This window comes from Rhopalosiphum padi, chromosome 1 (genome assembly GCF_020882245.1).
Source record: "Rhopalosiphum padi isolate XX-2018 chromosome 1, ASM2088224v1, whole genome shotgun sequence".
In the NCBI taxonomy this organism is placed as follows: domain Eukaryota; kingdom Metazoa; phylum Arthropoda; class Insecta; order Hemiptera; family Aphididae; genus Rhopalosiphum; species Rhopalosiphum padi.
Genome location: NC_083597.1, coordinates 44,216,216 through 44,288,304, shown reverse-complemented (window position 1 = coordinate 44,288,304; position 72,089 = coordinate 44,216,216). Strand labels below are relative to the sequence as shown.

Here is a 72,089-nt window from a genome sequence, read left to right as displayed (position 1 = left end):
TAAAGTATTTTTTTTTAACATTACATCGTTTCAGTTTCCTGTTACCATTATACGGTGTTTACCATGTTTTTGTATATTATCTAAGGTGTTTACACTTTCCTTTATAGTTTATACTATAAGTGATTATATTTTGATTGTAACACTTTCCCCCTAAAATATACCTATAAACTAAATAAACTAAATAACTTGTTTGCGTTCATGAACCAATTATATAAAAAACTGAAATGTTTAATCGAATATTTTATCTCATAACAAACATAATTTTTCCAAATACAAATATATTCAATCAATCATTCTCTTGGTAGTTTTAGAATTTATATTATACAATATGGTATTATATTGAAAAAACCTCTGTGCAAACAATCCCCTTATAATAATTTTGTTCAAAATAATTTAATAAATAATATTTGTAAAACATCGTTTCATTTTTCTTTCAGATAACAAGATTCATAATCTTACTTATTATTTTTATTTGCAATTTTGAGTATTTTATAGCAATATTTGTAAATTATAAATAATTGAAGTATATGTTTGCTTTATAGTTATTTTCAATTTAAATAAATGTATTTATATTTTTAAATTGAAATAATTTGTTTTTGTTTACAGACTGTTTGTATAATGAATATTAGTTATCTATGGCAAAGATGAGGTATGCAGATATGCCCAGAGATGTTTCTATTGACAATTTCCCTTCGCTTAACGTGTCTGAGGTAACGCTTTCACAAATTTAATATAATATATTATTATTAACGCACTTAATATTATAAGTTTCGTGGTTTTTAATATTTTTTAAGTTGTATCTATTGTGTTTGTACACTGCATAATTAATATTAGGATGTAAATACACTTAAATATATATATATAAAAAAAAAAAAACAAAAAAAAAATAGGTAAATCGAGAAGAAAAATATAACAATTAAAGCGCATAATTTTTATACTTAGATTATTTTTTGAAATTGTCTTGTCAATAAGTAGAGATTTATATTCAATTGTTTAATGTAAGCATAAAACATTCAAGGTTATAAAGGATTTTACAAAATTAAAAAAAAAACCAAGTATGTACTAAGAATATTTCCATTTGTTAATTATTACTGCTGTATAGCTTTTAAAATAATGTGTAAATTATAATATAGTTATTTAGTTATTACTTATTAGTTTATTACCCAAATACACTATATTATATAAAAAAAAAATAATACCCTTAAAACTTAATGCATTTACATATTTGAAAGAAATGAGTAATAAACATAAAATCTAGTTTGAAACAAAATTTTTTTATATAATTTAAAGGTTCTCTTTCCAAATTATTTTATATATTTAGTTATTTCTAAACAACTCATATTATTATTTTATTGCTATATAATGAGCGACTGCTAATCGCATATAAGCATTTGACGAAGACAAGATTCATTTAGAGGTCTTTAGCAACATTACAGATTTGCAGTCTAGTGGAATCAAACATAATGTTATTTGTTATTTTTGACCGATACGGCATATTATATGATAAAATGTGGGAAATTGCTTGTTGCGATGTGCAATTATGCATATTTATATAATTATGTTATAGCAGTAATTTGATACATTTTGGTAGAGATAGTAATATACTTAAATAATTGGTTTTAGATATCCTTATTTAAAAGATTCTATACATATACTTTTTGAATTACAAATTAGAGAAATCCGTTTCAGTATTGTTACTACTACTAATAATAATACAATGTTTTCAAGATAATAATTATTGTAGTAAGATTATACAGTCGGTACCTAAATATTGTTTATGTCTATTATTTACAATATGTATTAGTAAATATATGAATGACAGATACTGCAAACATGGTTATAATATTGTGCAGTACTTACTAGCGAAAGTTTATTGTATCTTGTGCAATTTATCATTATTAAAGAATAACATTATGAACATTAAAATGTAAATCAACATTAGTTTACACAATTACAAATTATACTTATGTTATTATGTTTTTATTGAATTCAATGGTTGGTCATTGCCTTAAATCCATTTTAACGTTTTATAGACTGACAAACGATTAATAATAATATATTAATAATTTATTATCGGCGAGCGTTACGGAGATTTAGACTTCGGTAATCTGTGTCATAAAATAATAAAATGTATAGTTTTTATTTTATGTCTGAGTATTCAAAATTATTTTCTAAAAAAAGTCAATTGTTTAAATATTATGATGTTTTTTAAGCGTGAAGTAATGCATATTTTTTGTCGTGTCAGCAGTATTCATAATTTATAGTTTCACTCGGCTTATAAAAACCAGTTAATAAGAGAAAAATACCCTCGGTCATAATAATATTATATATTTATATTTTTCTTCCGTTGTTTTATGTATATATATTGTTATTCACTGGCTTGGTTGTCCCCCTTCTCCATTTATATGATGTATTGTACAAAAATGATTTTCAATTTAATATAATAATACATAATACCTATAATAGAGCTCGTATTCATAATTTTGAATTAATATATTATATATAAACGATTACCTAAATATTGGATTGGAAAAAGGTCAAAATTAAATTTTTTTAATTTTTAACTAAAGTTAGATATCAGATTTTGAAACACAATTTTGCTATGCAATTTAATTAGCGTAATGTGATGCATGAAGACTTATTTTTTTTTCAAATAAAAATAACATTTATTGAAAATAATTATAGGTATGTAGAAGATGATTTTTTTTGGAAACGTCGATGGACATGTTTCTATAATCTATATATATTAATCAAAATTCGAACTATTATAGTTTCTGATTTATTAATAATTGAATAAAGATATTGGATTATTGTCCATGAATCCATGATATTATAAAGTTTTTATATTTGAGAATATGGAAGCTATAATATAATGATTGAAAATATAGTAATTCAAAATTTATTTATTATATTTTTATAATTTATAAAATTTATTCAAACAAACAGTATTAGACTAAAATATCTATGTTACTCTCTAAAATAATCTCTTTCAAATTGTATTGCAATATTTTCAAAAAGCTCGCTTGATTAACAGTAAAAAAAATAAATAATTCAAGTAAAAAAAATGGTTTTTATTTAAAAAATAAAATAATAAGTTAAGTTTGTCTTGTTACTGTATAAATAAAATATAGTAGGTACTTATTGATTAATATGTTTTCGCCACTCGGAGATTGTTCATTGTAGTATTGTACTATGATATTTTTTATATACCATTACATAGCTTTCAATGTTTCAATTAATGGTAATTACTAATTAGTAATAATAATAAATTGTTAATAACTAATATTTCATAATAACATTTACAAAAATAAGACAGTTTTGTAAAGATCCTTAAATGTCACACATTTTACACATTTTATAATAATAGTTTATTTGTTTCAACGATAATATTTTTATTATAAAAATGTATAGCTAATATAAAATATTGGTGAATATTATTTTTTAAAATTAATGTTTAATAATATTTTAAAATAAGCTAATAATGTTTTTAAGATAAATATATGCACTTTGCTTCTCTAAATAACACGTATTATACGTACGACACACCTATTGTAGCTACAATAAACGACAAGCCAACAACATGATAAAAATAAATAAAATAAAATTTCAAATATTATAAGTATTTACCCTTATTTCATAAATATATCATATACTGGACTAATCTACGTGTATAATTTATATAATTATATAATATACAGAAAAATTTCGATCATGAATATCGAAATTAACATTAACGTAGTAAGGTCTTCTGATAATGCCGGTAATTAACACGGATTGACGACGGGCGATTTATTTATTTTTCGTATGGCGTCTATGAGCAACATCAGACTGGGCGATAATTAACAAATATAGAAATCCATGTATTTAAAAATATGGTTTTTAAATATACTTAAAAGTTCAAATAAAATATATTCCAAATAATCAGAATTTTAATGAATACGTTATATAAAATGTTGTTATTCTTGTATAAGGTTATCTTTATAAAATAACGTATATAAAATGGTACATAAATTAAATAGTAAAGCTTTACTCGAGTCAATACTCAATAATAAAATAACGCAGAACGCGTGTATATAAAACATAAAATCATAGGATTAATATACATTTATACATATATTATAATCCGACAATAGTAGGGACCTAGTATAGTAATGTATAGTGTTAATAAATGCATTTATAAATGTACACAACCTTGACATTGGATGGGTGCAGTACTGCATGAATGACGTGACAATTGAAATGTTAAGTCATGATTTTCAAATTTAGTGCTTGAAACGAATATTGAAATTTTTATAATCAGTAAATATAAAAAGTATAGTCTTTTTTATAAGTTAACAGTTTGGTGATGGATGCTAGAATATTTTAAAGCTATAATCTAGAACCTTTACGTCACAGGCAAGCGCCAAAATAATATTCGTTTGTGTTGAGTAAGTGGTTGAATTTAGTACATTTTTATATTTATAACAGTGACGTAGTCAGGATTTTTCTTCGGGGAGAGGAGGAGAGAAAGGCTGATCAATTTTTGTTGTGATTTTCACAGACTATTCAAAATTTTCTAGATATTTTGGGGAGGGGGAGGGCTGCAACTCACCCCCTCAGCCTCCCCCCGGGCAACGCCACTGATTTATAATATAACAAAAACTTAATTAACAAAAACCACTATTACTCTATAAAAACATAGTAATCATTTTTCTATTATTTCGTGGTGGGAGTAATAAACCCCTGGTTTGTGTCTGGTCACTGGTTAAGTTGTAAAACGTTTAGTGTTTACACATTTTATCTGACTTAAAATAATAAGTAGCAAAATACTATTAATTATAACTTATAACTTATAAGACATTTAGACATAACATTCAAAGTTTACGAAAATATTACGTTCATTTTGGATTCTATATTATTACAAAAATAGATTTTTTCGCATTATTTTCTCGATAATCTATGATTTCTGGTTGTATAGCTTATTTTTAAAACTAGAGTAGTTGAGTACCTTCTACCTACATGCATAGTTTATTGCTGATTTGATTACTACGAACAATTCACGGATAATCTGTATTATCTTTGTTTCCAGAATGTTATAATACATAGGAATGTGGCCATTAAAATATATCAGTGTCGTAAAATAATTATGGATTTATCTTTTGTTAATTATTACTTATTAGTTATTACCATTAAACTTCATAATAATCGGTCTAATTTACTAACATATATTATGTCATCATGTTCTAGCTAGGCTTATGGAATTAATGTAAAAAACAATAATTTTTTTTTCATTTTAAATTATTTTTGTTAAAAGTAGATTAACGTGTTCTCTGTTTGATAATTAATCAAACTGCAGAAGAATCTATCTAATATTGACCTTACACTGAATTTAATTTGTGTTGTTATTATTAGGTACCTAAGCTATAACAGTTTATTATAATAATAAGATAATAAATAGTTTAAGTTATATGGCCAATATGTACCCATATTATACATACCCAGTTTTATTATCGTTAATTGATATGAAATATGTTAACTATGCCTAATATAATAATTTTATTGTTCAGTATTCTAATTTCTCTCGTATTGAACAGTTTTATCATCAATAATTTAAATATATTTTTGTAACTGTATTAGAAAAAAATTGTGGTTTATTAATTATATTATTTTTACAAACTGCACCAAATATTTTTTATACATTTTTATAAAAATTCTAAAAATGTTGTGTTGTATACAGAAAGTAAAGTCAAAGGCATACGATGATGATGATAAATTAGAACACTTAGTTTCCAACACAGAGTATAGAAAATTAACCACATACAACTCTTTGAAAAAACATCCATCAAATTTCTCAACTCCGTCGTGTGAACAAAGGCATAGAAGACGTCTTTCAGAAACATTAACATGGTGAGTAGACATAATTGTTTGTAGATATAAAATGAGTAAAAACTAATACTTTTATATTTTTAACAACTACTGTTTATTATAATTATATAGGGTATAAATGATTATGATTTAAGAAAATAATATAATTTATTGTTGTTATTATTTATTACTATTACTTATTCTTATAAAATATAGTATATTTATAATATGTTTAATTATTATAATAGATTTATACCTTACTTATTTAAAATATATCATTTTACCTTTATGTTTCAGTAAATTAAAGTTATTAGTACACGGACGCTGAACATTTATTTTATGTACTATAAATTACTAACATGTTTTTTATTTATTTTTTATAGTGGTTTAGCAAGACAATGTAAAACTCACAGTCTTCCTTGTAACATGACATTAAAACATCCTTATAGTGTTTCGCCGGTTGATGAAAAAGATGTTGATAAGACTAAAGGTGTTTTGTCTCCTGGTATACTTCCAGAAGATTGGGCTGCCCAACTCACATTATTAGATTTAAGTATATTCAGTCAAATATCTCCAGAAGAGTTGTCTTCGTGTTCTTGGAACAAAAAGCAAAAATTAGAAGTTGCGCCAAATGTAGTAGCATTTACTAGGCAATTCAACCATGTAAGTAAAAAATTGAATAATTAAACATTTTGGATTGAATTTTAAAATATGATACATTTCAGGTATCATTTTGGGTTGTTCAAGAAATATTGAAAGGCACCACTCCAAAACTGCGTGCTGATCTCATCACTCAGTTTATAAAGATCTCCAAAAAATTATATGACCTTAATAATTTCCATTCATTATTTGCTGTTATTTCCTCCCTTCAAAGTGCTTCAGTTTATAGGTGAGTTTTTAATTCATAAAATGATTGAATTTCAATTTACAAATGTATATTGTTGATTAGGCTATCTAAATCATGGAACAATGTGTCAAAGAAAGATCGGCAATCATTTGATAAATTAGCCAATGTTTTCTCAGAATGTAATAATTGGAGGAATCTTCGGGATCATCTAGAAACCTTACGTTTACCATGCATACCTTATTTAGGTAAAAAATAAAATAATAATATAATATGTATGGTATATTTTATGTATTTATTTTTCTAAAAATATTTATATACATTCAGGTGTATTTTTGACTGATTTGGTGTATGTTGATATGGCACATCCTCATAAAAGTAGTGGCTTATTAGAATCCGAAGCAAGGCGACTGAAAATGAATAACATTCTAAGAGTAATATCACATATGCAGCAGAGTCGATATGATCATTTGATTCGGTTTTCTAGAATAAATGATTATTTAAACTCAATTAGATATATTGAAGAACTGCATAAGTTTGTTCAAGATGATCAATATAAGTATGCATCACAGTGTACTAATTATGTTTTAATTATTTTTAATTTTTCTACTTCATGTATGTTGTATTTAGATTATCATTAAAGTTAGAACCTTTATCCTGCCAAACAGAAAACTCTAGAGGTTCCAAGGAATCTGTCAATCAAGTGTTGTTAGATTCATTGAGTTTATCACCAGCAAAATCAACAGACTTAATGCGAATAAGAAAATTTTCTTTATGCAAGCAGCAGCAGCAGCAGAAAACAAATTGTTCAAAGTAAGCATACTATATAGGTTACATATCTATTAAGGTATAATATACTTAAATCTTACTTCTTTATATTTTTGGCCTCTAAATATGGGATTAAATATTATTATCAACACTCAATTATAAGTTAAAATTAAGTCCATTATCCATATTATGTTGTCAATGACTATTCTAGTCATTTTAAAAATAAATTTATTTTTTAACCAGATATCGCAGTGCAAGTTTACCGCGTAGTTTTCTTAAAAAACCTGTGAATCAATCTGCAGTGTGTAATAATAATAGGTAAGCAGATAGGTTTTGGAGTGTTGATTTTTTGCACATATTTTTTGTTTGACTTATCACAATTTTTAATTCTTGCTTTTATTTATTTTTGCTTTTGGCTGAAAAAGATAATTAATGTGCTTTAAACATATTTTATTTTTGGTGTGGTTGTGTACTTTTTTTTATAAAACTAAAAATTATCACATATTTAGTTATTCTTAATAAAATAATATTTTTAATTGAGTAGATTTTCTTTCTCTCTCTCTCTCTTTTTTTTTTTTTTTAACAAATATTACTATTTTTGTATGTTTAAATAATATTATAATTTTGTAGTGGATGTTTATTAGTTTCTGTTTGTGTATAATTAGAAATAGTGTAACAACTTTAATTTAGTCGAGTCTCTCTTAAATAATTGTAGATTATTAAACTATTGATTGGTGTGAGTTAAATAGTCAAATAGCTATATGTTACAATGTATGTTATTGACACTAATACATTAATTCATAGTATACATATGTCAATAAACTTAATGTATGGTATCAAATATTAAATAATGTATGACTATTCAATTTACACTCTATGAAGTATTTAGTATTTAATTTTTTTGTTTAGGAAGAAAATTATAATTATTCTGTTTTTATTGAAGACCGTGTTCTGTAAACATTTATATTATGTATTTACAATTTTTTTGAAACTCATTTTATCAATCTTAACACAATATTATTATTTCTAATCGAATAAAAAGATGTATAAATTCAATTAGTTTTCAATGTTCATGTTTAGTGTTTAATATAAAGGTTAAATTGAATTTAAAATGTTTAATTATGAATTTATTATACAATATTTAACATTCTATTAGAACATATTATATATACAGTCATATTTTATATTTCATTGGTGCAATATTGCCAATTGATAAGAAAAACATTATTTTACTATATTATAAATATATTACTTTTTCATTTCTATATTAATAAGAATTGTTAATCATAATAGAATATTGTCATTAGCAATGTGCAAATTAATTTCCTACATGGCATTAGTAAAAAAAATAAATAAATTAAACGCCAATTGCCCATTCTGTATATTAACCATTATATTTGTATAAGCATAAAATATAATTTTAATATATATCTTATGTGTAAAGTGTTAATTTATTATCAAATATTTTTCAATGTACATTTTTGAGTTAAGTACAAGAGACTGTTAGAAAATTAATAAGACAAATATTCACTTACTTTAAACTCCTAGGTTATTGTTATTTTGTTTTTATAGTAATATGTACATTGTACATATTTATGATTATTATTAGTATAACATCAATAATAGTAATATTACTTAATTATTTTATATTTTTGATGCTATTAGTATTTTTAACTGTTTTAAGTTTTTTAAGAATTAATATATAAACCTTTAATATGTTAATTGTTTAATACTAATATTAAAAAAAGAACTATTAAGCGTTATGCTAGAAAGTGAATATAATAAATGCTACTTTATAAATATTTAACTTTTAATTACTAATAATTTATTAGTAATAAGTTATTTATATAACTATATATTAAGTCACTTTTATTGAAGCTTATGAATTTATTACTTAATAACCACTTTATTAATACATTTTTTTCCTTCAGTAAACATTCTATAGTATAAGATATTTTTATTATCTTAAAATCCTAATTAAGTACTGACTCAATGTATTTACTTTCATAATTTCTAAATATAAACTTTTTTTAGCTTGATCCATAAATCTGATGAAGGAATATTGTCAACTGTAAACTCAAGGAATTTACTTGATGACTCGCTCATTGAAGAGAATACATTAGATCTGTCTAACTTAAATCTATCACCCTCTCAGTAAGTACCATACATTTTTGTGATAATGAATAAAATGTTTATCTGAAATAAATTTAAATTTATGTTTTAATAGAACATTGAAAGGAGCCCATAAAATAAGTTTAGAAAGTTGTTTAAGGCGTAAAGTGGTTTTGAAAAATGGACGAAAACCAGCTGTGACAACTTGGCAGCGTTATTGGATACAACTATGGGCATCGGTATTAATTTATTATTCACCCAAGTCATTTAAAGGGTAAGTGTATGATTACAAAATATCAATATGTATGTTTAATATTTTCTATTGTACAGTTGTAATAGAAATGACTTTAAACGAGAGCCATGCAAACTTTGTCCGTTAAAAGGATGTACTATTAGTCTTGGTGATAATCCAGATACATTTTTAATCAAGCATCCTGATCAAAGTAAATATTTCAACTTTATTTGTATTTTCAAGTAATATTTTTGACTGATTAAATGTAATATTGTTTTAGGAAATACTTATAAGTTTCGAGCTGAGAGTGACAATACAGCTTTACAGTGGTATAGAAGATTGTACCATGCAGCACAGTCAGTACACCAACCCGACACTAAATTACCCGATAACCTTATAAGTTTCGACTGATTAGTTTTTAAATTTCATGTGAGTTTTTTACTTAAAAATAGAAAAAAAAACAACTTAAAAATCAGATTATTTTATGAACACAACCTTTGAGGTTAATATAATACATTATAATATAAATAATATCTATATAAAAGTTAAATTGTACTAAAAGTGATAATCGTTACCAAAGATGATTTTTAGATAGAATAATATAAATATAAATATAAAATATTAAGATTAAGTTAGGTTAGTGTAAGTGGTTTAATATAGATTGAAATTGCAATAAATTAAAAAAATGACACAATATTTTAAAACACATATCAGATGTTTTAAAATTAAAGACTTATCTTTTTTGAAAAACATACAATACATTTCTATATGAAGTATGAAGTATATAATATTTTTTACATTTTTTGCCTCTTGCCTAAAAATAAAATTATAAAATTTCTTGCCATATAATTAATTGTGTTGGGATTTTAACATACTTAATTGAGTTAATTTACCTGATTGATTTTAATTGTTTACAACTTCAAATGTATGTTTATCAACATTTTATATTTTAATTGCTTAGTATCTTTATTATCTTATATTATATTTAACTTTAGTATGATGTTTTTTACTTTTTGTTACTCTTCTTAAGTCTGACTTTGTTTTTATTTAAATAATTAGCTTGAATAATATTTTATTTCATATTTCAGTTTATTCTATTCAGTTATTTCTGATTGCAATTGCTTCTTGTGAAAAAATAATTATTATCTTTAATCTAATTATATAATAATAAAATATGACTTATATATTTCAGTTAACAAAATACATAATTATTCTATCATAAATTATTTAAAATTTGTGTTTAAACCCTGCTACTTGTTCTCCTACAAGATTATAAACAATCTGAGTTTAGCAGACACCTATCAAAAAATTTGAATAACATATCTCTGAATCATAAAATTATTAAGTTTGCTCTGACTAATGTTATTAATCTATTAATTGTTTAAAATTATTTTATTTTTTACACTGGCTGTTGTTTATATTATTACATATGTATTTAGTTAAGATTAAATATTATCCACAAATGCTTAAATTAAGTTGTGAAATGCACACACAAATAGTCCTAAAATAAAATAAAAATGGCCAAAGCCTAAGTTCCTTATACTAAAATATTTAGATAGTTATTATGAACTAAAATCATTTATAAATTATTTTTTTAGAAATTTAATTGAAAAAAAGGATGTTTTGTTAATATATTTTCTCAAGCTAACTTTATTTTTGTTTTGCCAAAAAAATAATTAAGTAGAAAATGTGTTCTTTGATATCATAAAACATACCTGTATTATTATTTTTAAAACATATTTGAAAATAATTAAATGAAAATAGCAGTTTCGTAAAATATTAATTGATCATTTTTCATTATAAATAATCAATTATAATGGCATTTATGGAGTAGGTTGTGAACAGACCTTAAATATTTAAACAGTTGAGACATTTGGGTATTATATAAAACATTTCCGAATAACCATGAATTTTTTTTTAAGTATTATATTTTTGTACGCTCTTGTTCTACTCATTTAATTGAATTTTTGAGTATTATTTTTCACGAAATTAATAAGTTTATCTATCATCTGGTAATATTTCCCATTATTTATTAATTCATGATTCATATTTGCCTAAGTAAAAATACCTTTGCCAAAATTGTAAATTATTTTTACTCAAAAATGATAACATTTTGTGTTTAAAAAGTGTCTGTTTTTAAATAAAAATTATTTTTCACTGTCATAGATCTATAATTAGCCAATATAGTTTAAGATCTCTAATAGCACGTAAGTTGTGATTAAATCAATAATAATAAAATAAAAACATTAATAATATGAGTGATACTTAATGAGTTTCATAGATTAATAAGATTTATTAATAGGTATCATAATAAATTATACAATGTGCTAATATTTTGGTTTTCTACATAACTTGAGTTAAATTTTATTTGTTGTAACCAATTATATTAGCGATTTTGTTTTTTTCTGTTTTAAATAGATTCAGATTTTGTTGTGTTCATTTTTAATTTAACTGTTTTATTGTTATCATTATAATATAGCATATTTTTAAGAAGGTTAATTTACGATAATATTATGATTTTATTTCTCAACCAGGAGTTTAATTGTAGGTAATAATTATTGTACCATATTAACAAAATCTGATTATTTTTAAAGTATTAATTTTTTGAAGACAAGACAACATTGTCGTCAAAAGACATATAATGTGTATACTTATGTTATGGTTAGCGGTTTTATATTGTTGTGCTAAATGCTTAAGTTGTATAGATTTATAAATCTGAGCATGTATTAGACCAAATGTTTAGTCTTTTACATAGTGTTGAAATAGTAATTTTCTTGTGGACTTATGATATTATACATTTACCAAAATCGATCTCAATTTAAAGAATACAATGATGTCTTTAAACAAAATAATTTTAAAATATTGTAATGTTTTTAAAGTAAATGCAAATAAACAAGTTTAATTTCAAAAATCTATTTACCAAGTAAAATATATATAAATAATATATTCACAATTGGTTTAAAGTAATAAATTGGAGAGAAAAAATTGTTCTCATTACCTAATTTAGTCCATTTTAGAATTATTATCTATCTGTTGACTTGTAAAATGGATAACAAATGTATACTTAAAACATCCTTTTTCTGCCAGCGTTTAATTGAAATTACTATTATTGTTGTCAAACATGCCTGATGCTTTGTTCATGCTTTTATTCCAAAACAATTAGTGATGAGTTATAAATTATAATAGGCATGTAATTGGTGCCACTGTGTTTGTTTTGTTAAATCGTTGTGTTTCAAATCGGATATAAACTGTTGATTATTATTGTTTAGTAATATGATAATACAATATGATATATGTAGAGATACCTATATATGTTTATTTATTGATGTTCGAAAATGTTAATATTTACCTATTCTGATGGCCTATGATTACTATTTTATATATTATTTAGTTGTGTACTTGTGTATAAGTGTATAACACATATTTTATTTTATTCTTTTAGATGTATAAAAGCAATAATTAAACGCTTAAGATTATTTATTTGTACAATACTTATGTATATTGTCCACACACATGTCAAAATAATAAAACGTCCTATATAATTGTTTGTCTATGTTTTGTATTATAATTAAATTTATTTCCAGGACATTTGCTGTTATACTGGCTAAATTGTATATACTGTCACATTAAAAATGTGAAATTTGGTCTAAATCAAAATAGTTAACATTTCATATTGGAAGAGTAAATTTTCATCTTGTCATACTTTAGTGAAACGACCAACAATAGACATTTATGGTTGAAACTATTTAAAATGATTTTGTCGTTTCAATGTACAGTGATTAAAATATATGATAATGTATTGATTGGTGATTACTAAGTATAGAATAGAAAGATTTAAAAACTGTAGACAAGCAAAAGCAAAAAAAAAAAAATGTTTATTCTTTTGGTGTTTGGTCTACCGTCTAAATGTAAGTAGCACAAAAGAGATATTTAAACTTACTTAATAAAACATATGTTATAAAAGTGTAATAAAAAATTAATGTTATTTAAAAATCTATGTTATAAATTTGATTATGATTTGACAGAAATTGATTTGAAATAAATTACCTAGGGGCTATAATAACACATTAGTTAAATTTTAAATGAATAAATTTTAAACTAGTAAAGAGTAAGTATGTATCTATTTTGTATGTTTAAGTATTACATTTTGAATCATAAACCGTCACAATTTGGAATTGTGCGTTGAAAAGGTGGATAGGTCTAAGATCTGTACTGTCTTATCACAGAATGGATAATATCATCATATCATATGTAAAACTAGCTCACAATTTTTGAAACTCATACAATATATTTTATAATAAGCGCTAGTACTCGTACACTCAAGGTGTTGCCAAATATTATGATAATGGTACGTCCATCGGGCATGAACTATGACTATCCGCGCTGATCAACAATAATAATGAGGCCGTGGCCAATTTATGGACCTCAAGTCCAGGAGAAGAGGATCAGAGTCTTACAATTCATTAAGGTATTAATCATAAAGGCATTCAGGGATGTTATATAGGTATAAGAAAGTCCTTATCACAGCATTTTGAGATGTACCATAGCCGTTGAGTTCTTGGCACCTTCACGCCCCACCCTTTTGTACACATAATAAAACTAATTTGTGTTATAATATTGAATAAGCAAACTATTTCAACTACAATTGATTTAAACAACTATTTACAAATTTACAATCCACAACTTTAGAGAGATGGGAAATAATTACGCTACACGTAATGAATATAATTCTATTATTAGTGTGATGAATGTGTGGATAATACTAATATATTATTAATCTTTTCTGTGCTACCTAACCTATCTAGCTCAAAAATTCTCTAATCACAAATTTTAAGAGTAAAATCTATTAAAGTTTATACTCGTATAGGTTGTGCGCCCCATTCAATATTATAACGAGTGTATACTGTATAATATATGTAGGTATATTGAAAACGCTTTGTCGCTTAAATATTATAAGTAAGTATACGATGAAAAATTGAAAACACGTGAAATCATTCATTTTTAAAATTACATAGTGTATAATTTTTATTTGAGTTATTTTTGCCATTAAATCCGTGGTTTAAAATATATTTTGTAGAAAACGTAGAATGGAACATGGATTTCAAGTTGGCGAATATTTCCGGAAAGAAGTATGGTTTTCAGGAATCACGGACTTTTTGATGAAACGGTCTATCGTGTTTTAAAACTTAACGATTTGTTGACTGATGCAACCTAAACCCGTTCATTTAATAATGATTTCATATTTGACTTATTTTATACCTATTATATAGGTACAGATGAGATACATTACTCGTTTTGTCAGTTAAGATTATTATAATATTGGTCAACGTATAGTAATTTTTATTGAATAATAATATATTGTTATATCTGCAATATATTACAAATATTGAATTCATTTCGTTATGAAAATATTAAATGACTAGGTATATATATTATTAGTTATTAGTTTATTACCATGATATATAATAATAGGTAACAAAAACCTGATTTGAGAAAACAATTTTGAATAAATGTTTTTCTTACCTATCTAGTAAATTATCAACTAATAATTATACTTAATTTCCCATTTGTTTGTCAATTATTTATAATATGCTTTAATATTATAAATTTCTTAGCTACTATTTTAATCCATCAATACTCTGTATATGACCTGGGAAGGTTATATTCGTCGAGTGTCAAAATTAAATAGACTCAAATCGATTTAACATTTCTCTATTATATTGTTGGATTTTATCTTCGGTTTTTAATTGACGTTCTTTTATTTTCCCATCTTTAGGAAAGTATTGTAGATTGATACCTACACTATTAAATTAAATTTATACTTTTAAATCAGTTTGGACATGTATTATTTAATAATTATTTTAATGTATAGGTACACAATTTAAACATATTGAAAAGTAGAAGTCAGTACCTATCCTTCACCTCGCAAGTCGCAGTGCTCTCTGAGTCATGCTAAATGGCTTTATTAAGCTAATTTTGAGGCAGTATTCGCTAAAATGATAACGTGCAACCGTGGGCGAAAAAATGCATTTATGTTTAGGCGAAAAAAGGAAATTACTTTATCATCTATGGTCGAAAAGTGAACGTGGGTGAAAATAGGAAGGTCTCAAAGAGTATTGCCCAAAAGTACCGGTCTAAGTTTACAATCGACCTATTTTATTACCTGCTATTTCCGGACCGAGTTTACAACAATAAAAGTTATCACGGACCGAGTGTACGTTTGCCCAAGTCGAGTGTACCACGTCATTTAAAAGTAAGTTAGGTACTATACTGATTGTAATGTATGTATTGAATTTGAATTTAATGATAAAGTATTGCATACAAAAAACGATTATGATGATTGAAGAGGGTCCGTCAGCCAATATTACTATATAAATATTTTATGATATATTTATATATAAGTAGTTTATTTTAATATTACTAATACAGAAGGGTGAATTGATTTTAGCCAAAAACACTATGTTTTAAAATGTCAATGTGTGTATAAAATATATTATTATATTAGTTGCATTAAAATTGTTAGTACCCACGAATAATATATTTTAAATCTCAATAAAATAACTATAAAATCATAAATATTCTACATTTAAATTTATAAATTCGCCCAAAGTCAAATTTAAAATAATAAAATGTCTATAAAAAAAATGTATTATCATATTTTTTTAAAATCTTTTAATCCAATATGAACCACTTATAAAAAATCAAAAATCAAATTTTTAAGTCTTAGCTATACCTAAGAATTGAACGTTTTTTAAATTGTTTAAAATTTGAAATCTAAATGCTTATAACAAAATTTTGTTTATGTATTTTTAATATTTTTATTAATTTATAAGAAATATGTATGTGGGATTTCTTAACATTTTTACTGACATTTATTGAAAAAAAAACCCCAAAAAAATTAATATAAATATTTTGAGAGAATTTAAGTACCTACCTATCTACGGTTAGTTACTATAATATGTATATTAAACCCACGGGTTGCTAAATTAATTATTAAAAAGCTTGCAAATATATAATAACAATAGTTTTATTCTCTTTCCTGTGCGTGTTGATCGAAACAATAGAATTTATAATAGATACCCATCAATTTATTGCTATATTCTATCTTGTTTATTTCGTTTTTTTTAACAATCAACAATTCTATTGTAGTTAACTACGTAAGTATACAAAAGGGGTTATGAAATTATCATCAACAATATAACAATACCTGTCATTAATGTGGATTTTAAAATGTTCGTCGATACTATGAAACTTAAATATTGTTACGTATTAAAGTTACTCCCATCTACCTGAAGGCAGAAGAATACTAATAATTGGTTTGGTCTCAATCAGTCATTAAATATCCAAAATATCTTGAATTTCATGACCTTAAATATTATGCGCCACACTGAAGATTATGGTTATTAATGTTTCATGTCATGAATTCATGATAATATATAAGATAATTGATATATACCTATTGATGATTTGTTGGCTATCGCGTGTCAGCGAATTTTGAATACATTAATATCCCCTCTATATTAAATTATGTTATGTCTACCTACTTATATACACTACACTTATACGCTTATAAAAATAATAAATACGGCTGTTCATAATGATGTTTCAGTCGTAATTTAGTCGCCGAAAAGCACTGCTGTAGTTTTTATAGCTAAAAAATATAATTTATCACGAAAATGGAAAAGTGGAATGGAAAAGTTGCTGTAGTAACGGGTGCTTCTTCTGGAATCGGAGAAGAAACTTGTCGACAACTGGTTGAAAAAGGAATGATTGTTGTTGGTTTTGCTAGAAGAGAAGATAAACTTAAGGTGTGTTGTAATTATATAAATTAAAGTATTAGATTTTTAGAGCAAATCTAAATATCTAATACATTTAAATAAATATTTGTACTTTTAAATCATTATGCAGGTTCATATTGCTTGATAAAATTGATTGATGTGTTTCATTTTATATTTGAGTAGAGAGAAAAGGGAGATATCTTGGGTCTTGAGACGCTTTTCTAATTTTTACTTTTTTCCCAGCCTACAGTTCGCGACCGTAATCTTATCGAAAAAATTGTATTCATGAATTGGTAAGATACTCAACAATTAGTATCGCGATACTAAATACTAGATATTTGGCTTTGGTGTGTCGAGATACAAGATACAAGTTACAATTGTATCTAATATATATTGGCCTACCTTGATTATATTTAAATCCTGAATGCGTCCTCGGTCCATCGCAATAGGTACTTATTTAAGATAAACAAATCGAATAAAAACTTTTAAAGTTTTAAGATACAGGTTTGAAGATCGAATATATTATCGTGTCTCAAATGTACAACTATTATTTGAATACTTATTATAGGTACTTAATTTTTACAGCTATGACTATAAAACACCGAAAACAGTGGGTAAATTGCATTTTATCTTATTATATGGTTACAACTTATTTTGATTTACGGTCAATACGTGCTAGTGAACTTATGCAAGAAGTAGTGCCGTAATATTTAATAATATTATATTAACCTTATAAAATAAATACTTGTGTAACATCAAACACATTTTGAAGTTTATAGATTGAGAAAAATTGTTGTAAAGATTTTATAAATACGTGGTTACAATTATATAATTATATATTTTTTTTAAAATACTGAAATTAATATTATTCCTAGAGTTTTTTTATGGAATAATTGTTTTTTGTACAATTGTGATAAACTGAGTTTGCCTGTACCATAAATGCTGATTTTTAGATGTGTAGGCTAGGTTACCTACTAGTTTTTAACTTAAATAATATTAAAAATAAATATTAAATTAATAAGGCTTCTGTAAATTTATCTTATTGATGAATGTTTTGAAAAATGCATCTTTAAGGGGCCTTTAATATTTAAGGCCGACACCGACCTTATTTAGAAAAAATTTTTAGAGTTGGATTGATAATAAATTGTTTTAGATTCTTAGCTGAGCGATGAATGTATTAGAAGGAAACAGGGGAAAAACAGCAGTAATCCATTTTTATTGATTTTAATTTTATGGTTTGATACGACAGCAGATTAGGAGTAATATTAACTGTTGAAATTCATTGAGTAAAAAAATCTTTCAATATGCTATTATTAAATGAAAAGATTAGATATAGGTACCCTACGGCTGAAGAAAGATTAATAGTCTATGCAGTTTTTGGGAAAACAGTTAGAAGTCCAGCTCCGAAATAATTATTATGGACTACTACCGTTTATTTAGTTTTACAAAACTGATAAGTATTTTTTATTTTGTAACTAAAACAATACTTTTATAATTTCTAGGAAAACAGATTTTATATTTTTGTTAAAATTAATACCATAGTGTAGATTCTACACTGTAGTAGAGATTGGAAACTTTGAAAAAATATTTTGATTAACATTTTCTAAAAATTATATTGCTCATATTATTTGATTTTTTTGTTTTTGAAAAATATAATTTATACCTAACTCTATTAAGCACTTATTGATAAATAAATAATTATTAGCACTATAAATATATTAAGACTATTTATTTATTACTTTCTTATCTTAATGATTTTATAATATGATAAAATATTGTTTGCTGTTTGGAAGTATGATTGTCAGACGAAGATTGTCGGATATTATGATGCTCGGAATCGTTTTTTCATAGATTTCAAATTTAACACGTATTCTATTACATAATCACATACTCAATAATAAGTTGCAATCAGCAGCTATAATATTATGTAGTAAAGTTACTTCTCCAAACTTTTGAATCGATAGTTTTGTATTTGTATAAGTATATATTGTTTGTTGTATGTAATGTATTATATTTTTTTACAGGAGTTAGAAAAGGATTTAAAAGGAAAATTGGGTAAATTTTTTTACGTTAAAGTTGATTTGTGTTCGGAAAAAAACATTTTGGAAGCTTTTAGTTGGGTAAAAAGAACATTGAAATCGGTTGATGTACTAATTAACAATGCAGGTGTTTTGAAAAACAGTGATTTATTAGGTAAGTTGAATTAGTTTATCAATTTATAGAAGATAATATTATATAAGTCCTACATAATTAACAAAATTTGAGTACCTACAATATAATCAAATGATTAAATGTATACACAAATATTTCAACCATCATTCGTTAAGTTATTGCAGATATTTATTATTTTATTAGAAAAAAAAAATCGAAATAATGTAATCATTTAGTCATTAATTAATATTAATAAATATAAAGAATTACAATATTAGGTATCCTTTGATTAAATTTTATCAATAATTATATTTCGAAATAATTTTTAATTTACATATGTTGAAAAGTAGATACCTATTAATTATATGTGTAATTAATATAAACGGAATTATAGTTAATTGTTAAGTTAATAAAAACTGTTTCCACCATTAAAACTTTCAGCAAATACAAATGATTGGAAGCAAATGTTCGATACTAATGTCATAAGTCTTAACATTTGCAGCAGAGAAGCCATAAAAATCATGGAGGAAACAGAAATCAAAGAGGGCCACATAATAAATATTAACAGGTAACTATTTAAAATTTAAATTTAATATAATTGTATGGATATTAATATTTTTTATAATTAATTTAAAAAAAAATGTTTTGTATTACTCTTATAATTCAGAATTTGGGTGTTACTAGTTATTATAGTTAGATTGAATAGATTGGATAAACACTTATTAATTTGTTGAATATTAATTGAAATAATTGAATAACAATAATTTTAACTATGAGATAATGATGTAAATTCTAATTTATTTTTAAGCTTCTTTTTAATTATTTTCAATAATTTATATATTATGTTATAGTATTGTAGGTCATTATCTATTTCCATTTATGAAGGATATTTCAGTTTATAGCGCTACCAAACATAGCGTTACTGCAATTACAGAGTATCTAAGAGAATTGATGGGCATGAAAAATTTACCAGTCAGAGTTACGGTAATTTATTAGTTTTTAGGTTTATAATGTACGCTGTATAGATCGTTATATTATCTCCAATATTATGTTATATTAACTTAACAATGCTGTATAATCAATATACCATATATACTTACCTACTATTTTATTATTATCAATGTTCATTTATTGGTTGTAAATTCTTGATTATATGCATTCGTTAGTTTGTTGATTTAATATGCGAGTGGTAAAGTTAATTATTATTTTGAGATGGTCGATATTTATTATTATTATTTTAAATTTTAGCCATTTTAGATTGATGTAAGTATAATATTTTATTTAAAAAGTTTAGAAAAACCCGAATATAATATACATAACTTTATATTACTTACAAATTGAATAATTTAAAAATTAAAAAGTTAATAATTAAACATATAATAATTTACTCCATAATATTAAATTCTAACATCCATTTTTTTTATTGTTTTAATTATATGTATGTTTAAAAATTACCTATAATATAAAATGTTCTATTTAAATGCAAAATTAAAAATGAATACATATACATAAATAATGTTATACATTTTTGAATACATAGATTTAGTTGAAAATGCCTTTTTTAATTTTAGAGTATCAGTCCGGGTGCAGTAGAAACTGAAATGACTCAAGAAATGTCTCAATTAAAAAAAATGAATATATTGAAATCTATTGACATCGCTGAAGCTATTATGTATGCTTTGGGTGCACCACAGCGTGTTAACGTAAGTAGAAAATAATCGTTATTTGAAGTTTTTAAGTATATGCTTATTGCAATAGATACTTTATTTTTTGTCCATTAATAATTACTATAAGTGTAATTAGATTAAATAATTTTTAAGTCCTTTTATAAATTTAATTCTATCAGCCGCCCATTTTATTTACCTGTATAGTGTATATTTATAGCTTTACTTGGCTATATATTTAAGTTTATAGCTTTGAATTTATAATTTATTAATATGTATATTTAAGCCCCTTAAAAATATATGTGTATAGAAATATTTTATCATCTGTACTTGGTAAAATGTATTATTTTATGTAATCTCCAGGTCTCCCTCAATAGTTTCCTTTACATTATTATTCGAATTATATGAATTACGTATTTATGATATCCCCATCCCGAACCCACACATTATCATTTTTTTTTAGAAAACTTTATTCACAAATATTTGGATTGTAATTTGTTTGAATTTGTACGATAATCTTCAAAATTAATACGATATAACTTAGGTTTTTCGTTATCAAGAAAATCAGTGAGTTTGTTCTGAATAATTCGATTTCAGTTCATTCATGGTTTATTATTTTACATTTATAGGATAACTGTTTCATCTACAATATAATTTAGTACTTAATCTGAATGAAATATTTTTATGACATTATGTACGAAGATCTTTAGCCGGAAATAACGTTTTTTAAAAAACGCAGCCATGTTACCCTTACCCCAAATCAAAATTGCAATGTTTTCATTATTTTAAATGTCATATTTTAGTGTGCAATTCTTATGAATATTTGTATTTCAACCCTTCATGTTTCGGTGGTAAATCATTTTTTAAAAATATGTCGTCTCCACTGACACAGATGTTTATGCGGGTTTTTAGATTCTATAATTTAATACCTACGAAAAGTGCTAGTAAGTAATTATACCGAAGTACGCTCATTTATAAAATTCGTACAACTCTTCTCCGTCCAAATGGCAACTTACACATCCAATAATTTTCTTAGCTTCTATCAAATTGGACCAACCGTGTTAGCTTGTTTTATTCCGTCCCAACATTTAATACGTATTTACGTATTTATAAGTTTTAATTTTTTGACAGGTCGCTGAGATCATCATCAGACCAACAAACGAGAATACATTAGGTTTTATCAAGAGCTTCACATAAATATGGATTATGATTGATAGATATCTATACACGTCTCAAGTTTAAGTAATACACGTAATATGTATTTCATTGTTTAAAAATAAATATATACAATTATGTATCCATACCCTATATTATGGATATATTTTGATACTGATACATCTGGTTGATATCTTCTCTATTATAAAAAGAAGTTTATCTTTTCCTTTACGTAATTAATAATTGTTATAAATGTTAAAAGCTTTTCTATATAGGTACGAGTACACTTATACCGAATTAGTATCATATTAACTTAATTTATGTCCACTATAACTATCAATATATCAATACTTTATTATTTTATTGTAACACTTGTCACTTTGTACAATAGATTGTTGTCTGTTAAAATAAAATAAATATAATAAAAATATTTTCAATATATTATTTGAGAAATCTATTGAATATATATATTTTTTATACATACCTATTTTTGGGATCAGTAAAAAAAAATACGCCAGTAGGTACTATAGGAATTTATCATTTGTTTTTATGAATATGATATAATGAGATGGCTGTAATATACATTTTTTCAAGCATTTCTTATTATATATATATATAGAATAAATAAATAATATGTAATTCTTAATAATATGTTCTTTTAAAAAATAACATTTGAATTGACGTTAGGTATATAAATATATACCTATTATACCTATATAAGTGGGTTAGACATACATTCATTTACTCATTTTATCATCAAGGAAATGGTAATATTATACTAATATGTTATTATAATGTAGACGAAAAAAATGATTTTATTACATACAATATGTTAAATAGTTAAAACAGTGAAGTTGATGATCTTTGTTTTTATTTTAACTAACTGTGTTTCAAGTCATTTTTCCACAATATTTAGGTAGTATGACTATAAAGATATTTTTAAAATCTCAGGCAATATTGAAATGAAATTTTAAAGATTTAAAGTAGTTATTATAAATGTGGTTGCGTAACCTCTCATTATTGTATTTCACCGTTTTGCAATTTATGGCTGTATAATTATTTAAAATATATGTCTATACTAAATCTTATGTAAAAATTATACTCCAATCAACTGTAATTACATTTTGTTAAAATCTCTCTCCATCGTCTAAAACAAGGACGTTTTCATGATGTTTCTAGTTTTTACACGCAATTATAATAAAAAAAAAAAAATATATATATTTTACTATGTCAAATAACATTTGTATCCAATTTTTATTATTAGAGTACAATATCTTTTACTATTTTTATAATTATTACATTATTTTTATTGGTATTATTAACTGTAATTAATATAACATACCTATTTATATTAGTACATTTTAAAGATTATCTTCAATCAATATAAATATTTGTAAATGATTATTGTTATTTATCGTTTTAAATAATTTAAAACAATGATATTCTAATAACATTTAATTTAAACGACCATATCAAAAAACAATATTTTTATCACAAAATAATAATAATAATAATAATAAATATACATTCATTTTCTACAACTCATTACTCTATTTTAATTTTAAATCCATCAAGTGGTGGACATTAATGTGAACAGAAAATTAAAGTGCATCTATATAGAAAATTACAATGCACGATTACATGAAATAATTATAGCTAACCCATACGCAATGTTAATATGTTATTATTTACGGTATAAAAGTACACGGAAATTAATTAATTAATTTTTGATAATTATTAGTTTTTGTGTAAATCATTGACGAAAGAAAAATATTATTAAATTTATGTTTAAAATTTCAGTAAATAATAAATATAGAATTTATATATTAATAATATTTATAATTTATCTATATATACTAATATAGAACTTACATTAACACGCTTAGGTTCACTTAACGCATATATAATAGCTTCAGCAATATCAATAAATTGCTACATGTCCACGTCTTTCAATTTGTCTGTACTCTGAGCTCCAAACTCCAAGATCATTTCAGTTTCTACTTCACGTGGACTGATATTTTGAAATTAAACGGAGACATTTTATTATATTTCGTAATTTAAAAAATTAAAATTATGTATAGAATATAACACAAAAAGAGATTTTCAAAAAAGATTGTGTCGATATCGAACAATATATGTATGAACCTATATTGTTTCGAAAATACACTTATTAGTTATTTGATAAGTATGTTTAATTTGATTTGAAAACCTAACATTTTATTTTAATTCATAGATATAACGTACCTGAAATCTATATGATCTTCCAACAAAGAACTTTTTTAAATTTAAAGTTGTCTACAAACTTCCTCTCTCCGATCATAGAACAAGCTCTCTGTTACAACTGCAACTTTTTCATTCCACTTTTCGATTTTCGTTTTAAATTTTGTTCTTGATTGTAAACCAAACAACAACTAGAGAACGAATGTCAATCTTAAAGGTTAAAATAGATAGTAAATAAATACCTTATTGCTTATGATTGAACTACTTCAATAGCGATAATTCATAGTTATTTATGGTTTGTAATTGAAATATTAAATTATTGAACGGTCCCTTGTGTTCCTGCTATACTTGGTACGCATGTAAAGTATAACTGTCTCCAAGAATCTCTGGTGTGATTACAAGTCACGTCCGTAAAGAAAGGAGCAGGTCAGAGTTATAAAACGTGACAAACGAAACCGTTTAAATTTACCATCGTGATTTATGATTGGCGTGCCAGTTAAAATTGTCATACAGTAATAATCAAGTTATATTCAAGAGAGTGAAGCTGGTTTGAAATAATTAATATGTCTTGTTAATTATTAAAAATAACACTGAAGAAAAAAATAAACCATAAACTATGTACTAATATTTTAGTATCCATAAACTTATAATAATATATAAGCACGTACGTGTTATAAATAGCTTAAAATAAATTTTAATAATTTGAGAGTACCTAATCTAACCTACCGTGATGATACGATTCAAATTACGTATAAATAACGTACAGGGGCGGTCAAATAATTTTGACATGGGGGGGGGATGTGGCGTAAAAAATAAAACAAAATTTAATACATTAACACTATAGTACAATGTATACACATTTAATTGTTATAAATATTAAAGAAAAAAAGTCACGGAGGGATCTATCCCCTTCATCCCCCTCCGCCGTCTGACTACCATTGATAACGTGAAACATTTTTTTGATTGCAATTCAAACAAAATATCAGAAATTGTTATATTTTGTTTAATTAGAAATTATCTAATTCTAACAAAATTTAAACATGAAATATTTTTACAGAATTTGCGATTAATTATGCATTTTCAACATAATATTTATGTTTTTGCGAGATGCAATTATTTTGAAAAGGCTTGTATTACATTTCCAAAAGTTTGCTTTATTAAAATTAAAAAATTTATAAGTTTAATAATTTACGAATTTTTGTGATTTTTAATAATTTAATTGACATTAAACGATTAAACATTAAATTTTAATTAAAAAATAAAACTAACAACTATTTCCTTTTCAACCAGTTGTCTATATAGACCTCTTATCTGATTTCAGAAGAAGCTCTTATTGTTACAACTGAAACTTTTCCATTTCCGCTTTAAAATTGTAAAAGTATAAGAACAGTGCTGATCGATGTCCAAATATAACAACTGAAACGTCATTCTGAATAGCCAAAGTTATATGCTTATTGCGTAAGTAAGTAAGCTAAAAAATATTGAAAAGAATACTAGTGAATTATTATTTTGTATTTACAATTTTTTCAAACGTGAAAGTAAAAAAAATCTAGAATCCACTTGAATATTATTGTTTTTACTATTGAAGCCTGAAGGTCACGTGATTTAATGTATTTATTATTATATTTAATATTGAAGATTAAACATCTTAACAGTATCAAGGTTCACCTTGATTATATTGTTACAATATAGTCCTATACTTCTACAGAACTCTTGGTATATCTATTAGCGTTGATGACGAACATTTTAAAATCTACTTGTGACCGAAGTCATATTTTTGATGATGATAAAATAACAATTAAATATCTAATTATATTTCTATAGTATATCACTTACTAGACTAAAATTGTTTTTTGTTAAGACAAAATTAATAAAACCAGACGTGAGATTTATAGAAATTTATTGTTGAGCTGTTGAGTATTCTAGATGTCTTGCTTCGATCAACACTCATAGGATAGAAGAAAACTGTTATTATTACTAAATTTAAAACTTATGTTATAATGGAGTTTCTAAGAGTATTATTTTTAAATTACAACAAAATAACTGAAGTATTTAGTTATTATACTAATATTCTATAAATTTTATAAATGTTTAACTATAGAATAATTTGGATTTTTTTTTTGGATTTTTACAGAATCTTGCAGTATTAAATTTTCAAACAGAAAAAATATAAGAATGTTTATTAATATTCAAAAAAAAAAAAAAAATTGAAAATTGAAAATTGAAAATGCCTATAAACATTAGACAGCTTAGATTTACTTTAAATACTTATATTAATAACTTTTATATATTTTTACATACATCTATTTATACCATGTAAATATATGTTATATCAACTCAAAATTTAATAACATATTCCTGTAAATACCGTAAAACAGTAAAAATAAATTCATAATATAAATAATAATAATAGTAATAATTATTTATTTATTTGACTAGCGAAATTCATCATGATGCTATACACGCAATCATGTATATTAATCCGATTTGGACATTTATTTTTAGAATCCGCTGTATAGAGGACGGAAAACGCGTTTCTCAGAAAAAAAGTATATTTTTTACTATCGGATGGACGGAAAAGGAGAGCCATCAACTCATCATGTTCCAATACGCTTCATAGCAGGTATTAAAATTACAATTTTTATGTAGACATGACAAAAATGTATTTGTACCTACGACTTATTATTACATATCTAATTCTACATCATTCAAAGTATCCAAGTTCGTATGCACATTATTATTGCACTCTATACGTTAAACAAAAATGCCCGTTCATTTACATCCAATCAAAATCCAAGTTTAACACCAATTATATGTTATGCATTATGTATAACATGCGGTGACGTACAATCAGGGATAATACACATCCATTATACATTAAATTGTGATCATATAGGTACTTTTTTATAAAACGCCATTATATTTGGTCGTATGCGGTTAAATAACATTTATTTTATTTTTGGAAATGGGACAAAAAAAACAAAAAAATACCAAATACCGCCGAGTCAACAGTTATAAATCCATACGATTCGACAAAATCGGGTGACCTGTCATTGGCATATTTGTTTATCCGCCAAAACGTTCAGCATATTTTTACATATTATTGTCGGCGATGAGAGGCCGGACAAAAAAATTATAATAAAACTAGAATTTTTTGACCATTTGCCGGGTCCGATCACTATATATTATTGTTATGGTATCTAGCGTTCAGACTGTGTGGCTGACGTCGAGGACTCGCGGTAAAGGGGGTGTCCGAAAAATGACCCTTTTTGTCACGTTCACAACCCTTTGCGATATTTCTGAACACTATATATATATATATATATATATATGTATATAAATAATAATAATAAAAATACACACGCGCGCGTCGCGTCAACTATAAATCGGTTGTCATCGACAGCGCGGGGAATTTCAGAAAAAAAAAACACTATACAAAATACGCTATATTATATATAAATTATAGTCTATGTACGATAAAGTGTATTAAAATGTCAAAATATAAAACACATATCTACATAAAATATCAATCATTCATTTAATGTGGCGTGCATAACATATTATGTCTGTAAACCTAATAAGTTATTAGCTATGAACATTTAAATTTTGTTACACCCTCCAAAACGTTGTAATAGTATTTTTCAGAACGGTGTAAGTATGATGTAATTTAATATTTGTTTATAAAGATAAATTTTTTCAACATATTAAATTAACTTTATTAATATCTTAATATAAATTTCAGCTGGTTATTGTAAGAAACAAACTATTGATTCTCAATAATTATCAATTAATTAAATTCATAAATATACATTATACCTATTACTTTATTGCCTGCAAATTGCTTAGAGTAGACTATAAAATAAAATATTATAATAATAACTAATTTTATGAAAGAAATTTAATGTATTATTAATGTATGATAAATCTAAATTATAACAAATTAACTTGCAGTGTATAGGTATATGTTTTAAGTGTTTTAACGTAGTGCTTATTTTATATAAATACAAATACTATATTAAAAGCGATAAAATAACTAATACAATATTAGTTTAATATTGTATGTGATTCAAATTTACTTTTTTAAATTTGTATTTTAAAATTACAATCTAACAAATTGTTTAAATTGATAAATCGATAAATTGTTTTTGATTTCTATTTGCAAATTAATCAGTAGTTTTGGTTAGGTATAATATTTTTTTCTTTCACCGTTCGTTTATATATTATTAGATGTTTATTATACAAAGGGTTTTATATTTTTTTTTTGACCAAGATATAGTAATATTATTATATTTCTTATTATATTTAAAGTAAACAATGTGAATCGATAAAAAAAATAATAGGCGTTATTATAATAGTTGCAGTACTGCAGACTTCAACACTGTAACTACAATAATCGCGGTTACTATATCAAATTTTAACTATACCTATAATAAAGTCACTGTGATACAATTTTGATAAAATACCTATATGTGATTTGTAGAAACGTATACTATTATTATTATTATTATTATTATTACGCATATTGAAAAGCGTTTCAATTAGCTTTGATTTCTATTCAATGTTATCCTTTTTTAATCACATAATGCTTTAAAATTTGTAAAATATGTTGTCAATTTGTCATCAATTATTTTCCACTGCAGTATAGATTATATAGGTACATTATTTCAGAACAACATTATAAGGTGTGAACCGATGAGATATATTATATTTGTTTTCCTAGAATTATGAGTTAAATTTCAAACAATGCAATCCCAACCAAAGTATCGAAAATATGCAAAATAAAGTATAAATATATGTAGCCCGGCTAAGTGTAAATTATTGATAGGTAACTGATACATGAAATAGCGGCATTTGTGGTCTGTTCCAGCAAGCCATTGTGCGTCTCATAGTTACGGTTTACGGGTCGCTGCTCTATTGGAAATGATTTTGCATTTTCGTGATTTTTAATGCGCGATGTTCAACGGTGATTTTAATTGGGATGCGCAGTTTAACGTTTAACGTTTGTGAGAAGCATTTAATCATAGAATATTTTAATTGATAAATTCAAGAGATGTAGAGCTTATATAGATATGTACATTGATTAAACACTTATTATTGTTCATATTTTTATACGTTTTATTCAGAATAAGAAGTTAAGTTAGCAAAATGTATTTCTGACCTCGAGAGGTTACACTCTTTTAGCTTTTATACTTATATAAATTAAAAACTATGCGTTTTGTACTTAAAATGAATACAATATAAAATAATTATTAGCCACCAAGTAACCATATTTCCTTGCGCTACCCAATATAAATAAAACAAGAATTATATAAAATTAAAATATACCGAAAACCGAATACCCACTATAGAAATGTATAACATAATTTTTAAACTTGCAATTCGAAAGTAAGAAATAAGTTTTCGCAACATTCAATTCAAATACAATTTTAAAATGCTTTATTTATTTCACAGATAAAATTATTTGATCATATATGATATATTATTCTCGTTTAAAATTCATAAAAAATAATTAAAATCTCAAAATGTAGGGAATAAGACGGTACGGTACGGATAATTCAAAGCGAGTACCGGACTATAATAACGATATTTTATCATTCTACACACTGGGGTGTTTGATTCGAATGTGGAATAGCGCATGAGATCACCGCACACACATATATATATATTTATAATAATATATGACTAATATGCAGACATAATATACATAATATATTGATAATAATAATAATAGCTGTATATTATATTGTACAGTATACCTATATATAGTTATAGCGGCCGGGTGTTATACATGCGGTTTGGTGGTGCAGGATAGGCACGCAGTGTGGGGATCGTGGGTATATATATGTATATGTATGATGCATAGCAGGAGATCTTTTGGTGGGACTATCACAATACATATATATTATTATTATATAGTCGCAATGCACGACGTATATTCGTCATATAATAATACAATATACATTATGTATATATACATATAATATAGGTGTCTATATATAACCCGCCGGGATCGAACAATAACCGACAAAAATGTATATATACATACATATATATATACTGCAGATATACCTATAATCTATTTAACATTATATTATATTATATATACATTATACACACATATACGCATAATATCGCACGCGTATACATGTCGCCTCGTCGGGGGGGTTAAATTATAACTATATAATAATATATAGTATATGTATACATAATGTATATGTGTGTATAGGCATATACACTATATACGCGATAAACCTATATTTATATATATATATATGAGTATAGTATGGGGGGGGTATAAGGTATATGTATACAATACTTACACCGGTCCGCGGGGGGGAACTGGGTGGAGTTTGGCCGGGTAAACGCGGTCGGTGATTCGACGTGGCCCCCGCCGCCGACTTTACCCCGCTAGACTACGTGTACGTGTTACGATTATTATTATTATTATTATTATTATTATATCATTTCGGTATAATAGTCGCGTACATATATACTATAGAGAGAGGTCCGTGCGTGTACGTGCTTTACATTATATACCTATTATACAATTTATTATGTACTGCTCACCTGAAATCATTTTATATACGCCCGCGAGTGTGTGCGTTATTGTTCCGCCAAAATACAAACGAACGCGATATTATATATATATATATATATATAAAGTAATACAATGATAATAATAATAATATATAAAATTATATTTACAGTGTGTGTGTGTGTGTGTGTGTGTGTGTGTGTGTTTGTAGAGCCGCCGCGGAAGAGGTATACTGTGTAAGAATAAAATATACGCGTGGTGTCGGCGCGGGGCGTGACTTTGCGGCGTTGCGGGGGGAGGAGCCAGGCCCGTCGCCGCGCCCGCCCGACCGACGACGACCGCGGGTCGGGCCCGAGAGACTCGACGTCGCCGTCCGGGCGTTGTTGTACGCGCGAATCCGCCGGCAGTAACGATGAGTTTGCCCAGCGGTGTGGACATGACTGCTGCCCTCATGTCGCAGCATCCCGCCGTACTCGGAGGCCTGTCTCCCGCGTTCTTCTTGCAGCGAGCGTCCGAGCGGTACCAGCGGACGCCCAAGTGTGCCCGGTGCAGGAACCATGGCGTCGTGTCCGCCCTCAAGGTGAGTGATGGTGTTGTTATGCTATATTATAATATTATATTGCGCGTGTTATCTTAACGCGTTATCCGAACACCTACTGCTACTGTAATATGTGCGGGGGCGAACGAAGCGATAAAAAAGAAAAGCGCCGAAGCAGGGGGTAGAGCCGGCAGAGGGCATTTAAAACCCCCCCGCGCGTTTAACTCCGACTATTATACATTATATTATATTGTATAACGTTACGCATACATTTTTAAAATGAGTATGCTCTAAGTTTATATACATAGTATTATATTATGATATTAAATTAAATTCACTATATAATATGTTTTTGAACACGCATTGCTCGCACGTGCTTATATCTGTACCAATATGTATACCTACTTTTAAATTGCTTTCGACATTTTGATTATTACCTTATAATACGCGTATAAGAAAAATACTATTTAAGGTTTTAAAAACAAAAACATTTCATTTGTATTGAATATTGAATGTGTATAATAAGCACTGACTTATAAGTCAGGGTTGATAATGTATCGTACGAGACCACACTTTAGTTCATATTGCGTATACTATGTCATACACCCGATTATATACATTTATGTTTAGTACCTGATATTTTGTATATGTATTATGTTTAGTGATTGAAGTTGCAATTTTAATAATACATATTGTTATACTCTTATACAAACATAACTATTGATCAATATGATGGTCTCGCAGATTAGGTTAGGAAATTTAACGTATTTATCTTATTTCGATCATTGCTAATTATGTATATATGTATATGGTGCATACACACAAGATACTCTAACAAGTATTTTTCCCTCGCTTTTTTTTTTTAAATATTGATTCATTTATCTAAATTCTAATGATTGGAATTTTAACTATACTATAAAAGGGCCATAAGCATATTTTCAAATACTTAGTTTTTTATAACATTGGAGGATTCAAACAAAAAAGTTAATAGTAAACGACCCAATTATTTTTCGAATGAAAACCACTTAAAAATTGTTGAAGACATGATTTTATTGAATATTTCAATACGTCTTATAAATTTAAATCCATAGAAGTATTTTATGAAATATTAAACTGAAAGAACTAAGGGTAATCAGTCAAGACATGGTATAGGACATAGGTTATAGGTATTCTGGTATTAGGAATGTCTATTAGGCTTATATGTTTAGAATATAAGGGTATTAATATAAATATTTCATGAATAACCACTATATATAACTAAGTCTAAAAGCTATTATCTATTACTCTCAGTACATAAAGTTTAATAACACAGATACCTATTACTCGTTCAGGTTTGGATCAACATTTTCAAATGAATCACCTACAGTTACAATGATAAAAAAAATAAAAATAAATTGTTGTCGCAGCAGATTACTCTTTAAATGATATTAAACAAATACATTTATCTACTTATTAAAAATAGATATTATGGAATTTTAGTGCATGTATCTAAAAATTCCAAAAATCAGAATTTATTTAAATGCATAAATATGTAGGATAATATATGAAGGTTGGTGCAGCATGCTTTGTGAATTGCATTTTTGGAAAATATACTTATACACATAATATATTTAGTACCCATTCTTATTAATACTGTAGTTTAACAAATTAAATATTACATGTGAGATTGGCTATTCATAAAACATTTTTTTTTTATTCTAATTAATCTTTTATTGAAGGCTACTTATTGAAAGTTATTAATATTATTTATCTATGTATTATATACACGTATGTATGACGTACGTAATTTATAAGATCCTTTTGGTCTTATATGTGTATATAATTATTATTGTAGTAAATACCATTCATAAGAATATAAATTTACTTTTTAAAAATACAAAGTAGTCTTCTTAGAACTAGATTTTACTTAATAACTAGTTAAAAAGTTAATTTATTTTTATCTTACTATTGTAACTCGTTTGAATATTTATAGTTAATTTTTTTAGCAAGTATAACTACATATTCATGATTTATTTTCGATATGGGTTAGGTACACTATTGCGTATTAACATAAATCAAATCAATTAATTTTTGTAGTTATATATTGAAATCGTCAGTTGGGTTGAATTTGTTAAGTTACTAGTGCACGTGTCGTAAGGTACGCCACTTCGTATACATTACTTTGTTATCATTCAGTTATCAATACTCGTAACTAATAAAATAATAAATAATATTATAAAATTGAATAGTTTAAAAAATATATATACTATTTTAGTAATTTATTATTAAATAATAATAATAATTACTAAAAAAAATGTAATGTAATTCGTATGAATTTTACATATTTTATCACTGCATTATGTTGTACATTATAACATAATATGCATATAAATATATAAATCACTTATAGTTATAAAACATATTACTCATCATATAGGTACTCGCATACTTTTCTACTCTATAAGAGAAAAATGCAAAAACAGCTCTTCAGCGTGAATACAATTCCATGAACATAAACTAGAATTCTATTTCACTTTCATTAATGCATATATAACGAACTTCAAAACCTACTCTTATTTAAATCCATTGAAACTTTAAAATTCATAATTTTCTATATGTTTGTTTAATTATATAATAATTTGTAATTGTAAATCATCTGTTTTTTTATACATACATTTAACTATACTGATAAGACATATTTTGATGACTTAAAAATAAACGTGTGGCAATTTGGCGTAACATAACTTGTGAAATTACAGGTTATATACTGTCGTCACAATTTTGTAGTCACACGGTTTTATACATTTACGTTTTGAAAAATACTAACTATAGGTTACTCTCATTCATAAAAAGGTCTGTAAATTACAATATTTGTATGTTTAGATATTGAATGATGATAAAATAACTTATTTTCTTACGTACAAATCGAATTGTTGTTTTATTTTATTAATCCGGACTTAACCCAAAGTATAGAAATATTAGAAATAGGTAAGTAAATTATACATGCAAAGCATTAGGCAAGTCAGCGGAAGCGAAATGGAATCAAGTATCTAGATTAGTGTAAGAACGAAAAGAGTGTTTATTTTATATGTAAATCGAATCATTAATTTAAATAATGTACACAGATATTGTTTTTATAAAAATCATTTACTTATATTCTAATTCTAAAATATGTTAAATAGTAAGTACTAATATTACATACATTTACACGCAGTATACCTAACTATTCATTTTAACGTCGAAATAAGTAAATTTGTTATGATTACATATCTTTCATTATGTAAGCACTTGTACATTAAATTTAATAATTTGTATTTTGTATGCGTACTGTAGAGTAGAATATTAGTGCGTTGAGAACCGTTGAAAAAAGTAGGTAGATAAATGTGCCCAAATATTCTTTACAAGATGTAAAATCTTTTGATGTACAAGTATAATTCCATTGATGATTAAAAGAAGTTTCTTCTTGCAAAGATTTAGATATTAATCTGTCTGCATCTATCTTTCTTTTTCTGAACACACATATAATTTATTTATGGTTAACCGATGCGTATCATACTATGATTCATAATATCATAATATTCATCTATATTCATAATCCTATAAATAGGTACGCAAATAAAATATATTAAGTTATTAATTTAAGTTAGTATTAAGTTAAAAAATATAAATTATTTTATTTTATTGAACATATTATACTTAAATATTGCAATATTATAACTTATATACCTATATAATATTATATATTATATACTAACTGTACCTATACGATGTACTTATATAATTAATAATAAAATATTCTTTCTTTGTATGTATGTATGGATGTGTATATATATATTTATATATATTGTTACAATACGTATATAATATTATGCATATAATACTCTCATGAATATGAATGACTGTTGGTTTTCAACCATTATTATGGGGTTACAAAACAATATGGAAATATTACTATTTTCTAAGTTACTTTCATTCGTATTAATTCCAAATTTTAAACTACTGGTGTTATGTTTAATAAAATATATTTTTAGTATTACATGCCATTACTTAGTGAACAAATATTGATTTAACTTTCCGTACAACTATTTAAATACTATAAATAATAATATTGCATAACTAATGTTTACTATCGAAAAAAATGCTTGCATATTAATGTAATAAAGATAAATTTAAATATTATAAATTCTATTTAAAATTATATAATTACCAAGTTTATAAACACGTTTTGAAAAGTTCTCGCTTATTACCATATAGATAAATTGTGTTATTACTAGCTGGTAGACTATGTACACGCTTGAAACGCGTACCTATATAACGATTATAACGACAAATATTATAATATTAAAAAATGTATTGTAGATGTACAAAATTGTATTTTTTGAAATTCGATCAATCCCATGTTTTATTACTGTTGTAGTATTATTATTAGTTGTATTACACATTCTTGATATAATCTTACTTTAAACTTGTATGTGGTTCAATTTTCAAATATCAATGCATATTATTATGTATATTTGAATTATAATGTTAATATATATTATTGTTTATTATTTAGGGACATAAACGCTACTGTCGTTGGAGAGATTGTGCCTGTGCAAAATGTACTTTGATAGCAGAAAGACAGAGAGTTATGGCTGCTCAAGTAGCTCTAAGACGGCAACAGGCTCAAGAGGAAAACGAGGCCAGGGAACTTGGATTGATATATCCACCACCATCGTCGTCATCTTCAGCTGCTGCTAGATCGAGTCCAGGTAAATTCATATGATCTTATCATATACCTAAACGAATTTCATACTTGTTAATCGGTGGAAATTTGTCGAATTATTAAGCTACTCGTATATATTATATTTATATCCCCAACTTATCCACTAATATTTTAAAATTCTATACACATTAAGGTGTGTATTTCTAATAACTCATCTATTATATCATATATAGCCATTATTATCAGTTCATTGTGATAAACAAAATAAATTATACATCAAGCTACTAATACGGTATAATTGTTATACATATAGGTTATATAGCAAAGGATAAAATAAATATGTTATTTAATCGTAGGTCGTACTCAGTAAAATATAAAACGAAGAAAACAATGTTACATGCTATATATTTTATTTATTCATAATATATGCTTCACGTCATTTAAAAATATATTATATTTACCTTGAAAAAATACGTCAGTATCGATAGCTTATAACTTTATTGGCGCAAAATTGTGTTTAGACCATAATACAACACAATGTATTTTTCAGGTATTCGAAATTTCTAACTACATCACATATTATCTATTTACCCATTACGCGCACAACGGTATAGGATAAAGGAATATATTGCTATATTTAATTGATGCAAGTGTAGATGAGCTTTGACGTCTGTGATAATATTTTATGTTGCCAACCGAAGGAATAAGTATATAATAACTGTGGGCTGTCGTCGATAGCGAGGGTGGCAACAGAAGACCCTGTTTATGACTGCGCGTGATGTATATGGACGTACACACGCCGCACACATAATAACCACTACTAGTAACATTATCCGAATTCCTCTTTTATTGCCGCAGAATTCTTCTTGACCTCAATTGCTTGCATTATTATATTAAGTATATTATTATATACGATTTGAACTCACCCCTAATCGTCTTCATTGTTTATGGCATATTATTATATAGGTGTGTGCGTATACGTATATATTATATTTATTTATATATGTATGTGTGTGTATATTATATTATTTATAGGGAAGGGTGTTTCTTATTAAGAGGCACGTCGTGTGTATACGTTCACAATGGTGGCTAAGAGGTTATTATAAAACAACGCACACACAACTTAAACACAACTACCAATTAACCTCTACTCTTTACCCTCCTTAACTCACTTTAAACTTTTTGTTAAACAGATAACATTGTATGGATATTCCAAAGACGTGGTTTTACACAATGTTATCTTACGAGTTTAAACGCTTGAGCAGTTATTTGTGGGGTGGAAAGGATTTGCAAAAAGTGGTAGCTAAGTAATTGCTTTTACAGACTCAAATTTTGGCTTGCCGCAGATATTACACGATAAAACAATATCATTTGAAATGCACTTGGTCACAATATTTACCCACTGTATTCTTCGCCGAGATAGTGTTTTTTTTTCTATTAAATTATTAAATAAAAAATAAAACAAACCGTATACTTAAACAAAAGATGGCGAAATTATAAACGTATATATTATATTAATTGAGTAGTTGAATTTGCCAAGGGTGGCGTTACGTTTTTTTACACTAAAAGAGCAGTTATTTAGGGTTCAAAATCTCAGCTTAATAGAATTGCTCACGACTACGCATAACGCTATCTCGATTAATTATTGTTAAAAATTATTACTTTGAGTGCACTTGAAAGCGGTACATATAATAGATTGTAATTAAAATAAAATAATAACTAATAAGTAATAACTAATAATAAGCTAGACAGAGTAGTATGTATAAACCTGCAAAGTTGTAAATAAATAAAAAAAAAAAGTTTTACGCAATTACATTTATGATAATTCTATGCAACCATGTTATATTTTGTTAAACCGCCACTATAATATTATAACATACCTAAAGTTTTAATAGAAGAACTACATGTAAAGTTTATTTTTTTTTTAATTATCAGCATAGGTATCTCTGAAATTAATATATGGGAATATTAAATGAAGAAATAGTTAAAAAATAATAATTGAGTATAAAATCATGATTTTTACATAACTTTTGAAAAAGTACGTACCTATCAAAATTTATTTTTATTTAAGTAATTATTTTATTTGTAAATTGCTTTCCGCTGATAAATTAAATAAATACGTTTATAACAGGCATATACATTACAATTATAAATAATGTAAGTTTTCAAATAAATTGTGTTTTTATATTTTAATGCACTTTTTTCGTTTTAATTTCATTCCGTGAACACTATACATATCAGTATAGTAGTAATAATAAAAACGGTTTTTAAAAAAAATAATAACTTTCAAGTGTGCGATAAACTCGTTAAAGTGGTGACGTTAAATGTTAAGTTAGGTAGAGTAGGTACCTATATAACATGGAGTATAATAATATAATAATAACAATATCGTAGTCTCGGTGGTACAATATATATAATTTATTAAAATACGGTAAGATTGTAGGAAGTCGGGTAATCGGTTATGGCCGTGATATATTATAATTTCTATATTATTATAGTTTTGCGCAAACAATTGTGTACCGTCGAGTGTCCCCGCGAACGCCTGCACCACTATATATATATTATATATGCACATTGAACATAAGCTGTTGTGACTTACTGACTTATGCATATGTTTATAATATAATATACATATAAATATGTACATAGTGGTAATTCGCCTTCACAATTATTATACTTAACTATGTAATATATAAATATACGTATATATATATATGGTTGTGCAGAAAACAACTGCAGTGCAGGTACCTATTTAAACGTTTCAATAATAACGAAATCCCGCAGGCGAGTTTGTACAATAGAGATTTTGTATATTATGATGTACTCGGGCGATTCACTCCGCACTTATGCGGTATACTGCACCCGCGGTAAAGAGGGTTGTCGGGCTTTTAAGAGCGCGATCGCCATACTAGACATATTATATTATAATCCAGCCGCCCCCGCGTGTTTAAATTGATCTCCCTCTCCCTAACTCTCTCTCTCTCTTCCTCTCACTGGCCCCCTTCCATCCGTTTCGCGCACTCTTCGCCCTCGTCGTCCTTCCGCTATACCTCGTCGATGTGTTATTTTTTCAGCCGTAAAAAAATAATTGCCGCATTTTATACATAGCCTATGTATATTTAATACATCATATATACATGATTATATACACTCGAATATCTTCGACGAACGTTTTATTATTAAACATTTTTTTCCACCATATACGCACGTATAATATATAAGCTTCAAAACGATACGTATTATTATTATTATTTTTAAAAAAAAAATTTTTTTACCATTTGCCAATGATATATTATATAGGTACACGTTATATACAAATACAAATGAAACGAACACGTGATTAATGATTCGTCAATAATAATAATTATGTTTAACTATATAAATATGTATATATTATATATTATAATATACGAGTATGCATATATATGTTGTACTCGTCCAGTCGTCAATACTGACATTGTTGTGTATGTGTATACACTTTGTTTTTTAAAGTGTGCGTGTACGAGTCGATTAAATACGCTATATTATATAAGCATTTGTTAACACAGAAAAATTAAATAGAAATCATAATATAATTTTACGTACGCTATTTATACAGAACGTCAATACGTCATATAATATGCTCTTGTCACATAATGATATTGCACTTTCCTTACGGATTTTTCCTTAACCTTTCATACACATTTCCGAATTCATACGCCTCTGAATTAATTAATCGAACGATTTCAATATTATGTCAATTTTAGACGAGAAAAGAGCACGTCTCAGTTCGGAAGAATCCATTACGGCAAAACACGACCAGACAATCGGAACACAAGACCAAAACACGCGAAGCCGCTCGTCCAGCGTGTCTCCGAACGCCCCTACCCAAGTAACGTCCACACAGTTTGCCGCCAAATTTAACAGTCCAACGAGATCAGAAGTAAGTTCGATTTTTGTCTATATTATAATATGTTATAATATTATATTATAATAGTAATAAGTTAATATTAATAACTGTACTCTATATATTAGGTAGTTGATGAGTTATGACCGCATGTCGTTGTATAAAAATTATTATATACAGCATATTTTCCTTTCACTGGGATTAGGTGACAAGACCTATGCTAATATATGATTAAGCGAAATCTTTATTTAAAATAATAGATTGTATATTTCATTGATAATAATATGTACAATTTAGCAACTATTGGTTTTTTTACTTTACCTTTTTATCTAAAAATATTTTTTATTTGAGTTGAAATTATGTCCTTGCAATTTTATCAGGGTATGATAGTAATCTTACAAATAAAAAGTAATAGTAGAGTACTAGAGACTAGAGTACTTCAGTCTCAACTTTCTCAATATAACACTATGACAATATTATTTAAAATTAAAACTATAAGTGTTGCGTGTATTAACGTTTTAAAATGTAATTTAAATATAATGACAACTTGAAAAATTAAATCGCCGGGGCTTGGGTGAAAAAAATTGAGACAAGTCGATCGTGGGGTGGATTTTTTCCCATAGATTTGGGCGGTTTAGACTACACATAACGTTATTCGTGAATATTGAAAATGAATAACACAACGAGTCGAATCTCCGTTATTTGATACCTATATACCAGCTACCAGGCTACAACTCTTTTCGCGTACAACAATATTATAATATATCTACATTAACTACTCGGATATTTTTACTTGCCGATGTACACTTGGGGTATCGATTTTGTCTTGCTGATCGGATTCGTCTCACAACATCATTCATATAGCGTCTTATTCGATGATACTATATACACACAACACACTTATATACACTATACGATATATTGTTTATACAATGCAATATTCATATAATAATTATGATATTATATTATATGCACGTGCATAGGTGATGAAAGCGATGTACAAAGCTCGGCTAAGATTATATCTGCATTTTTTCGTAACTTTAAGTAGCATTCGAGTTTCAGTATTCTCTCGTGTAGAATAATATTACTTGTTGTATATACTTACTTAAATAGTTTATTCATATCTATTTAACGCGTCCGATTTAGTGGGACGTGTATACTCACCCTGTCTACGCGACTCATATTCTTAAACACGATTTAATAGGTGGAAAGCAACGAGAGCAGCAATGAAGCAGCCCCGGAAAATCTGTCGTTGCCCAAACGGAGAGACTCCAGTTCGCCGACCGAACCCGACCGTTCCCGGTTGCCGTCGAACTATCCAAATTTCTCCAGTTTCCTGGAAACGAGCGCCGCGGCCGCCGCAGCAGCAGCCGCCGGAGTCAACTCCGCCGGACGTTCGGCTGTCGATGTGCTCAGACGCGTTTTTCCGTACAAGAGACGAGTGGACATCGAGAACGTGCTGCAGAGGTGCAACGGCGACGTATTACACGCAATCGAACTCATGGTGAGTACCACACTTACATAATATGTTATAGGCGACCGTTTAACTGTTATAATATTGTCACTGAAATTCTACATTAAATGTTAGGGAAAATTAGTGTTGTATTGCATATTAATGAGATTGAAATATCATTTGAAAATCAAAACCCTATAACGGCGAAATCGCTGTATAATATTGTTTGTGCGGTAATCCTCGGCCGTTTGCCCACGATGCACGTCCCGCGAATACTTTCCAAGCATATACAACATAAGATATGTGCACAAACGCACGATTAAACTTTAGTGCATCACAACTCGAGGAGGAAAATATATAAACAGCAGTATTAATAGAGACACGCGTAAAATAGACATTTACCAGTTTTAAAATATTTACTCATTGTATATTAAATTAAACACACAATGTTATTGATATGATTATTACTCGTTCAACAATAATTTTGCGAATTTTTTAATACGTTTAGATATAATATAAATCGTTGAAATTCCGAACTTTATGTCAAATTACTCGTATTTCTTGTCTTCAAACGCTTTATAAAATGCATTCTCGATCGTTAAACATTTATGTTTCGGCATAATGAAAAAATATATTTATGGAAAACGTTTAGGCGTTGTACAATTTCATCTGAAGTTGTGAAGTCGACCATAATGTCGGCGATTGACACATATATTATAATAGTTTAGGAATTGCTGGTTCGTAATATAATAAATCATTTTATTGTCATCACACGGCAGAAAGAAAAAATATAAAATATAAATAATGGGGACATGATCGATTTGTGAGTTTGCGGACAAGGGCAATAATAATAGACATAATAATAATTTTATCAACGTTTATATAATTGTGGAATATATATTGTACGGTAAAACTATAAACCTTTTCTATTTTTTAACATTTAATTTATCATCATGTTATCCAAGAGAAACTCCACTCGAAACTTTAAATATTATATAATATTCATATGATAGGTAGGCATAATATTCATTGCAGAGGCATCAGCTGTATATTTTTTCCCTTTGGTGACCGTGAGACACAACTTATTTATATGTTTAATTGAAATAGACATAATATAATTATGTAGCAAATATCTGATTAAGCACCGACAATGATGCGAAAATGTGACGATTATCGTGTTATACCGTTCTAAGTTCTAACAGCTCTCGTCCTATATAGCAATGTAAAGCACACGAGAATCCGATTTTTGTCGCTTATTCGAGCAGTCGAGCATATTATCATTATTATTTGTGGTGTTTTCAAGATGTCCCCGCTCCGTATCCTTTATATACACACATCACATTGTGATATATTATTTACATTGTCAATTTGTATAATATGCGCGTACCTACTACCTATCCCATACGGTTTATTTTTTTTCGTACGCGACACAATAATATTATAATGATGTTAAAAAGAAAATGCATTTAGGGTCGATCCCTTTTAACTAGCGGCCATATTGTAAAAAATATTGGTTCCTAAATTTAATGTGTACCGTAGTATGATAATATTGTGTTATTATTGTCGTCGTATCCATTCGTCACGTGAGAATATGCAGTCGTTCACGTTCATTTGTATCTAATAAGAATAAAATTAATTACATAAATCATTGCTTGTAGCTACAATTATTATTTATCATAGTTATTTTTAGTGTGTGTTATTTGAAAAAATTGTTTCGATACTAAAAGCATTAAAAAGAAGTGTATCAATTGTTGTTATTATATTCTTTGCGATCCACATTTAAAATTGTAAATAATAATAACAGTATATTAACTAATATTGTACTATTAACTTCTCATAATTTGATCGTTTATCAGATTTAAAATTATTTAAAGATACAATAAAATAATCATTATAGTTAAAACTCTGCTGTTAAGACATACCAAACAGTTGGTTTTATTACTAATCTCTTATCGCAGATAGCATATGCAACCGTGCTAGGACCATTAATATTAAACATGATATATGGATACGACCGTTCCTATATTCACTAAACAAACATATAGTCATTTAGGGCAACATAACGGAGAAAGAAACGATAATAGAAGCTTCCGAGCGATAGAGAAACGAGAGAGTAGAGAGATGTAACGATCATGTGATTCAGCGAAGTGGCAAAAGGGGTAATCGAGAATCGAGAGGCGGTCGCCTCTGAGTTTTTTAAGATACGGAGGGTAGATGGACAATAACTTAGTATTTTTCACGACGGACAAATCAGAAATGTGATAGCAATTACCCTTTTCGGGTTTTTGATAAAGGGGGGTGATGGATGGGTGGAACGTTAGATTCGCCTCTTAAAAATTGTTAAGGTCACCGCTTCCACGTTGCGGTTTACAACGGAAACCACGGTTGTGTTGGCTTACAGATCAGACACGTCCACAAATTTAATAGAGTTAGGACTGTCTCTCGCTCTGTCCGTCCGTCCGTCTCACATATCCGTCTACAGACATTAAACCGATAGGCGCTTAACGATATTATGCATCATGTAACACACAACCGTCGCTCGTCGCGTGTTTCAGATGTGTTCTTCGGATCAGCTGCCGACCATGGCGCATCCGTCGCTCATGGACTCGCACTCGGCGTTCTCGCCCATGTCCGCAGCCGCAGCCACGGTGTGCACGGCCGCGGCCGCCATGACGTCGTTCCACCACCACCACCACCAGCAACAGCAACAGCAGCAACAGCAGCAGCAGCAGCAGCAACAGCAGCAGCAACAGCAACAGCAGACGCCGCGCTTCCTCACCGCGCCGATCCACCACTATCTACAGCCGCAACTGCACCACCTCACCGCCGTTCACCCGCACGCCATGACCTACCAGTCGCACCACCTGAACCAGGCGGCGACGTCGCCGCGGTCGCCGTCACCCGGTTCCGACAAGACGTCGTACTCGGACTGATGAAAACGCACCGCAGCGCCGCCGAGTCCGCACGGGCCGTCCGCGCACGTCTGTTCGTCCGAAAATCTATCCACCCGACCGCCGGTCGATCGATCCGTCGGCACCAATGCGTAGAGAGCAACGATATCACGACTGCAGGCCTGTATTGTTTTTTGATGAATAAAAAAAAAAACTAAAAACATTATTATTTCCGGAGGTGAATGCGTGCGAAGGCGACGGCAGAGCTTCCGGAAATCTACTCCCTAACCTACTCCTCCTCTTCTCGCTCTTGCACCCCGTCCTTATCGACATCGGCGCGTACACGACGTAAGTATACGTCGTACGGTAAATACGGTAAATACAAAATATCATTTGGACGCGCATATACATATTATATTACACCACTTAGAAAACGTGATAGACGTCGAACTGTTGTAGAGATGAACGCGAACGAATACTCTTGAGTTGTCCCGAGTATCGCGAAAAACCGATTACTGTTTGTGAATAATTTCAACGCGTGCAGATCTTCCTCGAGTACCTTTTTTTTTTATACATATATACAATATATTACAGTACTTATATATGACATAACGCGTTTTGTAAGATACATTTTCAAACAAAAGTTATTACATTTTTGTAATAATTACGTGTACCTTGTATACCTACATAGCATTACATATAGGTATGGTTGCTTTGAGAAAATCGGTTTTTTATAGTTTTAGTGTAATTATATATAATGTGTAAAGAAATAAAAATCAGCTAAACGTTTGTACATGTACATAATATATTAGAAAACCAGTGTTATAGCGTAAAATTGAAATGTATTTGAATATTATTTAAAATGTTCGCCATCTCATTATGTAAGGTAATTCTTTCAAACAATATTATTATTAATAATATATTATAGTTATATAATATAAAATATAATGTGTACATTCATATTATTATATTATATTATGTGTTGTTACACGCATGCACGCTTGCAGTTAATTCTCCAACTCCGCATTGTTGTGCACTGTGTTGTGTGTATATTCCAACGATATATTATAATAAACTGTGTACCTATTGCAGTTGTGTATACGTACATATTACTTAATATCAATGCGCAAATTATACCAATATTGATATTATGTCAACTGTAAATAATTACAATATAAAACTCAATATAATTAATATTATATAATATATATATATTATATAAATTTATAAATTTAATATTATTTTAAGCGCCTATTATTATTAAAATCGTGTTCGGAATTTAGCCGTAGCACTTAAACATATTATTATTATTATTATAGGATTTTACTATTTCTACGTTATTTTTTATTTTATTTAATAAATACAAATGTTTGCTTATACTGTGTTTAAAAACTGTTTTATAATTTAAATAAAATGTAGTATTGACTATTGGCGTTTTTTTCTTCGTTCCGTCCCATCCCATTTGAAATACGATTCCGCTGGAGTGCAACACTGGTCGAAATCAACGTTGTTCTTTTTATATTGGTTTACTACCCCGCTCATCTCCACACATGATATTAACATTTAGTATGTGTCGTATATAAGTAATTGTACACCGACATTTTGAGTGTGTCACAAATCATCAAATATATAAAACACTCAAATACGAAAGCGACGTTATTAAACAGAATAACTGATACAGAAACCTTTTTTTATTGCAAACATTCAAATATCAGTTTTTTTTAAATTTTTTTTTTTAAGTCACTGTAACAAAATATCGAAAAGGTTTCATTTAATTTTTAAAAGCGAAAAAAACATTGATCAAACACGGTGAGTTTAAAAGTTTATTTTCAATAGTTTATATTAAATGAGTATAGTGTGTGCATTATTCATTTGAATTCTGGATGTTCTGTTCAGAACAAAAGTCGACTGAAAATAATTCAGTGACGTTGCCAAAGAACGGAGCAGCTGCATTATATTATGCATAATGAGCACACGTGCTCATTCCATTTTTTAGGTTTTCATCAGTCATCACAATATCATAATATCGTCACACAATGGTTTGTATTAAATACACAAATCCAAACGCATATATATTATACGCGATTTGGGTGCATGTTTTCGAAAATCAAGTTTTAGAACGCCGAGTTTTAGAGTGACCAAATTTAGAAAATCTATATTTTAGAATATGAAACTTTTAGAAATTCTGTGTTTTAGAAAAATTAGAAGAGTAGTTGCAGAAATGTTACCATCTCGACTTGCCTTGAATCATTTTCAGAACAGAACTTTAAAGTTTAAATGATAAAGTAGTAAAGTTTAAGTGCGAATGTTTGAAACTCTGACTACCCTGCCGGTAATGTTTGCGCACAATTTTGTCTAAGCGTCTCATCCGATTGTTGTAAAACTGAAAACTCAGTTAACTGTATAAGTTACTAAGACTAAAATGTTCAATATTTACACTTTGTTAAATTAGGTACCTATATAAAATATATATATTATATGTGAAAATGTGAAAATAGAAATCTCTGGCACGCATGTTCTCTGAAACTACACTCCGATCATGTTGATTTTTTTTTTTAAACGAACGAATTCACAGTGAAACAAGTCTTAAACTTATTTCTGATTCTATCAACTAATGAACAATTGAGTCATTATTTTTTTTTTAAAAATCGAAAAATACCCACATTAAGATAGTTTTTCATCTGTGTTGCCTGCAATCATTAATTTCAATTATTAGAAGAAAATAGTATTTTAGCGAATAATAATTGATGTACAAAACATTTCTGTTATTCTGGTTCACACAATTGAAACTTTATGAGTTGTTGGTTTTTTGTCTAAAATTAAAAGGAAATCAAATTTGGGTGGTTCGACAAAAACAAATTAATTTAAAAAAATATTGCTGTTAAATGGTCAAAAAAAGCAACGCTATAGGACAGCTATGCGTAAAGCTTATATTTCGGAAATATGGTACTTGTCGGTTATCGCGACTACCTAGCGAGACGTATTGAATGGTGGTTATTATTAGCATTGGTGTGGGGATTTTTTTTAGATAGGTAATATGACCTTTTACTTGCCATTTTCCAACGCAGTTAGTGTTGGACCATTGTCGCGTGTCGTGACGTGAAAATTGGTGGTGCTGGGAAAATAGTTGAAATCGACGAAAGTCTTTTTACAAGACGTACAAATAATGCTGGTAGAGTTTTACCTCAATAATGGATTTTTGGAGGTATTTGTCGGGAAACGACGGAATGTTTTTTAGTCGAAGTCAAAGATCGGTCTGTGTCTACACTTATACAAGCAATAAAAGATAATATTATAATCAGAAATCCAAAAGTTATTATTTACCCACACAAGAATTACGCTAAATGTTAGGATTAGGCAACCAAATTTAACACAGATGTATTTTGTGGCGGAAACAAAGTGCACGGCCACAACTAGCACCTTTATAAATATAGAAATTATGATTATTAATATATTACATAAATACATAGGTAATATTTGACATAATAATATTATCATAATAAAAAATGATTTGAAAGATAATGAAATCGTATATATTTAAAAAAAAAATAATTGTTATTAAGTGTTGTTTACCAAGAAAAGTTTGAACAGTTCATAATAACTTTAAGTTATTATGGTCGGCGATAAACGTAAAACGTATAATATTTACAACAGTTTTATTTCTAAAACAGATATTATAGCTTTAACACGCTTATAACATAACAAAACAATATTGTTTTCCCGAAATCAATTATTATATTGAAAAGTAGTTATTAGTTGACTAATGACTAGTTTACTATATTTTAAGATAAATAAATAAGCTTAAAAGTTCGGTCAAAAAATTTGGGAATGTATAATACAAGATCTCAAAATAGTTGTTCTTAAAACATTTAAAAATATTAAAAATACATGGACACTATTATACTACACTATTTTATTTAGAGTTCAAATTTTAACAACGTTTTGTCAAAATCACGAAAATTTGGAAAATATTTTCTAGTTAAAAATGTTTAAAATATTCAATTCTTGTAGCTAAGACTTGAAAATATAATATAATAAGTGCCTGATAAATATTTATTACTGAAATCCAAAAATATATAAAAATATAAAAGCACAATTTTTTTTATGAAAATTTGAAGTTTAATTTTACGTAATTGGATATTTAAACGATGAATAACCTATTTAATTTATATTGTTGTTATTTAAAAATATTTACGAGGACTTGGAATTTGTAGGTAACTACATATATGTATATATTATTATTATATTTTACTTTATGCAATGACCTTTTTAAAGTACACGGATTAATTTTAAGGTATTGCTTATTCATAGTATTTCATATCGTATTAATATTTATAAAATTAAAATAAATTACTTTGAAAGCAACGTCAATTTGGTTCTATAAAATAAACTTAGTAATATACATTGGCTGACAGACCGTCTCCATTCAAAGTCGTTTTTTGAACGCAATGACTTATCATTGGATTTAAGTTTATAACATCTACTATAACGACCTACTCAATTACGACGTACACTCGGCATAAAATGTACAGCGCTCTGGTTATCTAGTTTCCCACATTTTTTTTTTTTTAGTTTAAAAGACGACCAATAAAACAGCCAATTTGATTGATATATGTCATGTTTGGAATCGAATCATAAATTCGACCATTTAAATATCACCCGTTTATAGTATATTTTAACCATATTTCTATATGTATTAAATATTATTTCCGGTTCCAACTTCTCTTTTATACTAATGTTGTTTCCGCTATAAATGTACTATATACGAATCATGATTATAAACTCGCGTTCTACACACCGCTGGCCGTATAGTTTTTAAAATTTTAATTTGCTTTTTTCCTGTATAACGGTCGAGATATTATAAGTTTTATAACGACATACGTATGGTATTATTTAACTTTAGTACGTAGTCTATAAAAAAATCGCTTACTTCCGAATATTTTCAAGTTTTGAATATAAATGTATACATATATATATGTATTTCAATTGGATCGTTCCTCCACCAAAATAATCACGATTTAAGTATGTCGTACACGTCATAATATATTCGTTATAACATTTTCTTTATATTATTTATGTATATATACACATATATATATATACCCCAACTATAGTATATTATATATTATTCTGTTTAACAGTATTGTTATATTGCTGCGTAGGTATATATTAATATATCGTGACGGTGAAAAAGGGGGCGCGACTTTACACGTTTGCAAAAGCGAAAATTGATAATGACAGGGTGGAAAAACCGGAGGTGTTATCTGCCAAATTAATAAGGTTTCTACCTTGCGGCGCGGTCTACGAACTGGATGTTCCAATTACACCACAGCAGACTTGTCAAAGAGTATCCACAGGCCCTACCCTGCGGGGCAAATAGACGTGTCAACCGCAGTGGAATATCAATTTTCTGGGTACATGCGATTCAATTTAAATCTGATTAACTGGCGCACCTCTCCTCCCGTCCTCCGTGAAATACATTTTGAAAATACCCAATGTACTATATGTATATATATTATACTATATCGGTGACGAAGCAACTTCTCTTATTTTTTCCCTCGCGATTTCCATTGTTATCGTGATGCCGTTTTTCAATTTCCCTCGACACCTCTTTTGTCAACATTATACAATCTCGCACCAATGATGAAATGTTTAAGTGGTAAACGCGAACTTATCCCGACTTATACATATTGTAAAATAAATTTTAATATATTATTATACTTATATATATAAATATAGGTACATGGGTTTTTTCGAGTTTGTCAAAAAATAAATTAACACAAGACTAACCCGTGATCGGGATCTCTGCAAGGGGAATCGATAAGACAATTATCCAAATATTTTTTAATTGTATTCTGTATTATATATTTTCTAAATACTACTTTAAGATTTTATATTTCTAAGGCATTAGACTGCATTATATATATATATATAGTATTATTCAATTTTATTTTTAAGAATATTATATTAATGTGTGTACTACAATTTTTGATAAATTTCAATAAAAAGAACACCTTTTAGAAGGATAAAATAATAAAATGTAATTTATCAACTATTAACATATATACATATTCTATACGTTATATAATCAAAAGTGACTGTCGGGTCATGATTTCAATATTTGTTTAATATTTATTTAAAATTATTTTTCCTAAATAAAAACGTAATTTTTTTTTCTACAAACAATAAATGCAAAATATATTTTTTATAAACTGAATATATATTATCATAAATTATAAATTTAATTTAAAAACTCAATTTTAAAAGCCTGCAGCGTTGCACACCGTTCGTTTGTTCAAAAATAAATAACTATTTTCAGAGTCCATCGGAAAGTATACACATAGTTATAGTAATATCACTTGACTAAAACAATTGACTAATGGATGGTTAACTCCTACATTACCTGTTATACTTGAATAGATGCCTCGTTGTTATTACATAATCCTACCATTGTGTTTTGGTTCCGTTATTACAGAATCTCACTGAAGTGTACATGCAACTAACATTGAACCATTCAATTTATTTATAGAACGCATATAAAGCGACTGTTTAGAGAAACTTATTGTGGCCGATAATATACAGGTCATAATCCACCAAAAGTGTAAGTACCTTCTCTTTACCACTGATTGAGCTAAAAAGTGATACTAAATTCCACAAAAAACATAATAATTATATACTTATTGAGTATACACAGACACACAGTTAAACGTTTAATTTTTTATTATATTTCTATGTGTAATTGTAATAAATCATTTTCATAAATAATATACAAAGGTATTATAAATGTATGTATAATAAAATAGTTTTACAACTTCAACACAATTAACTCAATTATTATTTTATAATTGTTGAATGATTAGCTATAATAGTTTTTACTGGAAGCTAGTAAAGAGAAGAAAATATATATAAATGCTTATTGGAGATTCGATAGATATAGGTTATACTTTTAATTAAAATAGTTATTTTTCTATGCAATGTTTTATTTGTTTGATTTAAATTACAATTTATTATCATTTTCAAGAACTCGCAATTTAATACAACGCTTTATACAAGGTATTTATACACTTTATTTAGCTATTTTAACTGTAAGTCTGTAACTAAAAATCAAAAAAATTCACAAATTAAAACAATACTTAATATTACTATATTTATAAAATACATTTTAACAAAATATGTGTTGTAAGCCTAGTTTTCATCGTTCATTCCAATATAGCGATTTAATATTTTATTTCTTGGTCACTATTACATGCGATTTATAATGAGTATTTATTTCGTAAAAATTGATATTTTTATAGTCACTTATTATTGTTTATGCGAATCAACGCGGTCTCGTGTCAATATTATTAATTACGTGTTTAAAATATTTAAATCGTTTTCTAATAATTTATTTTAATTAACTCATCCAATAAGTGATGAGAATGAATAATTCGCTTGATGAAACTGATATTACTAAACTATTTTACTTGAAAAGGGAAAAATACGAGTATATACTTGAAAAAAAGTGTATCATCCCATACATATTATATATAACGATATAAATACAAATCTTGATTAAAGTAATTAGTTTATTTCGACGTTTCAATAAGCATATTAATAACCATAATAAGTAAAGGGCGAATGTTCATGCATTTGCATATCTTTTTCATTTAATAATTAAAGTTGCAGAGTAGGATATAAATTTGTTTTGTGACCTATATAGAAGACGTAATCAAAAATTGTATACTGTATTTATTTGCATATTTCGATCCATTTTTCTTTCAAAGGATATTTATATTTTATTAGTGCACAATAATGCATATTTTGTATCTAAGATTTACTTGACATCTAACATTGAATTATTGTCTATTTCAATTACTATTTTAGGAATTTTATCTTTATCGATAAATGTTATCGATTGGAATTACCTAATGGCTAATAGATAATGAAAGGTAATGAGTACTCTGAATTACCGTGACAGTTTATCGTTGACCGTTGTCCGTAGACCGATTCACGACCTTCGCGAGTGCTTTCGTTTCGTGTTGCTTCATGCCTGTATAGTGCGAGTAGTTACGTGTTCGTATTTTATAAATATTTGTTGATTTTTTTTTTAAAATGCCTAAAGAAAAAAGTTCATTAATGGCGCGAATGCGATTATATGTTTCTGATTTCGGTGAACAAGTTTTTTCTACCGATGGAAAGATTTTGTTTTGTAAACCATGTGGAATAAAAGTCAATTGCGAAAAACGATATTCTGTAGTGCAACACCTTAATACATATAAACACAACCGTTCTGTAAAACGCCAATTAGATAAAAGCGAACTAGCCCAAAAGTTAATCACGCAGTCTACACCAACTACCAGAACATCGACATTTAATTTTGATTTATGTAATGCATTATTGTCGGCTAATATCCCATTAAAAAAAATTAATAATGTCGGATTTAAATCATTTTTGGAGAAATATACCGGTAAAGTCATTCCTGACGAATCTACTTTGAGAAAAATTGATTTAAATGATTACTCTGATAAAACTAATAAAAAGTAATAAGTATTTAAATGTAATAAGTAAATGAACATAAAATTATAGAAGGATCTACAAAACAAATGAATTAACATTATTATTATTATTATTATTATTATTATTATTATCATTATTATTATTATTTCCTATTTGAAAAAAACGATGTACTTATGCCGAAAACTGTTTTTATTATTTTAATTAAATATAATAAACAATAATAAAAGAAATATTATACCCACAATATTCAGTTTTTATTGAAAACAATTATAATTATGTGTTTTAGTTTATTTTTAGAGTATTTTCGTATAAGCTTGAAAATTATATTTCATTATTCAACACGTTATATTTATCAATGCACGGATGTAGAAATCTAAAATAATATGAAGGAGGTTACATTTTTTTCAAAAAAACAATAGTTATAAATTAATTAGGTAAATAGCTCTCCTCTCTTGACAACTGCAGTATTTGTAAAAAATTATCTAATTTTATTAACTTGATTTTTTTATTTTATATAAAAATATAATATGTTTTGATTAAATGTGTAACTAAACAGTAAACATATATATAATATATGTATTAATTAATTACAGATTTACAGTCATGCATGAACTCCGAATGAGTTCTTTTACCTTTTTATAGTGAATGTATACTAATTTGTTCGTGATTTGGAACTACATTGCCAAGGATTTATAACTGTAGCTCCGCAATACATAATACATAATATGTATAAGCGTTCAATTAAAGCGGTTGTATTTCATAAAAATTAGTATTACACGTATTACAGAACAAGTTTAAAATTGATAGCGGTCAATTATCTCTCTTAAATAACCTGTAAATAATCTATTTAATAAAACAAAACAAAAAAATATGGGTTGGGATGGAAACGCGATTTATGTGGGATAAACATGGTGTTTCTGAACAAACAATAAAATATATTTATATATATATATATATTATATTATTTGCGCGTGCATTATAATAGTGCTCGTACACCAGAAACTTCAATAGCAGGACAATGGATTTAAAAAAAAAGATTGGTCGAGACGATAAATCAGAATTTAATTAATCTTAGATTTGTGTTCACAATAATGTAGTGTTATTGTTTGTTGTGTCGGTCACGTGGCATGGGTATAACAACGTAACTGCGACAGACGTTAAGTCGCATTTAAATCTATCCTCTACTACTCGAAAAATTCCTATTCAAAATCAAATCACTCTGCGTGTGTCCTGTGTCACAGACATTCACCCTTCCCTTATTTCATCGTGGCAACGGTCTCCAATTAAAACTAATTTTAACCCCTTTCGGTCGGTTTCGTTTGTAGTACGGTTGAGTGAGGCGTATATGGATACAATGGTGATAGGCGGTGTAAGAGCGATTTTACCACCTCAAAATTCGACAATAAAACTTTGTATAAACTCGTCACGTGAAAAAAATATGCTACTTATGTCGAAAATCTTATTAAAAAATTCAATAATTTTCTCTTTTTAAAAAAATGCTATTTTCGGGTGAAATACTGCGGTTTTTGTACGAAAATACTACTATTATATATACGTATACAGTATAATATATACTATAATATAGTGGAGTTACATTCGTATTATGTGTTTCACCATACAGTCTAACCGTTGACTAGAGGAACATGATTATGCGTTAATAAACAGTTGTAGACTGCGTATGTGCAGCTATAGTGCGCTACTTAATAATGCTATTAACATAATATATAGATATATACATTGTTTGTCTTCTACAGTACGCCGCTCACGGGTATAGGTACACGCCTTAATAATGTCTAACTTTCCTTAAAAGACCACCGGAATAAATTAAAAATGATTATGTATACATGTTTTGTTTTTTAATACACTGTTTGCTCGCCACTTGGTTACACTTGGTTACTCTGCAGCGGACGGCGTTAATGGCTGCGCAAACACGCGCGGTCCAGTGCTGTTTACTCAGGTAGGTATACACACACACACACACACACACACACGGCGAGGTTTAGAAAATGTGTTCATTTTTTAAACAAACGCGGTACCTCTATATAGAAGCAGCAACGGGTTTTTTTTTTTTGGTAATTTTTTCTCTCCTCAAACAATATAAGCAGCATCCGTATGGAGATCGACCGGGGCTTATTATGTACAGCAGTCGGCGGAGACCATCGAAGATTTTCACAGTTGTATAAGCGTGCGTTAGAATAACTTTAACTGCACGTTTCCACGACATTATTTTTATAAAATAATTTACGCGTATCGTTTGAATAAGTGTCCGTACACTATGGATCATAACCTAGTCATAATGAATACGGATGCATTCTCCCGATAGATATACACATATACTGTGTATAATAGTGCTATTTTCTAAGTTCGAATATGTTATTATAATATTTATTTTATTGTATTGGACGACGACGAGCAAAACGACCGTTCTAGTGTTGTAATAATTATATATAGTATAATAATAGTTATATTTGCTCAGTGTTGTAAGTATTATACTATACATATTTTGAACATTTGTAAATATGTATCTTTATGTTTATTTTAATAATATTAATTAGCGTCAACTTGAAAACTAGAAATAACTATTAACAATACCACTCGTATAAGTTTTGAGTCATAGAACTAATTGTAGGTTTATTTTTATAGAAAAATAAAATAAAATGTACATATTATGCGTCATATTAAATTAATAATCATAAAACATATATTATACGTATGTTGTGTGTATAATAAAACTTCTGACGTTTTTCAACTTTGAAATCGCATTATTCTCAGAGAAGGGAATAGCGACAACCGTAGAATACATATACATATATATATATATATATATATACATCGTAAATAAAACATATTTTAAGAGTATCTGTACAGTTGTTGCATACACGAACAATGCGGTAAACTTGTTATTTTTTTCAGAATGTTTTCTATAGGGGACAAAAGGCTTGTCGTCGTGTATATTTGTGGGTAGGTACACCTCCTTATAGACTATGGTTAAACGTCTCAAACATATATACGTACGCGATATAATATTTTATATCATAAAGCATTTTACAGAGAGGGCAAAAAAGAAATCTCCGGCACAATAAAATGAACACACTTGAAATGTTATGGATCGCTTGTATAATATATTGTATACGTATATACTGCTGTGCGTCGTATATGTGTATATGTGTCATCGCTAACAACCAAGATAGATCTTTTTGAGTTCTTTTTTCCTCCCTCGTCCAAAATGTAATTGGAGAATGTACTACATCGCATACGTCTACTAAACATGCAATAAACGTCGGCGGTCCTTTTGGTAACTTATACACTGGAAAACACAATATTAAACCATTTGTACTCAAATTTTGGAAAAATATATTGTATACGCATATTGTGACTGAACGTATTTTCCTTCTGCCGTTTCGTTTATTTCCTTCTCGTCATGTAGAATCATTTTTTTCTCGGTTTGAACACATTTACCCTATAAACGAGTATATATCATTATATGTATATAAAAACATCTGATAATTCCATATTATGCACACATTTATTTGTGTACGTCTGTACATTATTTAGTTATGAATAATAATAATAAAAATAAAAAAATGAGTGGCAGATGAACTGACGAAGGTCATTGTGAAACAAGCAAAGTTTTAACCCTTTATTTAGAGTGGACAAAAAAAAGTACAACGTAAAAAGGGTGCACTGTGTGTACACATATCAAATTATATCGTGTATATACTATATAGTTATGGTTTCTAATGGTCAGATATTCATCTGTTTTGTAGTGAGTAGGCATACTGCCGACGTTCATTTGAATGAGTAGGTATCTGGATAAATATTTAAAAAAAATTACCTTTCTTATTTTCTACTAAACCATTGTGGTTTACCTATAGAAATCGATTTACCCGGTGTCACAATAATTATGATATGCACTAGTTAATCGGGTGAGAACAATTTTTATGATTAAATATTAGGGTTTGTGATTATTTCTAAACAAAAGGATAGTATATGTATATATGTTGTATTTATACTATACACAATTAACTACATTATTCAGTGTAAAAAATGTTTTATTCGTTTTCAACCAGTAATGTCGTGTTACATGTCTAATCGTACGCATAATCACTACGTCGGTAAAACTATAAAATCTTCTGTTCATTTACGGTTAGTTCAAATAGTTGAATTGTTTTTGAAAACAAAAAATAAAGAAACGTACAAATTATGTCCATATAAAAGTCTGTCAACAGTCTGTATCAAGATTATGTATTTTGTAAAGTAACAACAATTTTTGATTACAAGTTTACGGTTTACGAACATTTAACTACGTAGATTTATTATTTTTGTTTATTCGTACAAGATAGAAAAATCATAATTAACTATATAACTTATTGCTACAACATACCTAGCTATACCGTTTCTAAAAATATATACATTCGATTAAGAAAAATCACCTCATATCACATGTATCGTTGACCACAGTGCAATGAAAATCGAGCTACCCTGTAGTGTAAACCTTAAACGTACATGGTATTTATAATGAAAGAAGAAGAATCACTTATCTAAATATTCGATAAACTTATAGCTTTTATTAATTATTAACATAAATCGGGTCGTAGACTCGTACTGTGCTTTACGTGTACCTACACAAAGTTTGTAGAAAATGGCAAAAAAATATAAACATAATATTTTAAGTTATTGGTCAATTGCGATCTAAAAAATCCATAGATTTTACGTAAATATCATTAAACAATATCATCACAATAACAGCTTTATGTTATGACTGTTATGAGTATATTACACGATATTATATTGATTGGTATACGCGAAAACGAATAAACATCAATTTAACGATTGCCAACTGTTTAAATTCGTCGATTATAATGAGGATCACGCGTTACAATAATAATAACTATAATAGGTATGATTATGCCAATACGCGCTATTTATACACAGCGCATGAGTATAGTTTGCTAATGGAAAAGGGGTAACTCACGGGGATGATGATATATATAGCTTCACCGTATACGATTATATTATTATTATTATTATTACTACTATTACTATTATTAGCAGTAGTATTTCGACGACGACGACGATGATGATGATGATCGTTAATTTATCGTACTTGTATAATATGTATATAATATTATATACGCGCAGAACAGCTGCTCGTTATTATCCCTCCGCGGCGTGCCGTCAGCTCGCCCATATATATATATGTATATACCCGCCACACAGTGACATCCGCAACTGGAAATGTTTCATTTGGAGATTTTTTTTTTTTATTATTATTTTTTACACCGTCTTTGCGTGCGATCGCGGGGCGAGCAGGAGGACCGGAGACACTCGAAAGAGCAATCACGCGTATGTGGGCACGTTTTTTATTTTTGATACTCTCGGACAGAAACTTTTATAACGAGCGCACTTGAACCCGCGCACACCACATCATACTTGTATCTCGCGTGCACACACAATAATATATCGTATACGCCCGTACGCACAAACGAACGTGTATAATAATACAACATGATATAATATGATATAATATAATGGTCGGGATGCGTGTAGTATTTATTTATATATATATATGTGTGTGTGTTCGCATAATATCTGACCCTCGGCGTAATCGGTCCTATATATATATATTATACACATGATATTATTATAAATATTATACGTCATGTATATACCCGGGCGCGCAACAATATTATAATATAATATTATATATTTTATATATTATTATTGTTGTTGAAATGTTCGTTGCTGGCCCGAGTCGACGGCGGCGATGAAGGGGTCACTGCAGTATATTATAGTGTACATATAAATAAATATATTATTATACGACTGTCGGTGTGTGGCGGCGGCGGGGGTACGACATAATATCGGAGGGAAACGCGCCGATTTGAAAAACCGCGGTGGCGAATACTCGTGTGTGTGTGTGTATTCTCGAGTGTTCCAATAAAACGTGATGATGATGAATTGCGGTCGTCGATGACAAGCGGATAGGTACTTATATATATACGTAGTTTTAAATAGGGTCTCGTATTATACGTGTATAAAACGCACGTCATATTATTATGTGTGTGTGTGTGTGCGTGTAACTTTTTTCACTTCCAAAAGACATGACCCCACTAATTTTCACGTGACTGTACAACATTTTTTATTTTATAGGTATCTAATAATAATTAGAAGCTTTTCGATTACATTCCTTTTAAAGGATTTTTTGGACCGGAGAATCGTCTTAACTGTAACTGTCCGCAAGTAGCGACTACCTCTCATATACTGTAATAAACTACATGCTCCGTGACGATCGCAACCCCGTGGCTTTCTTTCTGTAGGGAGAGAGGAGAGATGTTTTTTACGATTTGTAGAAAAATCGTAGATAGTACACTAGTCTGTTTGTCCCGCGACTATACATAAAATTAGCGATTACCAATAGGAAGTACTAAAGCTTAAAATAATATTTCAGATAATCATTATCGACCAGGTAAATATGGTAATAGACAATAGTACATACAACTATTTTCTAAAGTTACAAAGTAATATATTTTGTTTTTGCATTCTAATGTAATATGTGTAAATACCAAAATGGATATCACAAAATGTTTCGGTTTTGCAGTCGTAAATATTGTTATTAACGATTTTGTATGTTTGACATTTAACCTTTTAAACATTTTGTCCTAACTTTTTTTACTTAAAAAATGTTATAATGCTTAAGTCAAGAGTGAAAATATCAAAGCTAAATAGGGATAAATTACAATAATATTGCATAATAGACGCTACGAACCTTTAGTTGTTACCACGTGTAAGCCCGATTCAATTTCAATTGATAATAATAATATTTACTCAGAACTTCATAAAAGCGTTTTTAAGTAGCCATTAAAGTTTTTATTTATTTTCTTTTACCAAATCAAAGTAATTTAAAGAAAACCATTTTTTTTGTTCAACGCTACACAAACAGGTTTAATTGTACAATACAATGCCACTGTAAAAGTTACACGGAAACGTTTATCGGTGAAAAGCGTCTCAATTGGAAAACGAAAATAATAATTACGTTCGAGTATACTAATGTACCTACTCATATACTGTAAATGGTTTATTACAAATACAATTATATGCACATATAATTATTTAAGCGGCGCACAGCAACAAAGTAAAAATGGCGAAAACCCGTTTGATATTTCTTGCGATAAATTAACAGCCTCTCGCCCTGTGACGACGGGGACAGGGATTAAATGCATAACTTAAAGCTCCAGTCACTCATGTGGCACGATATATACATAATATTATATTTCTATAAATATGCACGGAGGGCCATTGTGTTTTTCCGTTTTATACATGTATAGATATAGCATAGCTGCTTAAGCTGCTAACTAGAAGGATAAAATTGTAATTTCCAGTCCATATATTATGGAGATTACAAGAAGGTTTGGAAACGTGAAGATAGTTTTAATACCGAAAGAATATAAGAGACGACCGTTGAAAAAACCTCGATTGTGCTGGTAGTATGTACTGTGTGAAGAAATATGTCTCAAAAATCCATCCAGCAAAAGATTGGCGCGGAGGAACGAGATGAATAGAGAAAAGCATATTTGGTCTAAATAACCGCAAAAGAAAAAAAAGGAAAGTAAATAACCGATCTGATGTACTGTAGGTATCGAGTGAACTTTGTCTCGCTGAAGTATTTATATACTCACTGAGTTACATTAATGTATTTGTGTTAAATTGGAATTAAATTCGCCGTGTGAATTCAATAAATCATTGCAAACGAAATACGATTCTGAGCGAAGAGGGTCTGTCAGCATTTATTACTATAATAAGTATATTTTATGATATACGTTTATATTGTTATTAAAATAATTTATTTCACTAATACAATACAGTTAATTTATTTTGTCGTAAATATTGCATTTTAAAATATATCATCATCGTGTATACAATATTATACATTACAATTTAAAAGTTAAAAGTGTTATCAAATTGACATGGATGTTTTTGAATTACAACAAAATAACTAAAATCGTCATTCTTAGTTTACAAATGGAATCATGTTAAAATTTGAACTTCAAAAAATGTCTGTATAAATAAACCCATTTATGTATTATTAAGGTTTTTATAGTTACATCTTTATTAATAGCTCAAAAGAGACAAAATATTTAGAAAATTATACCATAATATGTAATGACGATATAAATATTTTGTGAACATTTCAAGTATCTACGGTTATTTGTTTTTGAATTAAAATAAAATATCAAAAATTCGATTAAAGATAAATAGTTATTTTAGGGTTGTATATCCAATGTCGTACTATGCTCACAAAAAATTGTTGTGACTTGCCGGTAAACTATTTTTGTCTTTTTTCTATAGATAGAAAGGTTATAAGAAATCTTGTATTAAATTTTAAAATCTTTGATATAAAAAGAAAAATTATTATGATTTTCGATCTACTAATAAATTTGTAACTGTTCGTACTATTTATAAATTTATATTTTCAACACCCGAGGGCTAGAATAGAAGAATGCTAGAAGCACAAAATAAAGCGGTAAGTGATATTATAATCTATAACAGCTGTTAATCTTAAATTTTGAAATGTCTTCAAGTTTTTCATCTTTAACGATCGATTTGAAGAAAAAGTCAAAAAATGGTCTTGTGACAAAGTATGTACAAGCAATATTGTATTATTTTAATTTAATGTTGTACAGCAAATATCGACTTTATCTTTATTCTTCCTATACTAATCAACAATATTAGAAGCGACTGATCGTTGATAAAATTTGACTGAATGTTTAAAAATAATAAAGGTATGATGCGATAAAATAAATAATAGTAGATAATATATGCAACGTTAATTAAAATCATACAAATTCAGCACTTAGGTCTTTAAAGAACTATATTTATGGAATTTGTATTTATAATACGACTTTGTTTTATACGTATAAGAGTTGATTCATCATAGAACTTTGTGCATTACCTACATAATATACCTAATGTATATATATAACAATAATTCCGTCCTACTTTTGAGGGTGACACAAGCAGACCGCATGTAAATGACCCCGGACCGGCACCTCCTCATCTTATATAATATATAATATGTACGTAACGCACCAATAATAATATAAGCTCAGTCCTCTGTGTCCGCGGTGCAGTGTATATATTTATACACCACACGGCGTTAAGTGGATGCATCCTTTCGGAGAGGACGAGAGAATCGCGGTGTATACGCACACACACACACACATATATATATATATAGATATTTACATAAACACAATATAATATATTATACATATAATATTATAATACACATATACATATAACATAATAATATATAATATGCATATATATTATTTGTGCACGCGCGCGCGCGCGCGTATGTGTGTGTGCACGCACGGGAACAAAGGCCAATAGGAAACCGTTTAGAGAGAGGAACACAGTTTAATATAATACAAAACACAATGCTGCTGCTGCTGCGGCGGCGCATTCAATAGAGTCGAACACACACTATGCTCCTGGCAGCCACTGTTATGAATCACTCCATATATACAAAATTTATACCCTGGTCCTGGTTCACGGGCGGGTATTATATAGTTTAATTCTAAAACAATCCGAGACAATGGCAGACCTAAAACTGGCTATATGTTCTTGGCACAATAGCCCTCCCTCGCCGCCGCCGTCACCGCGCTCCCGTTTCTGTGCATATGTATATAATATAATATATATATATTATATATTATTATAACCACTAATGCCCAGACCCGCTACATAACACTCCCACGATATACGCACATCGCAACCCCTTCGAGTTTCGTTTCTTCTTTTCATTTTATTATTTTATTTCTGTTATCTGCCAAAAAAAAAAAAAATTAAAAAAACTGTATCGTTGTCAATAGCAGCGAATATGTCCCGAGGAGACGTGACCGACTCCGTCGAACAGGTGAGTTTACGGTACCCCTATAATATGCGTATACACAACTACGCAGCCGCGCCGCAGAGGTATTATGTATAACGCAATCAATTCAATTTTGATATATCATGTTATTATATATGTTTGATTAAAATAATAAAGGTTCGTACAAAAGGACCGACAATTGTCGTCGAAATGTTTTTGTCCCGTGTGAATATCGGTCGCTTACAATAATAACTGCTGCTGTTGTACGAACCACATTTCGTTTTGAAGATGATTTTTGATTTCAATATTACATAAATGTATTCTATTCGCATCAAACGATGTATAATAACTTTTGTTGCCCATCATGGACGTATACTTAAGAATAGGCGCGTCGGATAAATGTCTATAAATGTAAATATATTATTCCACAAAACGAAACGACCTATTCATAGGCGCCCGGAGGGGGGCAAGCTGGGACATTTCCCCCCTTGCTTTTTCAAAATATTTGTTAAATTGAATGTTTTAAGATAAATTACTATTTAATATTATATAACGAATTGAAAGTAGTTGCGTATGAATAATATGTTACCATAATAAAAACATTAGATTAAATATTGTAGTCGAATCAGTCGATTGATAATCGTATACTTAGTAAAATTATAAAAATTTTCCTCAAATCCTATCATTTCTCCCCCCCCCCTAGAAAAATGTCTGCGGGCTCCTATGGACCTATTAAGTAACTTATGTGATATAAATACATTAATTTTTATTTGACATCAGACCTAAGGATTAAATATTTCATTAAATATACGAATAAGTATACATCATCGCTGCAGAATCGCGTCCTTCGCAGAGTCGAAACAGGATTTCGTCGATTGTTAGCAGTAAAAACCATTTGTAGAAGAACGGAGAGAGAATCATTATTTTATTTTAGTACCTGTACTATTTTCCATAATATATTGTATGTGCTATATTATGTTACACAATATTTACCTACACATTTTTATACCGAATAATTAAATTTTCCACATCGCATTTACAGATGATGACTAAACGAAACGTTATAATAATGGATCAGGACTACAGAAGGGCTCAGCGTTATTAATGTTCAATAATCTTTTATGAGATGTGCGATTTTAAATAATTTTAAAAGCACGTAGAGGAGCGTCTTAGATACGACACTGAATTATAATAATTTTAATTAAAACCAGTGACAGGTTTTTGTTCATTAAAAACTGCCCAACATGGTGAAACTCCGGAATGAGACCGATATTAATTGGAAATAGATTGCAATAATCATTCCACTCTAGAACGGTATTATATATCCTCATTTTTGATCGCATTCCCCAGCCGTCATTAGAAAACCCCCATTACGATTCTTGGTGCTTTTAAAACGTGTTTTTAATGATTTCTTTCTCTGACTAAAGTTTAACAATATTTTTTTCTACACCCGAGAGCCAGATCGTGTCAGACACGTGATCCACTTCACCACCCCTTACCACCGCAGAACTTAACCTGTACCTTATTTTAATTGTTTTCATTTAAGGGTCCCTCAAACCCTTGGAAACTGCGCATATAAACAGTCTTACCACAAAAATATCGACAGTATACGATGTACTCATTATAAAGGATTATAAGAGCGCTTTTCACGAAACATCAACTATATAAGTACTTTGAATTTTTTCTATCGTCAATATATTATTATACGTATATATGGGTGTACATTTTATAATACTATTATATTTTCACTGATTTTGGCCATTACCGTAAACATTTTGTTTTACTTCAATATAATAACACATATAAAAATGTTTAAATAAAAATAAACGGTCGTGTATTTTATAAATGTATACTAGCATTAACACAAATTTATTTCATATTAATTAATGAATTTATGTTGTTTTTTACAGGTACTTTACCTAAAACGTATTGTATATTTTGTTTCATTTTTTAAACTTTATTTTGTTATTACATATAAATATGTAGGTAAGTGTTAATTTTATTAAATAAATAAACGTACCAACTGTTATGTAAATAATTATATATTGTTATAATATTTTTAAATTTAGAACTATACCTATTAAATATAATATAGACTAAAAAATATATTTAATATCATGCTAGTCGGCTGGCACTACTTATAGTACCTTCTCAAATCAGTAATTTCCTGTTATTTTACACTATTATACAAATTACTATTAGTGTACAAAAATTTATGTATAGATGGTAATTACGCTTTTTAAGAAAAAAATATATATCATATTACATTAATATATTATTAACATTTGTGTTTGAAAAAAAAAAATTAAAGAAATCTTAAAATAAAACAAATATATATATTAATATTAATCAATTGAAATTTGATAAAAAATAATTTTCTATTTAAATTATTATTTATTATATAGACAATATTATATAGTTTGACGTTTGAATAACCCTCCCTTCCCCCCTTAATATAGGTATAACCTTGCAATTTGTATTAGATATTATCATAAAGGCAAACAAATTAATAAAATCCTAAATAATTTAAATACCTTTAAACACATTTTCATACAAAATTATGTATTTTTAAACAAACTTATCAAAAATATAATTAATTCATAAATGGCAATATACCTATATTTTTATGTTATTTTATATTTATATTTTAGTCTTTGAACTCTAAAACGTCATATCAGTCCAATAGTGACATTAGTTTTCATTTAGTACCAATAGTCGAGAATAGATATAGTCGAGATTCAAAAAATCCCTGCACCAATGTTTTCCTTATGTTATTTCCACAGCTAATTATTAGAATTACGAAATTAATCATAAATTACTAAAACGAATTTAAAGTGATGAACAGTAAACTCAAATAATAATGTATGTGTTTATTGGTATAGATAATTGTTTTTATTGCCTGAATAGTATACATATATAACTAATAAGTACTTACTATTAAAATTAGGTATACCTACTAAGTATACTTAAATATATATTAAGTTAAATAAATAACATTGAAACAAATCTTAAATTTCACAAATTGTACTTAAAGAATAATTATTTAAACAAAATGTGTCTAATATCTAAGAGCTTGGTACTAAATCTAAAAAAAATTAAGGTGCGTAATTTCTTACTGAAGATTTTAAATATATTGAATTGAATATGAATTGAGAAATAAAAATGTATTCTGATATCTTTTATTTAGATAATTATGAATTTTTTTTAAGTACTTACCTATCTAGTTTATTCATATAGATACAAGTACACATTTTGTAAATTTGATTAAATTTTATCTTTATTAAAATTCGATTACTTTAAATTAACAATATTATTAATAAAACAAAAGTTCTTTAACCAATTAAAAAACGTTATAAATTACATTCAAATAATAGTTAATATTATTAAAACGCGTATGGGTACTTACTAGTTACTTCTATGTAACTACCATATAAAATTATAAGAAATAATTAGAACAATAATAATTAGTATAAATTATCAATTGTTATATGTGTTTCTTTTATTCAAAACAATCTCAACAGAATTTCCGTTATAGTAACGTTATAATATAATAATGTATTATATTATATTGATAAATAAATTAGCTTTTTTGAATTGTTTTATTATAATTCAGCTTGACTATATAATTTAATAACTAAACAAACAATAAAGGTTCGATTGTCCGGACAACCCTTCGATAAAAATGTTTATTACAGCAAGAAGATCATAAACAATTAAGTTATTGGACCATCTAATTGTATATTTTATATATATCTATATATATATACCTATTACTCACCAGTGACGACAGCGTATGTAGTACCTATGTTAAAGTCATTGAATTCATACCAGCTGTATGGTTGTACAATATTGTGCTTGAGCTAAATGATTACAAACCGTGTTTTGGAGTGGGTAGGTCTAAATTTTTCTCTGCTCTCAATCATTATTGAAAATGTCTGCCACTTAAAACGTCATATATATTTCAAAAAATAATTATATATAATATAATATAGGTATATATTTAATTTTATTAAAAAAAAAAACATGTCAGTTTGTAAATGCTGACATTCCACAGATTTTATGGACGAATTACAAGTGTGCATATTTTTATTGATTTTTATTATTTGATTTCTTTTGAATTGAAAAATCATAATAGAACATTTTAGTTCTACTGATTTTTGGTGAATTTAAGGAATGTTAACGGAATCGGCGATGATGCTCTATTACTCTTAACAGCTGATACCCAATACATTTTTTCTGTTGAGTTTAATTCTAAGGAATTATCAAGATTTAATATTGTAATGATGCTGTAATCGTTGAACTATAATGTTAAAAAAAAAAATAAAATATTACAAATATTTGTATGCATATTATTTTTTAAGTAAATATCCAGAACGATTTTTAGTTTGAAAGTTTAGTGGATATTGGATATGTATAGATTAAAGGTATAGGTGTTAGATTATTCATTTGTAGAATAAGAAAAACAATTAATCATTTCTGAACAATTTTGAAGAGTAAAAATTGATAAATCATTTATGTGTAATTATTTGTATGTTAAAGGTTATTAATTAGTAAATAGGATAATATCTTCGTTTGACGTTTTTATGGACCAACTAGATGGGCGTTTACGTGCCCGCCCATTACGGAGCATTGAAATAAAAAAAAAAAATAAAAAAAAAACAATTTAAACAAACGTAGCTCGATGGCTATTATTAAAACATTATACCGTATTAAATAAAGACGTAGTTAAATATAATTGTGTATGTATAATATGTGAAATCCCGATGGGGTATCTTTGTGTCCGATTCGTGTTCGGATACAATAGGATAATTGATATGTTTGCTGCTAGTGCTGCTGTTTCTGTGGTTTTTCCAGTTGGCAGTTATATTGTTTAAATTGAAGGAAAAAAAAACAGAGCTGCCGGAAACGCCTACCGAATAATAATAAAAATTATATTGTACCGTCAGACCATATTTTTGAATGGAGTTTATGAAATAGAACAAAAAGTACACGTTTTATTGTTTTTTTTTCTTTTTTTTTCTGTAAAATAAAATATCCGATTTACCACCGTGTATCGTCTTACCGCGAATGAAATAGTCCCCGTGAAACAGTTCTGTTTTAATCGATACGTCCGGTATGAATAGAGGATTATTTTTTTTTTTCATATATATATACCCAGATTTTGAATAGCGATTAGAGATTGGCAGTTTTGTTTCCACAGCCCACTCGGCCGCAGATTATAATCGTACAATGACAATATTATTTTATAGTATATAATTCAACGCGGTGACACAATAATATAATATAATTGTACAGAAGTGGAACAACTGTCATCGATGTGGGCACATCGGTAGAAATCATATCGATTCCATCCGTACTCTGGACCTTTTGACTCTTCAGCCGTTCAGTTTCCATTTTTTCTATTCTATTTATTTTATTTTTCGAGTATATATCGATAGCGATCAAATTACGCGTGCACCCAACGATATATATATACATATAATACGCTGTTCTTTCACAGACAGAAATCATTTAATTGTTAACAAATTTCAAATATATATAGAAACATATATTGTATATTCTTGCGACTACATAAGAATATAATATGTACCTCAGTATTTTTCTTCGACACCTATATCAATAAATGATCATACAAAGAAAAATATAATACAATTAAACAGAATTATAAAAATCACTTGGACTACTAAACAGGATATTTTTAGTTGTAGTGGTTTCTGCACGTAACCATTGAATTTTTTGTTGTTATAATTAAGCATTTGTTTTATTTATAACAAATATATACGATTCATCTCGTTTACGGTAACGAGGAATTTCCTTATGAAAAACAATATTATATCATCAGGTTATAATCTTTAATTCAAATAGTGTACTGAAAATATATATCACATACCTACCTTATGTTCTTAAACAAAGTCTACTTAAAACTTATTAGACTTATTTAAGATAAAGTACAATGCTTATTAAAACTTAAGTGCTTCCGTTACTTCTATTGAATGTGTTAAGATATCAGCTTATTATTATTCGTTTAAAAGTAATCACATACTAGTGGTATTTTAACATCAATGGTGGTACGTAAAAGAAAAATACATAATATCACATGTACGCAGTCCTTTCAAGGAATAGAGGAGAGGAGTCTTCATAAACAAAAAAACCTACTTTAATCAATTACAGAAATATTAAGTAAATCGCATATATAATACGATAAAGTAAATCGTATTATATGGACATATAGGTACTATAATATATTAATATGTATGTAGACATACTCATAAATATAGTAATCAGTAGTTTATCCTTATGATGAGAGAAATTGTTCAGGTAATCAAAAATTGTCAAAGCCCTTCATAAATACAATTAATGATCTATAAAGGAACTATACGTAAACATAAACAAAAATAGCTCATTAACGTGAAAACATAATATGTATAAAAAATTAAAACATCATTGTAATTTGTAAAAATAAAATAAATTTCTTATCTTGTTTCATTCAAATATTGTATATGTATATACTTACGAGTAGAGACAGTAGTAAAATACATTACATGTATTATTATTTATTAATTATTTTAATTTTATTATAATATTATATAATATAATGCCATACCTATATGCTTTAATACAAGTTTTTATAATACTAAAGAAAATATAAAATTGTATAGAAATAAAAAGATAGTATATAAATTAAATAGTATACAATAGGTATGGAAAAATAGAAAAATATCAACTATTAATCGGCTAATAATAATTTTTTTTAATTGCAATAATTATTTATGGGTATATTATGCTTTGCATTAAAAATTAAAATTGAAAATATTTTATGTAAAATCCAAAACTAAAATATCAATTTAGAGGTAAAAATACATTTATTTTTGTATCGCTTATAGATATATTACATCTTGTGTTTATATAAATAGAATCCAAAAAACAAATAAACATGGCAAATTGAATTTGATTACCGCACCGGTGAACTCGAAAGAGTAAACAAATGTCACTGGCAGATAGCCGCTCCGAAACGTTTTCAAACACAGTTTATTTAATAATTGAAAACTTACTACAGTAGAAGGAATAAACTAAAGGGAAAAAAATGTTGTGTCAAGTATTCACGTTTGCGATTCATTCAATTCAGGTCCAACAAAAGACCCAATTATAGACGGCCGGCCACCTTAAAATGTTTAAGTGTATAAACAACTCCCGTTGTAGACCGTAGTAAATCAAATATTATATTATATTGCGGGGTGTTTCTTTCAGACGAATCGATGAGGATGATAATTAATCACGATGACGACGAGGAGAGCCACCCTCCGAGAGACGACGCCGACGCCACAGCAAGTGTTATAAGCCAACGACAAAACGTCATAATAATAGTCGGTAATTTATCAAATAGAGATCGTGACAAGTTATAAAAGTCTAATATTTTAAATCGATGATGATTTTTTTCCATTCGTATATATCATTATGTATAAATATGTGGAACATGCGCGGAAAAACATAACTAAATTATAAACTTGAATTATAAAACGTATACAGTGATCGAACGTATTTTATAACGATTTAATTGAATTTAAATTTAAAGCCACTATTTTATACTTGAAATATTTTAGCTTGTTCGATTAAATGCAGTTCGCGGTTATAATAATATGTTTAATACTCTACTTTTTTTTTTTTACATCTGTATTTATTATTTGTATGAGAATCACGAGGCAAGCGTTTATTCTTCGACCTGTCAATCAAATATTACTCACTATATAACGGAACACTAATTTGCTAACCACCTTTTTTTTCTTCCATGTATTACTTTAACAGATGATCGGATCACAATAAGAGGTCGATTTAAACGCTCTTATCGTTTTACAAGATCATCCGAAAACTGTTTGTCTAAATAAACGTAATATTTTTGTTATGTATAGCGGTAAAAATGAAATTTAATCTCATTTTAAAAACAACAACAATAACATATTTCATACATCGATACTGGTGAGAACATATTTTATCAATGAACTGATTTAATAGCTACGCCAGGTTATACGCCAATACGTATAAATAAATACTAATAAATTCTTATATTCAATAAATAATGTGAAAAAAAAGGTTTCAAATTGAAAAATTGGCCAAGATATTTGCTTTCACAATATTGTTGTGACCAGTTCACTCAATACGAACAATTCGTACGATGTAATAAGATTCCATATAAAATCGGTATGGCAGGTACCTAAACCAGTTGAAGATGTCACTATACATTGGTAAATACAAAATGTACAGTTTAAACGGTAGAGTTGTTTCATTTATTCATAAATTATTAAACGACAACATTTGACTGCCCAAAACCATTATTATAGGTAACAAATTTATTTTAAAGTCTCAGTTTATATAATGCCTGCCATTCGCAATTATATTTTATTCATTTGGCTAAAAACGATTTCGTTAAGTATACAACTCACTAAACCGTATGTTAATATTTTGTGATGACATCTTTAGTTTTGATTTTTTCCATGATAATGCTTTTAAATTAAAAACATATATAAAATACTATGATTTAACACTGTATATTTATCTATATTCCATTAATCTATTACTAACTTTTTAATTTTTATTTCAGTCTGATGAACATTAAATTGTAGATATTTGAATGCCATAAATATTATATTCTATATCTGTAATATTCAAACGAATTATAACTAAATATTAATTAAGATCTCACGTTGGATAATACTTATTTGTATATATTCTTAAAATATTTTTGATTTTAGTTTGCGTGCAGTCTGATGTACGTATTATTGTACTCTGTTATAACTTTCTGTACGACTGTACTAAATTACCCTTCTGAGATGTTATCTTATAAAATTATTTATTTTCCCTATTTATTTTCGAGTTATTACCGTTGTAGTTGTTGTTGTAGATAAAATATTAAACACCATATTATATTATATTTATTTATATAGAGGTATACGTTTCTTAACATATTTA

General features: G+C 27.6%; 3 protein-coding genes across 6 annotated transcripts in view; all 3 read left to right on the top strand.

The window, feature by feature from the left end:
- Window positions 1-13,343, top strand: part of LOC132931875 (ras-specific guanine nucleotide-releasing factor RalGPS1-like) — a 19,533-nt gene extending 6,190 nt beyond the window's left edge. Inside the window, exons 3-14 of one of the 2 annotated variants that reach the window (XM_060997939.1) lie at window positions 607-710; window positions 5,717-5,886; window positions 6,228-6,507; window positions 6,570-6,733; window positions 6,794-6,936; window positions 7,016-7,247; window positions 7,319-7,501; window positions 7,700-7,774; window positions 9,491-9,610; window positions 9,684-9,842; window positions 9,899-10,011; window positions 10,081-13,343. In XM_060997939.1, the coding sequence (XP_060853922.1) occupies window positions 636-710; window positions 5,717-5,886; window positions 6,228-6,507; window positions 6,570-6,733; window positions 6,794-6,936; window positions 7,016-7,247; window positions 7,319-7,501; window positions 7,700-7,774; window positions 9,491-9,610; window positions 9,684-9,842; window positions 9,899-10,011; window positions 10,081-10,211 (1,845 nt within the window). In that variant the 5' untranslated portion in view covers window positions 607-635 and the 3' untranslated portion in view covers window positions 10,212-13,343. The remainder of the gene's footprint in view (window positions 1-606; window positions 711-5,716; window positions 5,887-6,227; window positions 6,508-6,569; window positions 6,734-6,793; window positions 6,937-7,015; window positions 7,248-7,318; window positions 7,502-7,699; window positions 7,775-9,490; window positions 9,611-9,683; window positions 9,843-9,898; window positions 10,012-10,080) is intronic. The other variant, XM_060997940.1, reaches the window with a different exon arrangement.
- Window positions 13,344-17,396: 4,053 nt separating this feature from the next.
- LOC132932416 (farnesol dehydrogenase-like) lies at window positions 17,397-27,391 on the top strand. 3 transcript variants are annotated; one of them, XR_009662871.1, is made up of 8 exons: window positions 17,397-17,608; window positions 19,603-19,771; window positions 20,171-20,297; window positions 20,581-20,713; window positions 21,301-21,432; window positions 22,525-22,635; window positions 26,090-26,230; window positions 27,274-27,391. XR_009662871.1 is itself a non-coding variant. In XM_060998787.1 (6 exons), exons 1-6 carry the CDS (start codon window positions 17,477-17,479, stop codon window positions 22,588-22,590), a joined length of 759 nt encoding a protein of 252 aa, XP_060854770.1. In that variant the 5' UTR covers window positions 17,397-17,476; the 3' UTR covers window positions 22,591-22,728. The 3 variants fall into 3 exon arrangements, 1 of the variants encoding a protein (XP_060854770.1); XR_009662870.1 differs by having other exon boundaries at window positions 22,525-22,644; XM_060998787.1 differs by lacking the exons at window positions 26,090-26,230; window positions 27,274-27,391 and having other exon boundaries at window positions 22,525-22,728.
- Window positions 27,392-31,576: 4,185 nt separating this feature from the next.
- LOC132932415 (doublesex- and mab-3-related transcription factor A2-like) lies at window positions 31,577-46,183 on the top strand. The gene is made up of 5 exons (XM_060998786.1): window positions 31,577-31,883; window positions 36,376-36,571; window positions 40,272-40,447; window positions 41,616-41,915; window positions 44,420-46,183. Exons 1-5 carry the CDS (start codon window positions 31,716-31,718, stop codon window positions 44,795-44,797), a joined length of 1,218 nt encoding a protein of 405 aa, XP_060854769.1. The 5' UTR covers window positions 31,577-31,715; the 3' UTR covers window positions 44,798-46,183.
- Window positions 46,184-72,089: the final 25,906 nt, after the last annotated feature.

Bases quoted from the DNA above. Each gene is read 5' to 3' on its own strand.
- LOC132932416 (XM_060998787.1), top strand. From the start codon at position 17,477: ATGGAAAAGTGGAATGGAAAAGTTGCTGTAGTAACGGGTGCTTCTTCT. The intron at 19,772-20,170 runs GTAAGTTGAATT...TAAAACTTTCAG, and splicing joins GAAAAACAGTGATTTATTAG to CAAATACAAATGATTGGAAG. The intron at 21,433-22,524 runs GTAAGTAGAAAA...ATTTTTTGACAG, and splicing joins GTGCACCACAGCGTGTTAAC to GTCGCTGAGATCATCATCAG.
- LOC132932415 (XM_060998786.1), top strand. From the start codon at position 31,716: ATGAGTTTGCCCAGCGGTGTGGACATGACTGCTGCCCTCATGTCGCAG. The intron at 36,572-40,271 runs GTAAATTCATAT...TGTCAATTTTAG, and splicing joins TGCTGCTAGATCGAGTCCAG to ACGAGAAAAGAGCACGTCTC. The intron at 40,448-41,615 runs GTAAGTTCGATT...ACGATTTAATAG, and splicing joins ACAGTCCAACGAGATCAGAA to GTGGAAAGCAACGAGAGCAG.